Below are 72,089 nucleotides of genomic sequence, written 5' to 3'. Positions count from 1 at the left end.
GTTAAATGTTAACGATTCTGGATAAAAAAAATGGTGGCTGTTAGGTTCAGTTCCAAGAGTTGGTTCTACCTAATGGTTGAGAATGTCTCATCCCAGTGAAGAGGCAACTGATCACCCCACCGGTGGCATTTGTCTTGACTCACTGGGGCATCATTGCAAAATAAAAGTCTATAACTTAGGGTACTTGAAACTGTTTTGCAAAACTAATTGGTTTTAAAAGTGGTTTAGCAAAAACTAATCAAGATTTGTTCGTATTTTCAGCAATTTTTCAAATGGCTACAGCCATATTATCTTTGTTAAGTGCCGAAAAATTAACTGACGACAATTTTTCAACATGGAAACATATGATCACGACGACCCTAATCATCGAGGATCTCATGTTCACTCTCATGGAGGCTTGTCCTCTTATTCCTGCTCCAACTTTCGCTCAAAATGTTCGGGAGGCATACAAGCGATGGACAAGGGCGAATGAGAAGGCCCGGGCTTATATCTTGGCAAGTCATTCTGATGTCTTGGCCTAGAAGCATGAGCCTATGGTCTCAGCTCGTGAGATCATGGAGTCCCTGTGGGGAATGTTTGGACAACCGTCTAAATAGCTTATGCATGAGGCTCTAAAATATATATTCAACTCCAAAATGTAAGAAGGCACCTCTGTTCATGAGCATATGCTAAACATGATAGTCCACTTCAATGTAGTAGAGTTGAATGAGTCTACCATCGATGAGGGCAGCCAAGTTAGCATAATTCTGCATTCTTTGCCGGAGAGCTTCTTGCACTTTGTTAGTAATGTGATTCTTAACAAAGTGAAATATAACCTTACAACTCTCTTCAACGAGTTGCAGACATACCAATCTTTACTGAAAAGTAAAGAGAGGCAGAAGGGTGAGGTAAATGTTGCTTTATTCTCAAGGATGTTCCACAAAGGTTCAACCTCAGGAACGAAGTCTGCACCTTCTACTTCTAACTCTGCCAAGAGGAAGAAGAAGAAGTGTGGTAAGGGAAAAGGGAAGGTACCTACTAACCCACCGCCTGTCACCTTGAGGAGGCATCCACCGGTTGCTAAAAGAAAGTGTTTCCACTGCAATCAAGATGGACATTGGAAGAGGAACTGTCCTTGGTATCTGAAGGAGAAAAAAGCAGCCAAGCCTAAGCCCAAGGCAGATAAAGGTAAATATGATTTACTAGTACTCGAAACCGTTTTAGTGGAGAATGATGATTCTGCCTGGATAATTGATTCAGGCCCTACTAACCATGTTTGTTCTTATTTTCAGGGGATTAGATCCTGGCGACAGTTGGAGGCTGGTGAAATGACGATGCGAGTAGGCACCAGGCACGTCGTCTCAGTTGTGGCAGTGGGAGGGATCCAGTTGACTTTACATAATAGATTTCTAAATTTAAATGATGTATATATTGTTCCTGAATTAAAAAGGAACCTAATTTCTGTAAAGTGCTTATTGTAATGTAAATACACTATATCTTTCGAATTGAGTAAATCATTTATTCATAAAGATGATGTCTCTATTTGATCAGCTAATCTAGAATCAAATTTATATGTGCTAAGACCATTAGTCATTAATTCCCTTCATAATACTGAAATGTTCAGAACTGTCGTAACTCAATCAAAATGTCAACGAATTTCTCCAAAAGAAAATCCCAACCTTGGCATCTACATTTAGGGCACATCAATCTCAGTAGGATTGAGAGATTGGTGAATAATGGACTTCTAAGTGATTTAGAAGAAAATTCTTTATCTCTGTGCGAATCTTGCCTTGAGGGTAAGATGACTAAACGACCTTTTACTGGAAAATGTTTTATAGCGAAAGAGCCTCTTGAGTTAGTACATTCTGACCTTTGTGGTCCTATGAATGTGCAGCCCAGGGTGGCTATGAGTATTTTATCAGTTTTACTAATGATTACTCTAGGTACGGGTATGTTTATCTTTTGCAACAAAAGTCTGCATCCTTTGAAAAGTTCAAAGAGTTCAAGGCTGAAGTTGAAAATGCATTGGATAGGCGGATTAAAACACTTCAATCAGATCGAGATGGAGAGTTTTTGGACTCCACATTCTAGGACTATGTGATAGAACATGGAATCATTTCCCAATTCTCAGCATTGGTTACACCACAATAGAATGGTGTAGCGGAGAGGAGAAATAGGACCTTGTTAGACATGGTTTGTTCGATGATGAGTTACGCTTCCTTACCGGACTTGTTTTTGGGTTCGCAGTGGAGACTATGGTGTACATACTCAACTGTGTTCCCTCCAAGAGTGTTGCAAGAACACTTTGGAGTTGTGGAATGGGCGTAAAGCTAGTTTACGTCATTTCCGCATTTGGGGTTGCCCTGCACATGTGCTTGAGGCTAATCCCAAGAAGATGGAACCATGGTCGAGGCTATGCCTCTTTGTATGCTACCCCAAAGGTACATGAGGTGGTTATTTTTATGATCCGACGGAAAATAGTGTGTTTGTTTCAATAAATGCTACTTTACTAGAGGAGGATCATATAAGGGAGTACAGTCCACAGAGCAAAGTCGTGTTACATGAGCTTTCTAATGAAACTACTGAAACATCAACAAGAGTTGTTGATGAGAGTTCATCCAGTAGGTCAGTTCCACTTCAAGAGTTGAGGGAACCTCGACGTAGTTGGAGGGTTGCGAATCCACCCATTCGCTATCTGGGTTTCACAGAAATCCTTGCTATAGTAGCAGATAGCGACTTTGAGGATCCGTTGTCTTATAAGAAGGCAATGAAGGATGTTGACTGGGATGAATGGGTCAAGGCCATGGATCTAGAGATGGAGTAGATGTACTTCAACTCAGTATTGGATCTTGTAGAACATCCCGATGGGGTTCGCCAATAGGTTGTAAATGGATCTATAAGTGCAAATGCGGTGCTGATGGGAAGGTATAGACCTTCAAGACTCGACTTGTGGCAAAGGGTTATACCCAAGTAGAGGGAGTCGACTATCAGGTGACTTTCTCACCTGTTGCCATGTTAAATTTGATCCGCATCCTCCTGTCCATTACAGCTTATTATAATTATGAGATATGGCAAATGGACGTCAAGATGGCCTTTTTGAATGGCAATCTTGAGAGACCATTTATATGGTGCAGCCCGAGAGATTCATAGCCCAACGTCAAGAACAAAAGGTTTGCAAACTGAATCGGTCCATTTATGGACTGAAATAGGCATCTTGATCTTAGAACATACAATTTGATGCTACGATCAAGTAGTATGACTTTGACCAAAACGTTGATGAACCATGTGTCTATAAGAAAATCATCAACGCTTAAGTAGTCTTCCTAGTATTGTATGTAGATGATATCCTACTCATTAGGAATGATGTAGGTCTACTGACTACAGTTAAGAACTGGCTAGCAACCCAATTCCAAATGAAATATTTGGGAGAGGCTCAGTTTGTTCTAGGGATCCAGTTTTTTTGGGATCGTAAGAACAAAGTGCTAGCTTTGTCTCAGGCATCGTACATTGATAAGATGATGCTCAAGTACTTGATGCAGGACTCCAAGAGAGGCCTACTGTCGTTCAGGCATGGAGTCACTTTGTCTAAGGAAATATGTCCTAATACGCCCAAAGAGGTTGAGGAGATGAGATGGGTCCCATATGCATCTGTCATTGGCAGTTTGATGTACGCGATGCTCTCTACTCGTCCAGACATCTGCTACGCTGTGGATATAGTCAGTAGGTATCAGTCTAACCTAGGCCAGGGTCATTGGACCGCAGTTAAGAACATCCTCAAGTATCTTCGGAGAACGAGGGACTACATGCTCGTGTATGGTTCTAAGGATTTGATCCTTACAGGATTCACGGATTCTGACTTTCAGACAAATAAGGAATCTTCACTCTTAACGAAGGAGCTGTAGTGTGGTGAAGCACTAAGCAGGGGTGCATCGCCGACTCCACTATGGAGGTGGAGTACGTAGCAACTTGCGAAGCTGCTAAGGAGGCCATCTGGCTCAGGAAGTTCTTGACAGACCTGGAAGTTGTTCCAGATATGTCTATGCCCATTGCCCTCTATTGTGATAATAGTGGGTCAGTAGCGAATTCCAAGGAGCCAAGGAGTCACCGGCGCAGTAAACATATAGAGCGGAAGTATCATCTGATCCGCGAGAAAGTGCATCGAGGGGACGTGATAGTCACGTAGATCTCTTTGGAGCACAAAGTTGCTGACCCGTTTACAAAGGCTCTCACAGCTACAGTGTTTGAGGGTCACCTACGGAGCATGGGTCTACAAGATCACCTGCGACTGAACTAGGGCAAGTGGGAGATTTTATTGTATTGGGCTTTTGTGCCCTACTTTATTGTTTTGTACTAAATTTGTTTTGTACACCCCACTTCGCTTTAGGACAAGTGGGAGATTGTTGGGGTTGATGCCGTAAAGTCTCGTGTTCTGTAGTTTGTAAACAGTATATACGAACACATATGATTGTTAATATATGATATTTACTTCACATCTTGTTGTTTTGTTCATTTACTTGTTTTAGTTGCTTTACCACAAACCAATAAACATAAAATCCCTGGTTATCTATATATGATTCAAGCATGTATGTGGTGACATACAAATGGATCATGTCTTGAGTGATAACCAAAATGGTCTGTAGTATATAGATATAGGAGGGAAACCATATCCTAGTAATGCTACGGACGTGGCCCACTTTGTGGAATGGTCACAAGTGTTGTGACTTGCCACAAATGATCTGATCCTGATCATTCGTGTTGAGGACATGCAAGTAGGGGCATCCTATACAAAGAGTTTGTATAAGACCTGACCACGAAGTGTTAATATCTCATTATATAACACCGTTCATGACAGACACTTCACTTCACTAGGATGACCATAGGTAACATGACCTCAATCCTAAGTGTGTTGGGAACTTATGCCATTGAGGGCGGTCCTTTGATTTGTATGGGTGCGAGTGGCCAAGTCGTCGATTCAAACCTACCATTTTGGGGATATGCCTGATTTGGGAGCTGGAAACTCAACTATACAAGATGGAATTCACTCCTTCCCAGAGGCCGGGGTAAGTAGATAGATGGCTCCCTTAAAGACTAATTCCGGGGCTTGAACGATATGGTGCCACACACCTTTTCTTGGCCCGAGCGGTGTTCACACATAGTTGGACTATGTTGTATTGTTCATTAGAGGAATCAGTGGTACTTAAGGAGTGAGATGTAACTACAGGGGCAAAACGGTAAATTGACCCAGCTATACTTACGAGCATCTGTGAAGGGTCATTGTACTCATGATTGGTTATATCTGATGGACACAGAAATATATTTGTGGTAAGAAGAGTTCAGTTGTTGTTCTTTAGTGGAATCACTGACAGTTAACGGATGGTGAATCTTGTGGCTAAAGAATTTAGTCAGCTATGCACGTACCGTTGGAGCTTCGAGCCACAGGTCCATTAAGCCACCTAGGTATCATGGATAAAGTCGAGAACAGTATTTGGGTTAATTTGAAATGTTCAAATTGACAAAAGAAAGTACAATTATATATGATATAATCGGATTGGTTAATTATATATGATATAATTGGCTAAATGTATGAGATACATTATTTTGGAGGAAACTAGATATAAATATGATTTATATCAAATATAGGAAAAATACTATAGTAGATATATGATATCAAACTATAGGATAAAAATATAATAAGATTATATTTATTAAATAAATTAATTGATTAATTATTTAATAATTAATCAAGTTTTACGTTTGTAAGTGAGAACGTGGGCCGCGAGGGTTAAGGTAATCGGCAGGATACAAGTTGAAAACCGTTTTCAATTTTTAGCAGAGAATTCATTCGTGCAAAAAAATAAAATAAAATCCCGCGCCCAAAAGAAATCGTGAAAGACTGGTCGCCAAGAGCCTATACGATAGATTCTCAGTCATCTAAACGATTGTCTAGTTCACGCGTTCCCAAAACGATCATGTACCAGTTTCCTAAATGATCGTCCAGTTTTTCCTAAACGATAGTGTAGTTTTACTATATGATAAGCGTCCCCGCTATACGATAGCAAAGTTCCTTCCATGCACGCATGTTGTTTACACGATTTTCTTCTCCTTCGTCTTCTACCAAACTCACCAGAGCCCACTCTCTGGGTTTTTGACACCGAGGATACCCTAGGTCTCCCTGGTGGTGGTGTTGTCCCTGATTCCTTGTTCGTGTATGTTCGTGCAGTATCATACGAGAGACTCGTCGGGGTGCTGGTAGTTTGGTGGAGTTCTTCCGTTACTGTGGGTTCATATAATCGAAGATCGTCTTCCTCTGGTAATGAACCCCTTCTCTTTGCTTTATTGTATACTGAGCATGTTGTTGTTGATTTTATTATGTATAACTGTTAGTATAAAATGTATATCGTTTATATTCCGGTCATTGTGAAATCGGAGCGATCTAAACCCGCTCATGGAACTCTAATTTTGAGATCCTTCATAGAGAATCAGTGGGACTTAAGGAACAAGAGGTAATTTTGGGGGTAAATAGCTATTGACCCAGCCGTTATTATGAACAACATGTGATGGTTAACTTATTAATCATAGTTATATCGAGTGGACACAATATATCTACAGTGAGGAGAGTGCAACAACTAAGCTTTAATGGATTGACCTGGTAGTTAACGATAAGGGTTAATTCGGTGTAAAGAATTTAGCCAATTAATCTCGGATCATTGGAGCTCATGATTTGTAGGTCTAGGTCCCCCTATTAGCTCAAAAACAGAACAAGCCTTATAAAAGCGTGATAAGTTAATTTGAATTGTTCAAATTTGAATTAAGAAAATTAGTAATTATATGTGATATAATTACACGTTTAATTATGGAATTGAACGAAATTGGAGAATCAGTTAATATTTAAATATAATTTAAATATTAATTTTATGAATGAGGATTCATGGTGATGGAATTAGTGACAAATTATTTTAATATTTGATATTAAATTAATAGAATTAATTAAATTATTTATGTGAAACCCAGATTTCCATTTTTCCTACTTAAGCAGCTGGTTAAGGAAATTAACTAAGTGAAAGTTAAATCCTATATTGAAGTGAAGGAAATTTCTAAGTGTTAAATAGATTTTCCTTGAGTAGCTTTGAGTTAAGCTTAAATTGATGAAAATTGATTAAGTGTTGGACTAGGCATTGCTATGCGTTGGCCATAAGATCATGGAAATATTACTTAGGCAAAGGGAGAAGTTGAAGTAGGAGTGACGCATGCGCTGTTCTTAGAGGTTAGACCAACGCATAGGCTTGATGGATACGTTGGATGCATTGGATGCGTTGGATGTGTTGCATACATTGGACACGATGGAATGGGTCCATACGGCTGAAGGAAGACAACCGAGGGTGATGCGTTGGTATGACGTGAGGGCATACAAGGGCACGAGGATGTGTGCGGACGCGAGGGTCACGTTGGCCCCGATGGACGCATTAGACCAACCGAGTGTCTTATGCATCGAAGCGGCCAAATGTCCTATGCGTCGATGCCAAACACCCATGCGTCGATGCCAAACGACCATTCGGTGATGCCGAGCGAGCTATACGTCGAGGACGAACGACCATCCGATGCGTCGATACCCTGCGACCATGCTATACGTTGGAAGTTGACGATGGCATGCACGATGGATGCATTGGATACGGCAACTCTATTAAGGCATAGGCCATGCGATGGGCTAGGTTGGACACATGGTGGTTGGCTCTTGCGATGGTTAAGGCTTGCAATGACTGAGTAAGTTGGGTTGCGATAGTGATGTGTTGAGAACCAAGGGGAACCAAGGGTTTCTATGCGTTAATTGCATACTATACGTTGATGACCCACTATGCGTTGATTATAGACTATGCATTGATGGCCAACTATATGCTGATGGCATACTATGCATTGAATATCCAAGGGTTTGTGGATGCATATGAAGGATGAGCTCATATGGAGGACGTCATCCGGACATGTGGCTTGTTAGAAGGAATTCTTAAACCTTAAGCAAATTAGGTGGATGCATAAGAAGACATGTAAAAGATGAGGGCTATGCGTTGGTGAAAGGAGAAGAAGACACTTTGGCTTGCGCTGATTAAGACTTCATTGATGGTGTGAGGAAAAGACACTTGGACATGCGGCCAAGTAGAAGATGTCGGTCGTGGAGCAATCTTGGACACCTATAAATAGGGCCAAGGACTTCAAATGAGAACTCAAATTCTCTTCAAATGACATAAAGAAGAGTGTGTGGGGACTACTGGGAGAAGATTATGCGTTGATGAAAGAACGCATGCGTTGGTAGCAAGATCATGAGTTGGTCAAGAAGTTCCAAGAGGGGAGTTCCTGTTGGGCAGAAAAGACAGGAAGTAGCATCAATTTGGAACGAGGAGTTCTCCCAGAATACTCGTGCATTTGGAGTGATTTCAAAGCCATCTAAAAGTAGGAGAGTCTAGTTTTCAGGGTAGGGCTGCCGGAGAAGAAGCTCCAAAGAATCCAGCTAGAAAGTGAGGACAAGACAGAAGGGTCGAGCTGTTGGAAAAGTTGGGCCAGTCTTGATTTTTTAATGATTCCGGCCAAAGCACGAGGATTTCTGAGCTAATATTTTGAGGTAAGCTTCCTAAGACATTTAGGAAGCATATTTGTAGAAGGAAGTATCTCGAGATAAAGCCTAGAACTATAAGTAATATGATCTTTAAGTTGAATCTGGATCGTAAGGTTCAAAAAGGAGCCCGAGGTGACCAAGGAACTTCTAAAGAGGAAGGTTCCTAAACAATCAAGGTCAGTGGTTATTGTGTGTTGTATTGTTGATGTAATTTTGATATATAGGTAAATACATATAGGGGATAAAATTGGCATGATCAGGGATATATGTTTATTTGATTACTATGCTTGTTAAGATATTGCTTGTATGTTTGTTTTGGAGACTGAAATTGTACCCAAGATATATAGTTAGCATGCTTGAAAAAGGTACTTGGCGAGAAAATATAGTCGGCTTCAGTCGGCGGGATATGATAGTCGGTGACGACCGACGGAAAATATAGTCAAGTTACCTAAGCATAGCTAGCAGAAAAATAGTCGATGTGCACATTGGCGGGATAATAGGGCACCAGGGAAAGTTTCCACAAGAATTGTTGTTGTCTTAGTATACGTGTGAAAGTATTGAGAAAAATGTAGGACCATGCCAGGGATAACCAATGGTAAAGCTGGAGATGTTTTTATTATGTGATAAACAGCGGTCAAGCTGGGGTTGATTGTTTTAACCAGCGGTCGAGTTGGGGATTGTCCAGCGGTTTGGCTAGAAAACAATATTGAACTTGTGGTAATGTTCTTGTTGACTGTGCATTGCTTTCCAAAAGTATATTTCTTTTGACAAAGTTATTTGTTTATCTAAAAGCATCACTCACTGGGCTTTATAGCTCATGTTTTCCATGTTTTATGTCCCCCCCCCCCCAAGGTAGCGAAAGGTGAGGAGTTTCAAGGTGCTGCTAGGGTCAAGGTCTGCCACGTGCCACAGTTACACTTCCGAGGGTTTTACAGTTGTTGTTGTAAATTTGTAATTAAGTCTTGGAGTTGTATAAATGTTACATTGTTGTAATAAAATGGGCCCACTTAATCAGTTGATTGTTCAATTTGTACATTACTATCAGAGTTATTTCCACAAGAGTTTTTAGGCAGTAAGTGTCAACAAAAGGGTTGACAACTACTGCAGTCATGCCCTTTCCTAGGCTCAGAGGGTAGTCTAGGGCGGGTTGTGACAGTTTAACTAATTATTAATTATTAATTTTATTAGAAAAATTAATTATTGAATTAGTATTTGTAAAATTGATAAAATTCAAGCACACATCTTAGTCACCCTTCCACTCGCAATTGACAGCTCAAATTCAAGAAGGAGCTGGTTCTTCTTTAGGCTTTCAGATTGCATGAAACTCCTGCATAAAAACACTAAGTTTAGAATGGATTGTAGCATGCAAAATATTGGATTTTATTAAAGTTTGAGTGTTAAAGAAGGGTTCTTCATTTTTCAGAAAAACAGTTTTCTTCCTCCTCTCAATTCCTAAATTCTTGCTTGTTTTGAGTCCCACAACTCAATCTAAGGTTTCTAGAGTAGGGTTGGCAACAGGGTCGGGGTGGGGCGGGGGAGGGTCCCCGCGGGGTCCTATTCTCTGTTTTCCCGTGGGGATTCCCCTACTAATTCCTTGTGGGGAATCCCCGATTAGATCCCCACGGGGATTCCCCTACTAATCGAATTGAGATTGGGATCGGGGTCGGGTTGGGGATACCATCCCCGTCCCCGGACGGGGCCCCAAAAAAATTCCCTGGTTTAACCCCATCCCCGGTCAAACTAGGGATTCCCCACCCCGCGGGGAATTTTACCAACCCTAACCTAGAGGATAGTAGGGAAGCTTTAGTAGTGGTTCATGACCAGAAGAAGGGAGAATTGTAGTTGAATTTCATTGAAGAAGAAGATCTTCAAAGATATATATGAAACCTTTTTTTCATTTGATGAGCATATTGATTTTAGAACTAAAATTGATGAATTAGAGTGCTTAATGATTATGTTTTCTTTTGCTGCACGTTTATAAAAACCAATAATTGCTATAAAGCGTGATTTAAACACTCAATTCGCATTAATTTTAGCTTGTGGGTGTTTTTCATAAGTTGTATGAAAATGGTGAAGTGATATGCTTTTTTTGAGTTTTGCAATTAATTTCTCTTCAATTATGTTGTAATTCTTGTAATTCGCTCTTGGTTGATGGGTCTTAATGTGTGCTTAAGCATCTGTAATTCGATTGGAATCATTAGAGTTGAAATTAGGATGTAATTGAAGAAAAAGGTGAAGAAGGTCAGCAGTAGAAACCAACGGCGGCAGCCACTAGCAGGCAGCATTGCAACGCTGCCCTTAAAACGTTGTAAGGCTGCTCATCTGAACCTGTGGCATTGTAACATTGGGGTAAGAGTATTGCAATGTTGTTCATCCCAGCCCAGAACGTGTGTGCGAATCCGAACCGACGGTCCAAGTGAAGTAGTCCAACCGGTTCAGGTATGGAAGATCTGATTCGACTAGTTGGGGTCCATTTTAGCCACTTTTGAAGCTTTAGAGGTCCGGTTCGAGCGGTTCAGGTCCAGTTCGAGTCGGCTCATGCTGTTCAGAAAGGTTTTGGAGTTCATTTTGTTGAATTATGTAATAATTTAGGCTTTAGTTTGCTTGAAAAGGCCAAAACTAAACCATATCAGTTTATGTTTAATTACTTATGCATGTGATGTATGTTATAATTAAATAAATCTTGAATGTGCATATAGTATGCCATGTAAATTTAAAATCCTACCACAGGAAGCATGTTACATGTATTGAAAGTATGTTCTAAGATGTTATAATATATAGTATGCATGTTTAGGGTTTCAATTATTTTAATATATGTGATAAATTAAATCATGAAATATCTAATATATGTTACAGATGCAAAGTATGTCTAAAGTTTTATAAGTTATAAAATTGGATTAGACATTTAAAATCTATAACAAAGATAAGTTGCATGCTCACGTAGGTTAACCACTTGTTTTAATAGTTAAAATAGGTCATTATCTTATAAAACTTAGGTTACAAACTCAACCAGTATATAATCATGTCTAAGGATGAAGATATTTAAGTTGACGGTCTACGGAACACCCCTACCTGGGGATTATGGTCGAATAATTTAGCATTGCTAATCGGTTTTATGAGCACATGTGACCGGTGTAAGGTTTTAAAACTGGTTTATCACCTAGACATCGTAGGTTAAATCCAAATATAATCGTTATATTTGGATAAACACCAAGACTTAGGTTGTTTAATTAGCCAGAACAAACCTGAGAAAAAATATACCCAAACAAATGTTAGAACACTTCAGCAGGAGTTTAATAACATATATGATATATTGTTAGAACACTCCATTGGAATTTAATAATATGATATGTTGTTAGAACGCTTCAGTGGGAGATTAATAACATATACGATATGTTGTTTTTAGCTCCCGTATCCCTAAGAGTTTACATCGAGTTTCATGTTTCACTTCGTGTCAATTATACCTTGACTGCTCCATTCGAAAAGTGTTTGTATGAATCAAGATCTAGGTAAATAGGGGAAGTGGATCATTCCAAATTCCATTCCAAATGAATACAACCAATTACAGTCTAACCGAAAACAAATAGATTATGCATCAATAGAAATTACAGCATGTTACAAGAGATTCAAAGAATAGAGTATGCGTACCTTTGAAGAACCATTCTTCAAGAATCCCTTGATCAGTCTCCAATGTGTCTAACAACAGCACACAAACGCAACGAACAGACCATCAATAGCACGAACAACTTGATGCTCCTCAAAACCAATCGAGTCCAACTCGATTCACGAACAGAGTAAGGACACCCCCTCAAGTATTACCTTAGTATTCTCGGTGTGAGAATCCAGGAGTTGTGGGCTCTGTATGATCTTGGATTGAGGAAGAAAGGAGGTATGCGAGCGAGTAGACGATCGAGTAAGTGAGAGATGAAACACTATCTATCGCATGGACGATGTACTCGATCGTTTAGTAAATGACAGCTTGTCGCATACTTTGCAACTAAGATCGTGTAGCAATGATCAAAAGAGTAACTATCGTATAGTCAACCCTTAAACAATCATTTAGACTCTTAATGACTATCGCTTAGTAAAACAATTTTACTTGATAACTATTTTCTGTGAGAATTTTCCGAATGAAATTCAACCTTTAAATTTGGAAAACAATTTTTCTTTTATCTCATGGTTACTACAAAACTTCCAATAACCTCTCACTCAATCAGTTATTAGAGAAAAAGAATTAATTATCATATAATTAATATAGTATGAATAAACATGATAACCAACTTATCATATTATATTTATAACATATAGTTTTAATATTTAATCATATGAAACATATGAACCATAGTCCTTTTTCTATTTTATGGTACTTAATAATCCTCCATAATGTATCTCATACATCACACCAATTATATCACATACAATTGAATTTCCTTTTGTTTCCACCTTGATTCATCACATTCAGGATATTCAATTACATTAGCATATTCTTTTCTATACAAACAATAATCATTAAGACATGCATGAATCTTTTCATAATTCATTCCTAGTGCACCTAATGTTTTCTTTGCATCATACATTGATGCTGGGAACTCATTGGTAGTAGGCAAAATTTTCTTTAAAGTTTTGAGTAGTTCTGAAAACTAATATCACTCCATTCATATATAACTTTTAAGTTATACAACTTGATAAATGTAGACAATTTGGTGACTTTTTTGCATCCTTCGTATAATGGTTTTTCAGCATCATTAATCAATTTCTCAAATTTATTTGGGTCTTTTGAGTATTCCTCATGAGCAATTTCAACCATTTCTTTTATACTTCCAACATCGTTCTCTTCATACATGTAGGTGTCAAACTGCTAAGATTCCCCACGTAAGGATGAGGTAGGTAGTTATTCACCATGCCAAAACCAAATTTTATAACTTTCATCAATTTCATTGACGTATAAATGATCTCTAATACCATTGCGACTTTGGTTTTCACAATTCCCACATTTCAAACAAGGACAATGAATCAAGACATTATTTGTACTAGAAAATCTAAAATTGATGAAGTTTTCTACATTCAATTCATAATCTTTGGATAATCTACTCTTGTGCATCTACGATTTATCCATAATTATAAATCTAGTAAGAAAAGATGACAACTAATGGTTAACTTTCGATAAAATTATATCCTTTATATTAAAAAAAATGGCACTTACAAGTATCGCTTACTAATTAATTTACCACAAATAAAGTGTGGATAACAAATTAAGTGACAACTTTGACCAAAGTTATGTCCTAGGTGATGACTATCAAAGATAGTGAGATTTCCTGACCAAATCACATAGAAGTTAGAGATGTTTAAAGAGATTTGTCACTTAGTAATTAATTTTCAATGCAAGCATTTACATAAGTATCTCTGGGTTAAACATTCTATCAAATTTTTAGTTGTTAATGAGTCCTCAACATAGTATATGCATAACTCTAGTTAAAGGTGAATCTACAAACAACAATGCAAAGTTTGTAAAACCAATCAATTCTATCTTTAAGAACTAAACACATTTTAGGACCAAACAAACATTCTAGTAAAAATTAGAGAAGAATGCTAAAAATCTCCAAACAAAACATCACATAGGACCAAACAAAAATTTTAGGGCCAAAATTTTATTCACATTTGAGTAAGAACAATGCCAAAAATCTCCGAATAAAACCAGACCAACCAAGAAAACAGACACCAACACTAGAAGAGAAAGAGAGAAAACCATCAAGAAAATAGAGACAAACATCAGCCAAAGAGAGCACCATTAATTACAAAGAGCTAAAAAACCTAAACAACAGAGCGAGCACTATCCATTTTAGAAAGAAGAAAGCAAGTAGAATCGAAAAGTGTGAATTGAACTTATAGGGGTTTGCATCGGTATTGTCATCGATGCAGCGTGGAACCATTGATTGCAAATATGAAGGGATCGATTGCAAGCGTCAAACCCTAAATTTTGGGAAGAACTTCGAAGATGATGGACGACGATGAAGCGAAAAGCACGGGTGTTGATCGATTTTCTTTCCATATACAATGGAAGCCAAAATCGTGCATGGGGACTTTTTAGTTTTTAAGAAAATTAGTTATACTTGACTTTTTAAAAATGGCAAGAAAACAAAATTAAACTTGATGGTTTTTAACTACAAGTACTTAATCATCGTGAAAAAAATCCAAAAAAAATCGCAAATCCTTCGCCTTTTTCATTATTTTTGAATTTTTTACATATTACTTGACATTTTTTCATAAAAATGTCAAGTATTTCTAAATTGCAAGCGTCAAGTAATGTTGTTTTTGTAGTAGTGCTTGTTTTCATGATCAAGGATAGCTCAACTTGAAAATGTATTGTACACATAATTATGGATGCAACCTTACATTTGTTGGCATCTAGTTTGTTACATACTATATGTTTCTATCAGAGAATAAAATTGGTGTTTAACATCATTTTCTCTTAGTACTTAGCAAGAATTGGTTAATGAGGAAGGTTTTTTTTTTTTTTTTTTAAGAAGAGCTGGTATTTGATGGATTTCAATTTCGTACGTTTGTGTTCATCTTTCTAGAATTAATAATAGTTTCTATTTTAAAGTTATCAAGTTAAGATCTCTCTAGAATTATTATGTTGATCTTGAGTGCTTGTTAATTCTAAAATAAGATCAAAGTCTGATGAAGTTATATTGAAAACATTCAGGATAAGAAGACACTTGAGTTCAAGTGGGTGTGGTGAAATTAACGATGAGACTTCATGAAGCTCAGAAAGTCAATTATTTAGGGTCAACAAGTAATTTTAAGGTTTTAAGTCTTGTACTTATTATAGTTGCCAATTTCGTTTATCTTTGTAAGTTGAATATAGCTTGTGGAGGGACGAACAATTATATTACTTTTGTTGAAGTGAATTAGTTAGTTGTTATGTTTGTTGAGAGTTAAGTTGTGTATACAAATATCATATTATTTTTATTATATCCATATAAATATTTTTAATTACCCTTCTTCGATGTCAGTCAATACCCCTATAATAGCGTCTTTCGACTGACATTCTAGCCTAATTTTGTGCTAGTGATAACAGATTTATATATTAAATTAAATATTATTTTTAATTAATGAAATAATTTTACTGACGTTTACATATGTTGCAAAAGATACTTGCAATGATCATTGATCCACTTTTAACAATAGTCTTATATGTTACTAAAACTTAACTTTCAGTTACAAATTTGTAACGTCATTATATAGGATAAATAGCGACAAATAATGTGTTGCTAAAAGTGAGTTCTTAGTAATGCATACACGTCAGTAAAAGTTGTCTTTTAGCGACGTGCAGGGAATGTCAATGAATCTTTTAGCTACGCGGCTACAGTGATATTCATAGTGAAATGTGTCTCGATGTTGCTAATACTTTTATTGGCATTTTTTCACCTTTAGCAATGCCACTGAAAGTGGATTTTTTCTTGTAGTGACATTATATGGATCCTTAGATGTACTTAGTTATATGTGTGTTTAACATTCCATGGGGGTGGAGGTAAGGGTATTTACTTACACTTATATTATATTGTATCTTTAGTGATGTACCTAGTCATAGGAGCTTTCCACTTTTTCCACCTAATTCATTGAAAAATTTGTGTATATTTGTTTACTTTGTGTTCTTCGATTGTTTATATGCCACAAAGATATATTTATAACAAGTTCTCCTGAGATTTACATTGCACAAGAGAAGTTTGTATATATAATAGGTTTAAATATTTTACGATAACTAATAAGTAAGGGTTTTGCATTTTATGAGGTTATACAAGGTAGTTGTATCAAGATTTAAAGTTTTCATTCAACTTATCTTTATTTTGAGTTATTCAATACCTATCCATAGAAATGGTACATTCTATATTAGTTAGGGTTCTTATATATACACTAAAACACGAACATTTATGACATTATTAGGTTTGTTCACATGTATTTTTATATTTGGTTATAGTTTATTTTGTAGGTGGCCTTAATTATAGGGATTGAGTTAGTTGGTTAGATGTTTTCTAAAAACCAAAATCTTGAGGGAGGGGTAGTTTTATCTTGTGAAAACTAGCAAATTTCCCAAAAATGTAGGTTTAAAGATTTTTACAATGAATCTTTATTTTAGGTATTTTTGATATTCAACCATCTAAAACTAGCTATTTTTGTGCCCGAGCCTTTTTTCCATTATTTTTATTTTTATTTTCTCAATCTTGACTTTTGTTAACGGTTGTCTAAGGAAAGGCCCAAAGATTCGAGCGAGTCTAAGCCATAGTACCGAAAGAAGGCATAGAAGAGTGCATCCTAAAGGGAAAATGTCAATATAGCTCAAGGTTTGGGTCGTCTAGATTAGTTGATGGATATATACCAATAAAAAAATAATCGATTTGGGTGTGGACTGGTATCCTGCAATCTCGAGTGTCAGAAACGTCCCTAACACCGTCGTCGTTACACATAATTGGAGGCATGTATCAGATTACAACTCATAAATAGCCTCAACCTTTCCAAAGAGGAGAGTGAGTCATCTCCAAATGAGAGACTTGACCTTACTTCTTTTGTGCTTAGTTGAATTAGTCACTTATTGTACTAACTTAAGCATAAGAATGCAGTAGGCTCGGCACCGCACTGGTGTGAGGATGAACTCTTACACAAGACAGATTGGAGTATCTCTATTACAAAAAAAATTTTGTGCTTAGTTGAGTTAGTCATTCATTGTACTAACTTAAGCATAAGAGTGTAGTAGGCTCGGCACTACATTAGTGTGAGGATGATCTATTGGAGTATCTTTGTTAGAAAGAAATTTTGGAGGTTGTAGGAAATTTGAAAGGGAGTTTTAAGAAATAGGCTACTAGTATATTGATCACTTCTATTTTTTTTTTTTTTTTTTTAACTTAATACAAATGGTAAGACATCTCTCCTATTTGTACTAGTTGGCACCCCAAAATCTATAATTAGGATTTTGCCAACACACTCATGATCTAATAGTTACAAATGTCTCTCTAGAATATTCTCTACAATTATACTTCTTTCTCATATTTTCTAGATGCTTCTACACTATACTTTAAATATCTCCTACGAGTAACTATCTTGAATATTCTAATCACTAATTTTTCAAGAAATTGCACTTTTTTTTGGACTAGGCCCAAATAATTCTAATACAAAATCAAGCTTATATTTCAATAGACTTGAAACTAAATTATGGAGAAGCAGATTAGAGGTCAACTCCATAAGAGGTTTGCAAAAAAGCTCAACACATATGAGATTCAAGCGCCAACAAGTTCGAATAAAAATGTGTGGTAGGACCTTTCTAGTTGAGAAAAGTAATTAGTAATAGGTGTTTCCTAGCTACATATTTGGAATGGCATCATAAATTGAATGGAAAAGAGAGAGATTAATTTCTAGAAAGATTTGTAATTATTAGTTAAATAACTTTAGTGATAAGAATCAATGAAGGTCAAAGTTTTAAATTTTTGTTATTGAGATGAGTTTGAAGAAATGAGAGTATTAAACTTAGATCGGTTATTAAACACAAGGAAACAAAACCACAGATAGGTTGTTAGAAACTTACATTAAGATTTGGACAAAGCTAAGCTTGGAGAAAATGTAGCTTTGGAGAAGGGGGATTTTAATGGCTTGGTAGCAACATCAGGCAACTCTAAATTAGAACATTTTGGGTCCCTCTTTTGTCATTTTTATTAACTTACGTCCAAAATCAAACTCTCTTTCTGTTACCTCTAATTCAATTCAATTGTTCTTGAGCTTTGTGAGTTGGGGAAAGCTTTTTAAGTTGAGTTTCTCAAAGGAAAGATCTTCTCATTTGGAGTTGTTATGTGCTTTGCTTATAATAGACATTATTTCTCTTCTAAACAAATTACAACTTCCCACATCAATACTTAACATTCTTTTGCCTTTCGCCCCCTGTTTTCACTTTTAATTCAAATCAAAAATAGAAATTAATTGTGAAACCATTTTTTAGAAGTATACTTGAAACAAGTTAGAGCTTTGACTATTTGCTTTATTGGCCCCATCCAAAGTTTCACATCCACTTTATCTTTATTGATAATATATGAAACTATTAAATTATTGATTAATGACTCGAAAGTTGATAAATGAAAGTAAATTTAATATATATATAAACACTTTAACATTTTATTTGTGGATGAGACCCAACAAATAGAAATTAATATTAAAGGAGTTCGAAAACATTGATCAACTTCTATGAAATATCTTACTTGAAAAGAACAATTATACCTTCTACAACTCTGATTGATCTACTATCCACCTTTGGGAGGACATCTTATACATGGTAGCCTCTTGGAGCACTTTTATTTTGTAATCATGGTATCTCTCTAAATTAGAAGACTATCCTCTTACCTCTCCTCTTTTTGTTTTATACTCTCTCAAATGGAATATGATGAGGGTGTTAAGAATGTGTCAACCTAATTGAAATATCTTAGTGCACCTATTGATCCTTTACGCGTACCTTGTTAAAAAAAAATACGGATCTTCTAAATCATCGATTGACCCAAAAGTTTAAGTTGATGGCTAAACATAAAATTTAATATTATATCAATATTTTAAACAATTCTTCTTTTCTTTTTACCGAGACCAAAAGTAAAACTATAGAAGGCATATATATGTAATGTATATAATAGAGAATACCATAAGATATCATATATTTTTGTAACTTATGTTAAACATTTTAAGTTTATTTATGCATCTCACCCTAATCACACATAAAAAGAAATTAAAATTATTTTAAAAAAAGAAATAAGGATAATTTGTAATATGACAAAGTATATGTGAAACCATATAAAAGGTTTTTTTAAAAAAAAAAAAAAATTATTGTTTCATTGAGTTTTCAATCCTTTAAATTTATATCCAACAACCATGCATTTAGTAAACATATCTAGAAATCTATCCAACTTCATGATCCTTACTTGATTTTGTCTTGCATTTTAGTAGGAAAAGTAGCATTAATGCTCTGATCTTTAATAATAATATTGAAGAATCAACAACTCATAAAGATTAAATTGAACGTGTATATATATATATATACTGTCAGTCGTATTATATATCACTTTAATTAGCTTTATGTAAATGAAGAAATTGAAGTAATTACCAACCATGTGAATTTATCAGAGAGCAAATTAGAACAACTTTCCATCAATTTTTTTTTTAAAATTTGAGGGAGTACGTTTTTATATTCCCTTTCATTTACCTCTCTCTCTTTCAAGTCTTAATGTAATGGACAAACATTCTATAATGAGAAAATTAAATCTCATTACTGCATATATATATATATTATATGAAAAGCAAAGATTCAAGTTCTGAAATTTTCAGACTTGAACATCAAGACAGATAGTTATTTATATGAAAGTGTGAAATAGGACAAAAGAATTTGAAAAGAAAAAAAAAAAAAATGAATTCAGCTGTGTTCATTTTTTTTTTTACTTGCCATCATTTAAATTTAATTCATTTTAAATACATATGAAAAATGGTTATTTTGTCCTAATTATATAATAATGCATGCATGCAATGAAAATTAGCATGAATCTTTGCAATTATAATTACTTCCTCTCTCTTGCCTTAAATTGGAGATCAACTTTGCTCTAGCTCCTCCCTATCTTTTCTCAAAAGAAAGTAATTAGCATGAATCAAAACCTTAAACTATGTTAATGTCTTTAATTAACCTCCATAATGCAACTTACAATTAACTTATAGTTAGTTTTATTCAACTGTTTCAATTGGTCCATTCCTAGATGTATTCCTGAAATTTATAGCCTTATACAAACAAGATAGAGGGTATAATTAATTCCTTAAAAAATAACTAAAATATTAGTATAAATATTTATAATTATCATTTTCAAAAGAAGGAATATAAAATTCTCTCTTTGCCATCTCCATTATTTGTCACAAATTTAGGACTTGTTTGGATTGATTAGAGAAAACAATATTTTTCAAAAAAATCGTTTTTATTTAAACTCTTTTGATAAAAATGTTTAAAATAAGTTTGGAAATTTATTTTGAATAGTTGTCAAACAATTTAAAAGTGTTTTCAAAATTATTTTCAATAGTTGCTAAATACTTCATTTTTTTTAAAATGACTTATTTTCAAAATTAAACACTTGAAAAGTTAAACTAAACACATCCTTAATTGTTAGTCGTTGAGGTTTTACATTGGGAAAGAGAAAAAACCTTGCAATCCTTAAAAAGATTAATAAGTTACTACTCTCATTGTCAATTGTTTATGAGCTGAAACTCCATGTTTATCAAGTATGGTATCAAAGTCGAGGAAACCCAAACAGATATTCAATTTGAAACTAGAATTCGACTCAAGAATTGTAACCAAAATAGGCACATCATCTAGAGGGAACATGTAGATTTTTTTTTTTTTTTTTTTTTTTTTTTTTTTTGAAAATGATACTCCATATACGCTTCATGATATTGTATATATTAGAGGAAAACATTTCAATTTAGAGAAATAATAGAGCATCATAACTACAAAATAACTATTCGTTCACCAAGAAGCAGCAATAGTAATAATTAATGTCCTCCAAAGAAGAGCTTGATCATTGGGAACATACTTGAAGAGATTTTAAGTGTTGTGATTAAGCCACATGAACTAGAGAGTCATTGCTCCAATGATGTTGTCCCACAAAATATTATTGATACTTTTTGTTGATAGAGATAAGACACGTTGAGATTTTCATCTTTGAAAACTCAAAAGACTCCACAATCTTTAAAAAGATAAATGAGCTGAATTCATGTTTATCTAGTAATCAGAGAAGATTTTTTGTTGACCGGTCAATACATAATTATTCCTTTTATATATATATATATATATATATATAAAGCATATATAAAGGTAGATATAATACAAATAGATCAGAAGTAACTAAAAGGAAGGAGAATATATAAAGATACATGAAACCCACAAATGATCATATAATACGTTAGGGAAACCCAATGGCACTAACATAGAATAATACTCTCTTCAATATTCCATCACTCTCTCCTTTAATTTAGGGGGACTTCAATGATATGAATTATAAAAATTTAAACGTAAAATAAAAAATTGAAGTAGAGAGAGATTAAATTCAAAGCCTTAAAGACAAATCAAGATGGCCAATATGATCATGATCATCTTGATGATGATGATGATGATCAGCCGGAATGCCACGTGGGCCAATGAGTAGATGATGATCAGGTGGTGGTGTTGTTGTTGTTGTAGTAGTTGTAAATGTCTCAACACTCCACAAATTATGGCTTGAAGAATTATTCATGATAATATTATTGGTGTGATCATAATCTCCTTTGTAAGCTCTAATCTCTCTGCTTTTCTTGGCCAAAGTTCTCTCCAATTTATGAGCATTTTGGTGACCACCCAACGCTTGTGAGCTATAAAATTTTCTCTTGCAATAGTTGCATGAGAAAACCCTTGCAGTAGCAGCCTCACAATTTGGACTAACAGGAGCTGATGAAGAAGATGACGATGGTTCAAGAAGAAGCTCGAGGTTGAGTTGTTGATGGCGGCGTTTAAACTCCATGAAGAAATAAGGATTAAAATTGAAGAGATGGGTTTGAAGGAAAAAGGGAAAAAGAGAAGTGGGTTTTATGTAGAAAAATGAAGAATTTGAGATGGGGTTATATGATGATGAGAATAAAAGGGGTTACTATTTGTGCAACTAAAAATGGATCGGCTTTGGAATTACACAGACAGACAAAAGGGTTCGATAGAATCAGTGGGGATCCAATGGTTGTCGGCTCCGCTAATGGCAGCACTCAAATTGGTTGTCGGTTTATATGAACAAATATTTTTAAAAAAAACAAAAAAAAATGGTTACTTCCATTCCTTTTCCACTTACTCCCACATGTATCGCCAAAATGTTATAAACAAACACATCCCAACTCTGTATTTTACTATTATCATAATCATCGTGTTCAGACGTTTTTCTCCTCAATTATTATACATTTTCTTCATGTAAAAATTTAAAATAGGACTAAATGCACCTAACTTTCACGTAGAATACAGGTGTAATGTCTACCATACAAAAATTTCAATGTCCACATCTCTAGCAAGAGTCAGAACAAGGTTTTTAAGAGAAAACCTCCTATCTTTCGTGGTGTTATAGTCCTTTATTTATAGGAGATTGAACCACAAACCCTAAAATTCATCTTATCTTGGACTCAAAGAGGTTGGTTTAGGCTCCATCATGTAGGTTAAAGTTGCGACCCACAAAAGAGAGGAGATTGCCTTAGCTTCGGCCTTTGAGACTGAGGCGCACATATTATTAGGTCCTTCAGCTTAATTTCCTCTCCTTCACTTATATCTTCCTTAGATCCTCATATAATTGACATATTCCAAATATAACCTCAAGCGTCATCGTATTTCTTTTCGGGTTTGTAATTCTTGATCAAAAATAAGATCACTAGAGTCGAAATCAATCCTTATATTTAAAATTCACTCTTATAAATTCATGTCTTATATTTAAGGTATGTTTGGATAAATTTTCAAAGTATTTTAAAGTGAAAAAATATATATTTTTTTAAACATTTAGAAAGTTAATCCAAACAAATATTAGTGTCTTTTAGACTAAAATTATAATTAAAAAAAAATTATGATCTCTAGCTAGCTACATATAGGTTGATGTTAAAAGTATAGAGAATTTGGGTAAGGTGAAATAAATCATCATATTTAAAATTAGTCCACAAAATTGTTTAAAACCTACCGTTTGTTTCACACCCTAATCATGAAGGACTTGAGAGATTAGGAAATTGTGTGGATCCAACTTCTAATTAAAGAAATAAATGATTAACAAGATAAACCATCTTGACTAGACCAGACATCCAACATCTTTACACATTTCTCAGTTTCTCCCCATTTTCACTTTCTTTTATCAAATAATTCAATAATATATATCTTTATTCAAACCTAAATATTTGTCCTTTGGTTCACTGAACCGGCCGGCCTCCCCACACTCCTCATTAATTAAACCACTGATTACGGCCACTTCTAACATTTTGCCACGTGGATATATATATTTATAGACACCACTTTAAAATATTCAGCAGTCTAATTAAAGTACGTTTTCCAATCACCCATATATTTAATTTGTACTTTAGAATTGATTAGCAACCACTAAACATTTAAGGACAAATACTTTTTTTTTCATTTTTTTCATTTTTTTTCTCTTTTGATAAGTATTGTTTGTATTATCAATTTCAAAGTGAGATATTCAACTCCTGCATCCACGTATTGTCAAAAAAAAAAAAAAGAGAGAAAAACTATCATCCATCAATTAAATTTTATTCCAAAGATTCCTTACTTTTCTTTAAATTAATTAAAAAAAAATAGATCTGGCTAAAGAAAATTAGGATAAGTATTAAACACAAGCAGCTAAATCTTTGACTACTCCTTCAAATGTATTTAAGCTTGAAATTTTCTTTAACCAGATACCCTTTAATTTCATCTTTTCCACTACTTTAATGAGAAAGTTTTTTACGTAGAAACTATATAGTGAGGGAGATTACATTATTTGGGACACTGAATATTAAATTTAAAAGAATTTGTCAAATTGAACTCTTGTCAATCTCAAATAAGAAAATAATGAATTCAATGTCCATGATTCCTTTATTATATGCTAACACACCCATATTATCATTCAATTTTATTAATTTCAACTAATTAGTTGAAAGCAAATTGGCCATGCAAATGCGAAACCAACAAAAGGAGATATCCCACACCCTACCTAAATTAGTCGCAATTTTCTCCGACCTTTATGACACCCTATCCTAATCAACCATTACGCCTATTTTTCTTTGGTTACAGCTTTGAAATTAGAGTATTTGCACCAAATACCATATATTATTTATTTTATGGGTTAATTGTACCAATTCAACTCTCTTACTCTGTCAACATGAACATAATTCAGTTAACATAAAATATGTAATACTGATGAAGAGATTAGACCAATTTCGAAAGTCGTATTTCTATGTTGGCGAAGGAAATAGTTGGCATAGTGTTTGTATTGAATACTTCTCGGTTATCTACCAGACTAGTGTGATGCATACTTACTTGAACTTTAAAGTTTAAGTTAATATAACGTTGAAACTGGATAACAAGGTGAATTATATTAAGATTATATACCTTTGTGAAAGGATGTGGTGTCTGCCTAATTTTATAAGGTAGTATATCTAGATGTTAGCTCAAACCCAGTAAGAGGCAAAAATCTCCCGAGCAAGGACAAATCGACTCGATCATGCTTTATGTTAGGCTGGAAGCGACCTTGACGTTACCTTCCCTTCATTTCGATGTCATTCGGGCTTAGGCATAAACAAGTGTACTCTTGAAGTAGCTAGGCCACGTGGCAAGCCATGATTGGACCATAAAAATAACAAAAACATATTTGATTGATTGATTAATTCAAAAAAAAAAAAAAAAAAAAAAAAAAAAAAAAAAGTGAAGAGACCCGACCCAACAAAACACCACATCAATAGCATATCCTCAGAAAGTGTTCATGGGATCTTTCCATCTCGTCAATGATGCAATAAGGCGTAGGACCCAAAAGTGTATGCATCGACTACCAGACAAGACAACTTAGCCACCAATGGCTGCTAATCTTTTTCATCTTTCTCTCTCTAAATTTTCAAACCATTTCATCCATATGAGTGGATTTTTTAATTAAAAAAACTGAACCAAGCACATGGGTTTTACTCAAATTCTATAAACTAATGAATGTCTGACGCAATTAAATCAGCTCTGTTTTTATTTCAGACAGATAACATAGTAATTTGATCCATTGGCGACAACCATAAATAATTAAATGTGTTTTTAAACAATGATTGGGGGATCATAATCTCATACCTCTGGCGGTGTTTCCGGTAATGTCTTTGAATCAGAGACCGTTGTGTTTAATTTCTCATCAGTTTGGTCTCCAACCTGCAATGGAACACTAATTCTCTTCCTCAGTATACTAATTGACTCACTGAAATCTGCTTGATCTTGTACTTATTGAGCACCCAACCGTTATACACAGATCAAATTTCAAGATACGGTGTATAAATGTTCTATGTACTTTTTCCTCGTACTTTCTCTCTTAATTGAGTTCAGATAATAAATACATGGAATGCGTCCATTGCTTCTAAATTAAAAATGGGTGAGTCAAAGTACAATGATCCGGGTCACTCAATTTCAATTCAGTCTAAAAGATTTAGTCTTTAGACACCCTCTGATCAGTATATTATATTTTGATAATTAAAAACTTTGGGGGTTTCTCTACAACTCTCTTCTTTCGGAGAAAGTGAAATGAAGCTTCTCACTAGTTCATTTAACTTACCCGTCTTCAGTATCTGGATTTGCAACCTGTGCAAGGATTATATATATGTATTATATAATATATAAAACAATAATATTGTTTTTAGATTGAAAGTTTCAATAAAACCTGAGTTCCCTTTATCTTTCAAAAAGTAATGGCTACAAAACCTAGATTATTTACTGCTGTGTCATATTGGTTTGCTAACTAGCTAGTAGAATGCAAATTTGAACTGAGGAATTGAAGGGATCATCACATGGGAAGATTGCAAAAGTTGAGATCATATGTAGGCAGTCATGAAGTGGGCGGACCCTCTCCCTAATTCTGTTTCTCATTCTAGGGAAGAAATTAACACAGGAAACTGAGAGACAAGAGTAGTGGACATCTTCCTGTTTCTCATACTCGACGTTTGAGACATGTATATACCCTCGATCAAGAAGTCTGTAAACGATCCAACTCTTGTACGTTAAATTGGAGGATATCTGCAAATTATTATTATTATTCTTTTTTGGGGTGGTGACCATGGAATTACTCGGTGTCGAAAATTCAAAAGCCTTGGAACAAAGTTGATTATGAAGTATCAATCTTAAAGTTTAATTCGAACTTTTTCTTTTCCATGGTTATCGCAATGTTGTTAGGATTCTCTAAAGAGAGGAGTGGAATATTGGGTCCCCATCCAAAGGCCCTAACACATGCCAGCACTTTCTCCGACCTTTTGAGGTTGTATGGATACAATTGGTATCCAATAACGAAAGTGAGTGGATTGAATGTTTTAGCAACATTAAAAGCAAAAGAGCAAGGATGTGTCCATCTTTATGTATCCTACTCTCAACATACATATAAAAAAATGAACTAAAATATTTTCAAAAGAGATGTGTGAAAAATTTGTCATGTGACAAATTATCATTAGACAATTTAGTGAAATACACAAAAATAGATATTACACGAAAGACTCTTTCTGTCCGAAACATGGAAAGCACAATAATTATAATATTCCGCTTGCAATTGCAACTCTCAACCCATTTCTGAGCCTGCATGGCCCATGCAAAAGAGTGATTTTCCCCCGTGTGCTCATCATAATCAAAGCTTCACACATTCACTCCCCCAAAAGTATTTACCCTATCTATCTCTCCATTTCCATGTGCTTTGCTTTGTGCCTTTCAAACAGCACACCGCTTTTCCAGCCACCCTGTTTCAACCTGTGGAACTCATCCTTCCACATACTACATCTCAGTACCTAAACAACGTGTATCACAATTGCAATACCCATCATTCCAACCAAGAAATTGAGAAAGAAAACTTTGAATTCTTGAAGGGGAAATCAAAAGTTAATTGCTTTGATTGTTAGTCTGTAAGCAGTCTTATTAAGACTAACTATCATTCGAAATCAAATCCATCCTGACAAGATTTATGAAAATCAAGATTCGAATGTAGAATAGACGTCTGTTGGGTGGGAAAAGGCAGAAGGAAAAAAACATAAAAACGGCTATGAAAGTATAGAAAGAAAAGATGGATGATATTAATATAGGCCGTCCATGTTCAGTTTCAGTCTCATCATCTTTGCTGCGGATGCGAACTGAGGCGAAAAGTAGAGAAAGTAAAGCAGGAAATGACAAAAGGCATAGTGGGGTAAAGGAAAAAAGGGTCTCTCAGGAGTTCCAACTGTGGCAGACAAGAAAGCTAACCACCGAATTGACATCAGAAATCGACACGTCGACTTTTGGATGCTGAGTTTTCACCACTCAATTCTCAGTTCATGTAAGTGGACAATCAAGCTCTCCTCTTACATAAATTCCCTTAACGCCCAAAAGCCATCATAAATAACGAGGTACCAAACCCATTTATGCATACAGTAACAGTACAAGGGGAACAGAGACCATCATTTCTTTCTACCTCTCCTGGATGGCACCTAAAAGGGGAAACTATTACACTTTCTCCTCCACACATTTAGAAGGATAAGGTTGCATCCTTAGTAGATTTATAGGTATCATAACTTCCTACTGCAGTTGTGTATTCCATTTATCTCTAAGTTAATAATAATGCATATGAATCCAAAAAAATAAAAAAAGATGGCCACTCACGAATACTGTGATAGAGTTTCATATATAGTTCTTTTTCTCGATCATATCCATGATCCTAGAACATGCTCCTTCTTTAACTACAAAAGTATCTTTTTAAATTTAGATACACTAAAGTTGTGGTGACCCTCCCTTGAGATTTTGATGGCTCCTTCAATACTTAAGACGCATTTGGCCCCTCAAATAGTGTCTTGGATGGAGAACAGGCTATTATAATCCATTCAATGTTTGACCCTCAAATTATTAGAGTTGAAGTTCCCAATTATTATAACCCACACTTGGTTAAAGTAAAACTATTTCGAAAATCCCAATTGTCCATAGTGTTTACTATTTCTAACCATCATCTCTACTCAATTATAATCCATCCAGACTAAAATAGTCTAAACCCCAAATACTGACTACTATAATTCATATTAAATCGTATGCACTCCAAACACACAATTATGATACAAACATTATTAAAACCATAACAAACTCAAGGTCTCAAACAACCTGGGTTTCAATCAAACAAATGAAAGGAAGAGGTGTGGGTGGGTGTGACGTGGAAAGAAAAAGAAAAATGAACAAGAGCATTAACTTATTTGAGATGTAAATACGATTACTCACAAAATACTATCGTGTTCTGATATGAATGGGGGCGCAATAATATTGTAAACAGATGCACCATATCCATCTTTTTATTAAATTTTGTATTTCAGTAATATATGGGAAGAATTCAATTTGTTAACATATGATATCAATTGATTTCTTACATTTGGTCCACTACGATAAGATATGAAAAGGAAAAGCACTCTCAGCCGTCACTAAACAATGTTCTGGAAAAGGAAAAGCACTCTCAGCCGTCACTATGCAGGCTCTTATCCATCAATGAGGCTCCATCTTTTGTTTATCCATTAGAACTAACATATGGGTGTATTGCCAAATAGTTCAATAATACAAAATTTCTAATCTCTTAATCAACAACATATGTCTTACTCAGTTAACAAAAATCAAAACTTGGATCAAAGTTCTTCATAAACTAGCTGTCGGGTACATATATATAGTTTGAAAACTAGTTGTTCCTTTTTTTTTTTTTTTTTTTTTTTTTTAACTAGAGAACGGCTTCCATTCATAAACATAATCCACAAAGAAGATCCTTCTATCTAAATTTACATACACACATCTGAGAGAGAGAGAGAGAGAGTTGGATTATTATTGGGAGATGTAGGGTTTGGTGTCTAATTAGGAATACTGGCTGCGAGCAAAGCTCTAAGTTGTCTCCGCAAGATTTTGCCAGAAGGACTTTTAGGAATGGAATCCACGAAGAAGACACGATTAATCCTCTTATAAAACACAACCTGCATCCCACATCCTCAATAGTTACAATCCATGCATGCATTAGATCTCCCAGATTTCAATCAAGATTATTAAACTATTAAGTTTGGTTTTATTAGGCTTTTGAACTTTGAAAGATAAAAAAGACAAATTTCTGATGTTTGCCATCCATCTCTAAGCCTTCGATGTTATGCATAAAAACTTAAAATCAATCACAGAATTAAAAGTTCAACCAGTTGTTAGAATTATGTAAAGCGTATTGATCAAATAGACACAACTTGTCAAGGTAGGCACAGACATGGTGAAAGGTTAAGAAATTATAGACGGGCCTACGATGAGTTATATCATAAAAGGAAAGTTACCTCATTTTACCGTGAAAGCGATTCTAAAATCTCCATCAATAAACAAAAGCTAATAAGATTTCAGACACGAAAGCTTGAAATAAATGCCAAAATTGGAGGTTTTACCTGTTTGGAGATGTATTGCTTAATTTCATCCTCAGTAATGTTGGTACCATCGGATCGGGCAATGAACGCAACCGGAACCTCTCCAGCAACTTCATCTTTCATACTGAAATGTCACCAAATTAGTGTAAAAGAAAACGCACAATTAATTTAAAAATAGAGTGGGTGAAGGAATCTAACAGAGAAGGCTGACGTACGGTATAACCGCGGCGTCGGCGATGTGGCCGTGGGATATAAGCAGGGCTTCCAACTCCGCCGGCGCGACCTGGAAGCCTTTATATTTGATCAGTTCCTTGAGACGATCGACGATAAAGACCTCGTCGTCGTCGTCGACAAAACCAACGTCGCCAGTGTGCAGCCATCCGTCTTTATCGATTATGCCCTTCGTCGCCTCTTCATCGTTGAGGTATCCTGTTCAGTTGAACCAACCAAAACTTACGCAACACACAACACAGTAATGTAATGGACTCTCTCGATTTTATCGGGCTTGGTTTAGTCTTGGGAATAACCCAATTAGGCCCAATAACTCTGGGCTGGGCCCAAATTGGTACTTCCATATCAAAACAAATTAAATGACGTCTCCTGGCTCTTTTATTTCGGAACGGACAGGCGACCATTCATTAGGACAATAATTAGTGACATCAGCTGTCAACACTCCACCGTTAAATGTTAATTATTTAAATCTTTTATTCGTAAAAATTTGATTTCCCCTTTGTAGGGGTTTCGGAATGAACACTCACTTCAATTAAGGTAATAGATATTTTGTTTATATTCACTATTTCAATGCATCCGTGAATGGTAATGGATTAATGTTAATACAAATTAAAGTGAGTTTTACTCAATGATAATTAATATGTATTTATCGTTCCTAATTATTGTAGTAAAAAAATATTAATATAATCCAAACGAGAATATCACTTACATGTTGTTGCTTTCTTAGAGTTAGAGGTTAACATTTTCCTACTCTACTTGTTATACTAAAAAAAACAAGAGTTAACGTAGTTTTAAAAAAAATTAAGAATTATGAAATTGGACTAATGAACATATTCTACTAATTTCTCAACTAATTTTTTTTAATTATAAAAACCTATTTTGTTCACCAAAATATTTCTAGTACTTTAACCCAAATGCTAGTTTTAATTTCTATTTCTACCGATTTTTAATTTAATTGATGTACTTTTGATATGCGTATCATAGATATTTAATTTATATATGAATTGACCAATTATTAATTAAGAGGTTGAAGTATACAACCATAGTATTTGTCCAAATCTTCGTCACAAGTTTTTTTAAATTATTTTCAGGTTAATTTCTATATTTAAAAGATAAAATGTGTGATGTAACTTATTAACTAAATAGCATATACGTCAAGTTTACTCATAGTATATATTTACATCAATAAAAAACATGAACTATAATAAAAAGTAGACCAAAATGTTTTAAAGATGTGAATGTGAAAAGAAAATTCACAAACAAAATTCATGTTTAAATAAAGTCAAATAATAATAATAATTTGAAAATGGCAAACCACCCTTGATCTAAATGGAACTCGCTTATACCTATTAACTTCTAATTTGATCCATCACTAACTTAAAAGTGGTAGGTTTCCTACTATTACACCAATAAATTTAGTTTATTTATTAAGAATGTGTTTGCGGCAAGAACTATCATAAGATTAACCACCTCTTATTATAGTAGATACTATTTTGTATTTTTCAATTAGCAACGATCAACACTATTTTTAAATCCATATTTACTATAGTTTTTACTATGTTACATTTATCATTTTTTAATTCTTTGATACAATGTTTACTATTTCCTTCTTAAACTGAAATAGTGTATATCTCAAACACATACTATTCTAACTCAACCTAAAATAATCTACACTGCTAACATAAACTATTATAATCCAACTATAATAACCTAAATTTATAATAACCAACATTTTTCCCAAGATGCCCCCTAAGTGTTTCGATAAATCCTTTTTTTATTAGTTAATGTATTCGAAAAAATGTGGGTGTACAATAAAATTTGGCATTCTCAAGGGTAAGTTTGCATAAATTTTCCTATTTATCTATTTGCCTATATATATACACACACTAAAGTAGCATCCAATGATATATATACATATTGTAATACAACGATTAAGAATATGGAGATTTCAAACATTTGACACCTTAAGAAAAAATATACATGTCAATTACCACTAAGTTATACTTACTTTAGTATATCCAATGAAATTTTAAATTCAGAAAGAAAATTGATCAAATGAATTGAACTAAAATATAAAAGTAAAATAAAAAATAATTAAGAAAAAAAACATTTAGAATTTAAGATAAAGTTGATGTCAAGTTTCAACCTATATTAAAATATTAAAATATGACAAGGTTGACATCAATATTAATGACCACTCGAAATCAATGATTAAAATATTGATATCGATATCAATATTATTGGAATATCAATTGTATTGATATCACAATATACTAACATAATGGGTTGATTGCTACAAGAAGTTTAAAATCCTCTCCCCACCTATCCTTATTGTACTAAAAATTCTACTAATATCAACCTCAAAGTTAAAATATTTGATTTTTCCAACACACATAAGATAAAAAATAAAAAAATAAAAATAAAAATAATGAAGTATCTTTCTTAGACATAAATTCCAATCATATCACATTAAATTAGAAATTAAATAAATAAAAGAATGCATTGTGTACCTTTCATTATCTGAAGACTTTTAATACATATCTCCCCAGCTTGATTCCTAGGAAGAGATGCTCCTGTTTGAGGGTTTATAATCTTCATCTCTGTATTTCTCATTATCGTCCCACAACCTCCTGATTTTATCTCGAACCCCTCTTTTGCAAACGCTAACGACATTGTCATCGCTGACCCCGATTCCGTCATTCCATATCCCTTTTAATCATTTCGTATTCTTCGTTACAATGTGACTGATAGTTCTATACCAAATAGTAAAAATCTAAAATTACCTGACCGAGAATGACATGGGGAAGCTTGGTTCTAAAGGCATCTTCAAGATTCTTCCCCAACGGTGCGGCTCCCGACATGACGATACGTAATGACGACATGTCGGAATGGTCCACGGCCGGACTCTTGACAATTGCGAGTACAATAGGAGGCACAATTGGCGCAATGGTGACTTTATATTTAGGAATTAATCCCAGAAGTAAATTAACGTCGAATTTTTGTACGATTAAAATTGCAGCACCCACTCGTAAGGAACACATCATGATTGAGTTTAGGGAATATATGTGAAATAAAGGAAGTACGCATAAAACGACGTCGTCGCTTTGGATATTGAAGTGTGGATTTTCACCGTCCACCTGTTGTGCCACGATGGCAACTAAACCTTTATGAGTCAGCATAACTCCTTTTGGAAGACCGGTGGTCCCTGATGAATAAGGCAACGCAACGACGTCGTCTGGGCTGACTTTCGCATCTCCCATTTCCATTTCCTCCTCTTTTGCCACGTCATCAGTCAACGACGAAAAATGATAACCTCCGTCTGGCGGAGGGTCGTCGTCGTCGTCGTCGTCGATGAATATTACTTTAATAATCGCCTTGTTTTCCTGAGAGAGTTTTTTCACTTTTTCTGCAAACGCAGCTTGGGTTATGATCAGCTTGATGCTGGATGACGCCGCTTGTTTTGTGATTTCCGCCGGCGTGAAGAATGGGTTCGCCGTAGTGGCGGCGGCGCCCAGGTAGGATGCGCCGAGGAAGGCGAAAACGAACTGTGGGGTGTTCTGGAGGAGGAGCATGATGACGTCGCCTTTTCTGATGCCTAACTTGTGGAGGCCGGCGGCCACTCGGCGAGATGTTTCATGAACTTCGCCGTAGGTGAAAGTTTCGCCAGTGGTGGCGTTGATTAGACATGGACGGTTTGTGAATTCGGAGACTTTTTCGAAAAGATATGTATGCAGGGGGAGGTGGGTGGGGATGGAGATTTCCGGGAGTTTTGACCGGAATATGAATTCCGGTGAGGAATCTTCGGTGGCCGCCATTGTTGGAGTTGCAAAGGTTGAGTAGAAGGAATTAGAAGGTGAGATGTTGGATTTTAATTTTGGTGAGTGCAGTGGGATGAGAGCAGAAAGCAGATAGCAAATAGTTGTAGAGTTGGTGAAGTATAGAGTTATTATAAATAGATAAATAAATTAAACAAATATGCATTGGAATTAACACAGATTACAACAATTCTCGTTTCCCCCTTGTTTTCATCTACTAATTTATGTTTTAACATTTTTTAATTTAATCTCGAAAAAAAATAGGTGCATCTTGGCCATATCTATCTACCTCCTATCAAGTTGTTCAATCATTATTTAGTACGTGAAAAATTCTTCCTATTTTCTTTTTTAAATATTTCAATTCAATGTTCGTGCATCTCAAAAAAGTGTGATACCTAAAGATAATACATCGTCTAAGATGCATCCAAGGATTACCCTTTAATCTGTACCAAAATGTTAATACTAAACAAACAATACTTTAGTACAACCAAAACTATACTTATTTTCGTAAATCTCCTTTAATTATAAAGAGAAAAAAGATATTCACCACATGATAATTTGTGATTAAGTATTTAAGTGGACGAATAAAGATGGGTGCAACTCAAGAAACACTAACGGATTTTCACCAAGATTCATCGAACTTCAGAGGAGAAAAAAAAGTATATTAAGAGAGAATATTAGAGCTTTTTGTAACTCTAAATATTAAGATATTGCTCTAATTAAATACTAGAGCTTCTTTTTTTTTTTTTTTTTTTTTTTTTTTTTTTTTTTTTTTTTTTTTTTTTAACTCTATTCCTTTATGTATGTTTATTACCTACAACACTAATAAAGTGTCTTCCTTCTAAGAAAAGAAATTAGTAAAAAATTTGAGTTTAAACTTTTAAAAAAAACTAATGTCTTTTTCTCCGAATTTATGTTAATTCACACTTTGAATTAAGATAGATAAATTTATAATTTAACATCCATTAAAGATAATGAATAAATTGAAAGTGTTAAAATATAATAAGAAACTATAGGGAAACTTTTTAAATAAAAGTTGTGCTATATAAATTGGGGAAAAAAACTAATTACCAAAATATTTGTGATTAAAATATATATTTAACCTTATATTTTTAATTCAACGAATATGAAAATGGAGATAATGTGAATTGGCATACACTTTTTTTCTCTACTAAAATTTTTGGAGATTCAATTGCTCATTCCCGTATTTATTATATTAAATAAATAAAAAAAGAAATATAAGAGTAAGAATGGTTGAACTGAGATTGAATTATATTCTAATCAAGTAATTGTTGTTGTTATTTATAACGAAGGAATTGTATACATCCTGATTAAGGAAAAAAAGATGCTTCTAATAAATAAAGATGGAATATTGTTGATTGTTTCATTTCTGTGTTGTAAGAAAAAACAATAGTTGAGAGTCTTGTTTGTTTCCATATATATTTGTGTATATGAAAATTTATACAGAAAAGTTTATCCTACATTAAATTTAATTAATGCAAAAATGGATATGCGTAACAAATGGCATAGTGTACATGAAAACAAGGGAAGGTCTAATTAGCTCAGATTTGTCTTTGGTAGAAAGGTTGAATGAATACAGTTTCACTGTGACAATATGTATAAATGACTATATCAATTCTTTTGTCTTTAGTTGAGGCTTTTCATGTACCTTTTGTATTTTTATGGCCCATTTTCAATCCCTCCATAATATTTGCAAATGCCAACGTTTTCGTTTCAACAATTTTAGGGTTTACTAATTTCTATCACTACCCAAAATTTAGCTTCTGCTTTCTCGACGTTTAAAATTTCGTCAGAAGAAGCTACAAATCCCAAAGCCATTTCCACCGTCGCAAAAAAAAAATCTGCCGACGTCATAAAAAGTGGTATCGAGAGAGGTCACTATCCTGATGCATATATGCCGTTGAGAGAGGTTTAGGGGGAAAATATTTTTTTGATGGGGAAAATTTTTGAAGGAATAGCGTCGGGACATCCCGCCTTTTCCCAACGCTATTTGCGTTTTGCCCAATCTTTTTGTTGTCAAGATCTCCCGACGCTCTCTTCTGTGGTGTTGGCAGAAAACACTTTGCCATATGCCATATATAGGGTCGGGAAAGGTAAGTTTAAAACCCTATTTTGTTCTTTCTTTTCCACTTCTTCAATCTTCTAACTTTTCAGCAATCTTTCTCCTAAAACTTCTTTGCCTTTTACGGTCAAGCCTTTGTCCAGCCTCCGACGACACTGTACAGCCCCTGACGACGGTTGTCCAGCCTTCCTTTGTGCATCCTAGCCCCAAACGACGTGCGCCCTGCCCTCTCATCGTCGCCCAGTCCTCATCCACGCATCCCAACCCGAACGCCGCACCCTACTGTTGCGAATGTCCTAAACTCACCGTTTGTAAATATTGTTAAACATATTTTATTTATCAATAAAAGTATTATTGAGTATTTTATTCAATAAATTGTTATTGATATTGTATTCTATTATAAAAATTCAATAAACGAATCCATGGCTATAATATGAATATTTTGACTTTATGTGACAATATAAAAGATGATCAAGTTTTAGTATATAGCTAAAATGGTCTATAAATATATGGATGAGATTGGGCACCTCATCCTGATGACATTATAGAATGCGGCCCATTTTGTATATTGATGCAAATGATATGACCACAAAATCATTCATGTGGAGACATCCTGATGACATTATAGAATGCGGCCCATTTTGTATATTGATGCAAATGATATGACCACAAAATCATTCATGTGGAGACAAGTGAGTAGGGGCGTCCTATGCAATGAGTTTACATAAGATCGGACCTCGAAATTGTCACTTTTCTTTATAACGACCGTTTAATATTAAAACTGACTATTTAAAAATTCAATGACCTAGGGTAACTCGATCTTAATCCTGAACTAACTATGAATTCATGTTTATTCGGGATTATCCTTTGATCTGCATAGGTGAGAGTAGTCCAATAGCACTGCTCAATAAGCCTCCCATTATGGGGATAAGATCGGATAGATAGCAGGGGACATAGCTCTGTAAGATGGAATTCACTCCAACCCGACTTAGGGTTAGCAGATAGGTTGTTCTGTTAAGCACTGATTTCTGGTCTTGAATAATGGGCCCCACCCTCTCATGATCGAAAGGGTTATGGTTTATAAGTTGGACTATAAACCAAATTGATCAATAGAGGATCAGTGGCAGCTTAAGGAGAGAGATGTATTTATAGGGGTAAAACGATATTTTTGACTTAGCTGTAAATACGGATGACCTGTGAAGGATTGACTTACTGATTATGGTTAAAATGGAAAGAAATATATCTACAGTGAGAAAAGTGCAACTATCGAGCTATAGTGGTGCGTCTCGGTAGTTAACGAACATTGATTAAATTCAGTCTAAAGAGTTTACCCAATTAATCTCAAATCGTTGAAGCTCATGATCTATAGATTCATAAGGTCCCTCTACTAGCTCGTAAAATATATCATGGAATAATGAACTGAATAAATTTGAATTGTTCAAATTTGAAATTACGGTTTTGAATTTGAAGTGTTCAAATTCAATTTAGGGTTTGGTTAATTATATTCGATATAATTAATACGTTTAATTTTTTGTTGAAAATAAAAAATGGAGAATTTAAAATATTTAATATTTATTTACATGAATAGCTCTTTTCCGCAAAACTTCTTTAGCATGCTTTACAAACTCAAATTAAATGTAATTGTAGTGCTTATTGATTATAATTTCTTCCATTGCGTGTTAGTTTTATCAATCACCTACCCTCTTGAAGGAAATCTAAACAGAGATCTCCATGAGCGGAAGCAAGATCTTTCTAATTCCATTGTGCAAGAATAAATGCATTCACAAGCATACAAGAATAGTTATGCATTATAAAGAAAAATTACAGCATGCTATCTTAACTAAATACAACAGGAATTGAAAGACATACTTTGAAGAACTTATTCTTCTGGAAATCTCTCGCTCTCGTGAGCAATCGTCTAGCAAATCTCGCTCGTTCATTTAGTCTCTTGCTCAATCGTTTACACGATCGTCTAGAAAATCTCGCTCAATCGTTTACACGGTCGTTTAGTCTCTCGCTAGATCGTTTACACGATCATTTAGCAAATCTCGCTCAATCGCTTAGTCTCTCGTGAGGGCTATCATGTACTCTCTCGTGAGTAAACGATTAGTGAAGCAATTAATGAAACGATTGTTCATAAAATGATTTTTTTTTCATTTTATCCTTCAGTTATTCAAAACTGAAATAAACCTCGCACTTGCACAGTTAATAAATAACCAACCAAAAAATTATCTCATAATTTTTTTATTATAAATAAATACAATAACTAACTTATCATATTATATTTATAACCTATAGTTTTAATATCACATCATATGTAATATTTAAACCATAGTTCTTTTCTCCTTTGTTTAATATAAATCATATTTATATCAATTCCTTCAATTAATATATCTAATACATCAAATCAATTATATCACATATAATTGAACCAATTTAATTATATCATATATAATAAAATTATCTCTTGTTAATTTGAACACTTCAAACTAACCCAAAAACTTATTCTCAACTTGAATCCATTGAGCTACCAAGGAGACCTAATGGACCTGTAGCATGAAGCTCCAACGGTACGTGAATAAATGACTAAACTCTTTAGTCACGAGATCTACCATCCGTTAATTGTTGGTCACTCTACTAAAGACTGATAGCTGCACTCTTTGCAATATCGATATATTTTTGTGTCCATATAACCAATCAATAGTGAGATGACCCTTCACAAATTGCTCGTAAGTACAGCTAGGCCAATTTACCGTTTTGTCCCTATAGTTACATCTAACTCCTTAAGTACCACTGATTATTCTAATGAACAATAAGTCGTAGTCTTACTATGACTGAGTTCTCTCCTCCAAAGAGAGGGTGTGGCCACTATGTTCAAGACCCAGAATTAGCCCTTAAGGGAGCAATTTATCTACTTATCTACTATTATGAGACTTTCTCGCCTGTTGCCATGTTAAAGTCGATGTGCATCCTTTTGTCCATTGCAACTTATTAGAATTATGAGATCTGGCAAATGGGCGTCAAGATGGCCTTTCTGAATGGAAATCTTGAGGAGACCATTTACATGGTGCAATCTGAGGGATTCATAGCCCAAGGTCAAGAGTAAAAGATTTGTAAGCTGAATCGATCCATTTATGGGATGAAACAAGCGTCTCGATCTTGGAACATACGGTTTGATACTGCGATCAAATCGTATGGCTTTGACCAAAACGTTGATAAACCTAGTGTCTACAAGAAGATCATCAACACTTCAGTAGTCTTGTTAGTGTTGTACGTAGAGGCGGAGTTTGATATACGCATCCATATGCGTGGCCGATTCCACTATGGAGGTAGAGTACGTAGCGGTTTGCGAAGCTGCTAAGGAAGCCATCTGGCTTAGGAAGTTGTTGACAAAACTTGAATTTGTTCCAGATATGTCTAGGCCCATTACCCTATATTGTGATAATAATGGGGCAGTGGCGAACTCCAAGGAGCCGAGAAATCACAGGTGCGGCAAACATATAGAGCGAAAGTATCATCTGATCCGCGAGATAGTGCATCGAGGGGACGTGATCGTCACAAAGCTCGCTTTGAAGCACAATGTTGGTGACCCGTTTACGAAGGCTCTCACAACTATAGTGTTTGAGAGTAAACTACGGAGCATGGGTCTACAGGATCGCCCATGGCTGGACAAGGGCAAGTGGGAGATTTTTTGTATTGGGCTTTTATGCCCTAGTTTATTGTTTTGTAGTGGTTTTATGTATACCTCACTTTGCTTTAGGACAAGTGGGAGATTGTTGGGGTTGATACCCTAAAGTCTCATGTCCTGTAATTTGTAACCCGTTTGTACGAACGCTTGTGTTGTATAATATATGATATTTACTTCACATCTTGTTTTTTGCTCAGTTGTATGTTTTATTTATTTTACCACAAACCAATAAACATAAAATCTCTGGTTATTTGTATGTAACTTAAGCTTGTATGTGGTGACATACAAGTGGATCATGTCTTGAGTGATAACCAAAATGGTCTATAGTATATGGATATAGGAGGGAAACCTTATCATGGTAACGCTACAGATGCGGCTCGCTTTGTGGAATGGTCACAAGTGTTGTGACTTGTCACAGATGGTTTGATCCTGATCATTCGTGTAGGGGACATGCGAGCGGGGGCGTCCTATACAAAGAGTTTTTATAAGACCTAACCACGAAGTGCTAACGTCTCGTTACCGTTCATGACAGAGACTTCACTTCATTAGGATGACCATAGGTAACATGACCTCAATCCTGAGTGAGTTGGGAACCCCTGCCATTGAGGGTGGTCCTTTAATTTGTATGGGTGCTAGTGGCTAGGTCGCCAATTCAAACTTACCATTTTGGGGATTCGTCTGATTTGAGAGCTGGGAACTCAGCTACACAAGATGGAATTCACTCCTTTTCCGAGGTAGGAGTAAGTAGATAAATAGCTCCCTTAAGGGCTGATTCCATGGCTTAAACGATGTGACACCACACACCTTCTCTTCGCCTGAGAGGTGTTCACACATAGTTGGACTATGTTGTATTGTTAATTAGAGGAATCAGTGGTACTTAAGAAGTGAGATGTAACTACAGGGGCAAAACGATAAATTGGCCCAGCTGTACTTACGAGCATTTGTGAAGGGTTATCGTACTCATGATTGGTTATATCCGATGGACACAGAAATATATCTGTGGTAAGAAGAGTTCAGCTATTGGTCTTTAGTCGAATACCTGCAGTTAACAGATGGTGGATCTCATGGCTAAAGAGTTTAGTAAGCTAATCACGTACCATTGGAGCTTCGAGCCACAAGTCCATTAGGTCCCTGTGTAGCTTGGATAAAGTCGAGAATCAGTGTTTGGGTTAATTTGAAATGTTCAAATTGACAAGAGGAAATTCGATTATATATGATATAATTGGACTGGTTAATTATATATGATATAATTAGCTAAATATATGAGATACATTATTTTCGAGGAAATTAGATATAAATATGATTTATATCAAGTAGAGGAGAAATTACTATAGTAGATATGTGATATCAAACTATAGGGTAAGAATATAATATGATTATATTCATTAATTATTAAATTGGTTAATTCTATGATAATTGGCCTAAAAATTCTCTTGAACGTGTGTTAATAGGAGCAGCTGCATTCGGGTATGGTAATCGATGAATAAAATGAAAATTTGTTTCATTTTGCAAAGGTTCGAAAAAATTGGCATCAGTGTGGAAACATAACGATTGCATAGTTTGAGAGCTTATACGATAGCCGCTCAGCGCCTAAACAATCGCACACATTGCACCTAAACGATCGAATAGCGTGCCGTGTTTTCTAAACGATCGTCTACCATTTACTAAACAATTGCTAAGTAAAACCTACACGATTGTGTAGCTTCTTCTAAACGATAAGCACTTAGCTATACGATAACTCCTTTTCTCTCCCACTTGCTTATCGTCTACACGATTTGCTCTTTCTCCAACCTCTACCAAATTCACAAAAGACCACACTTTGGATTTTCACTCCGAGAATACCAAGGGCTCCATTTTAGTGGTGTCATCTCTGCTGCATTCACTTGTTCGTGACTGTTCGTGTTGCTACCGTTCGTATAGACGATCGTGCTGCTGCAGCCAACACATTTGCTGGGCAATAGAGTACAGATGGAGGTTCTTCCGCTACATTTGAGTTATAAAGCTTGAAGAGGGTCTTCAACTGGTATGAGAACTCATTCCTTTATTTTTTATTGTTCGAAGCATGTCTTTAATTAGTGTGAAGTTGCATAACTATATGTTAGAAGACATGTGTTGTATTTCGGTCACATTGAAATTAAAAAGATCCGAATGCGCTCATGGATGCTCTTTATTAAGAGATCCTTCAATTGGTATCAGAGCCAGGTTCTGATATTCCAATTTCATTATTGCAACGAATTACATATACATTCTTGGTGGGTGCATGTCTGCTTTGTTTAATTGTTAAATTGTTGTGGATGTGCGGATTAATGGATGTTTTCGTGGATGTTAGCCTCAGTTTGATTTAATTATTTTACATTTGTTGTTGTTTGTAAAGGCCTATGTGTTTTTGGGCATTAATAATCATTATCAAGTCTGTAATTTAAAGTCTGTTTGAGTCTTGAGTCGTTCGTGAAGAAGGTCGGAGCAAGCGTTGCAGTTCTTCAAGGAAGAAGGTGATCAAGGGTTGATCGCATCGTATAGACGATGGGGTAAGCAATTGTTGAGTATCGGGTCGTGTAGACGATGGGATGCTAGCGTATCGTTTAATGTGTGCGCACTAGACGATCGTTTAGGTTAGTAAGCTTCATCGCTTATTAACTGACTAAACGATCACTTAGTAACACAAGGTAAATTGTTTACTTTTCCTCGCGTTAAGCGATCACATAGACGATCAGGCTTCGTAGCTTCGTAGTCGTCTACGTGATCGTTTAGGTTTTGCATCTATCGTCTAGTGCGCATTGGGCGATTGTCTACCTTCAACGTTTACTACACGATGGAGTCCTCTTGGTGGTTCAAGACCCAGTTCGCTCAATGAAAAATGTAATAGATAGGGTTATTTCATTCCAATTTTTGTAAAGGCTCATCCCGGTCTATTAATCCTTTATTTATTACATGTGATATATGTTTATAATATGTTATATGGTATGCACACATAGTAATCCCACCTTAGGTTATGCATTAGTCATGCATCATCTCTTTATTGTAATTGTTATAATTTAGAGAAGCATGATTTAATTATGTAAGTGCATGCTCATGCATCATATAATATAAGAGTTATATTTATGCATGCATAAAAAGCATCAACATACATCATCTTTATATTATAATTATTATAGTATAAGGGTGAATGACAGCATGTTTGCTTGGTTATTATGTGTTATATAAAAGTTATGTATAGTAATGACCAGACATTGCATGAAGCATGACACATAGGTTACTTTATAATTGTTATAAACACCTTGTTGTACGCAATGGATTTTTAGTTGTTTCTTTTTAAAAGTTAAAAAGAAATTAGAACTAAAAGAAATAAGAAAGTCATGCATGCTCACTTAGGTTTAATTCATGGTTTTAAAGTGTTTAAAACTTGGATCACATAGACCTAAGATCACGATTCTAATATGATTAGCAACCCTAAGTCTTTAATATTTTAATCAGTTTAATAGGATTAAATTGGCTAATAAAAGGTTAAAGTGTAGCAAATCTATCTATAAGGGACCTTTTGTCTAAGGTGGGTTCTGTCTAGGCTAGGTTATTTAAGTTGATGGAAATGTAACACCCCTACCTAGGAATTTACCTGGAAAGGTGAATTAGATAGATTTGATGCATGCATGCAAGTTAAGAACAATCCATTAAAGTGTTTAAATGTGACTACTTGAACATGCTCATATTTTATAGACAAACGTTGTTTATGAGCAAAGTATTAAAAAGATGACTTAGACTAAAATTAGTAGCAGGATTGTCTAGGTTAATGAACCCCTAGGTAGAATATTCAGTGGGAAGTACTTGAGGCATAAGATTCTTCACTTAAACCTTTCACGTTTCTCCTAAATAGTTCACACCGTGAGATCTACCCTCGGCCTCGAGGCACCTTTGGCGTGTCCCCCTAACGGATGGTATTTGGGTAGGTCAATATCAAAGTGGATGGAGAGAGTGTTCATATTAAGTGAGAGCGGGAAGTGCGACAGCATATCCCTCGGTCTCCCTCGTTGGGTTGAATAAAGTTACTGCACATCGCCTCGAGGCACCCTGGGAGTGTCCCCCTAAAGGATGGTAGTTTTGTAGGTTTCTTTATTCGATCTCTTGTAAGAGGATAAGGTAACTTAGTCTCTTGTCCTAATCAGCTTCTTCTCTACGGTGGGCTCATTAGGGAGGAACTGTGGCACCAAAAGCGAGGGATCACACTTACGCGAAATTGTTAAAGATTAACAGTTGTATACCAAAAAATGGTGGCTATTAGGTTCAATTCCAAGAGTTGGTTCTGCCTAATGGTTGAGAATGTCTCATCTCAGAGAAGGGACATCTGATCACCCCACCGGTGACATTTGTCCTACCTCACTAGGGCATCAATGCAAAATAGAAGTCTTTAACTTAAGGTACTTGAAACTGTTTTGCAAAAATGATTGGTTAAAACTGGTTTAGCAAATTCTTATAAAGTTTTGTTCATATTTTCAGCAACAACTTTTTCAAAATGGAACCAGCCACATTGGCTTTGTTAAGTGCTAAAAAATTAACTGACGATAATTTCGCAACATGGAAACACATGATCACGACGATCCTAATCATCGAGGATCTCATGTTCGCTCTCACGGAGGCCTGTCCTTCTATTCCAACTTCCAATGTCGCTTGAAACGTTCGGAAGGCATACGAGCGATGGACAAGGGCGAATGAGACAGCCTGAGCCTACATCTTGGCAAGTCTTTCTTAAGTTTTGGCCAAGAAACACGAGCCTATGGTCTCAGTGCGTGAGATCATGGAGTCCCTACAGAGGATGTCTGGACAACCGTCTGAACAGCTTATGCATGAGTCTCTTAAATATATATTCAACTCCAAAATGGAAGAAGGCACATCTATTCGTGAACATGTGCTTAACATGATGGTCCACTTTAATTTGGCGGAGTTGAATGGGTCTACCATCGATGAAGGCAACTAGGTTAGCATAATCCTGCATTCTTTGCCGGAGAGTTTCCTGCACTTGTTAGCAATGTGATTCTTAACAAAGTGAAATATAATCTTACTTACAACTCTCCTCAACGAGTTGCAGACCTACCAATCTTTACTGAAAAGTAAGGAGAGCAAGAAGGGTGAGGCAAATGTTGCTTCATCCTCCAGGACATTCCATAGAGGTTCGACCTCAGGAACGAAGTCTACATCTTCTACTTCTAACTCTACAAAGGGGAAGAAGAAGAAGGGTGGTAAGGGAAAAGGAAAGGCACCTGCTAACCCACCACCTGTCGCACCAGGGAGGGCTCCACTGGTTGAAAAGGAAAAATGTTTCCACTACAACCAGGATGGACACTGGAAGAGGAACTGTCCTCACTATCTGAAAGAGAATAAGCAACCAAGGCTAAGGCTAAGGCCGATAAAGGTAAATATGATTTACTAGTTCTTGAAACTTGTTTAGTGGAACATGATGATTCAGCCTAGATAATTAATTCGGACGCCACTAACCACATTTGTTCTTCTTTTTAGGGGATTAGATCTTGGCGAAGGTGGAGGCTGGTGAGATGATGATGCGAGTAGGCACCGAGCACGTCATTTTAGCTGTGGTAATGGGAGGGCTCCAGTTAGCTTTACAGAACAGGTTTCTTATTTTGAATGATGTATATATTGTTCCCGAACTTAAGAGGAACCTAATTTCTGTAAAGTGTTTATTGCAATCTAAATATACTATCTCTTTTAATGTGGATAAATAATTTATTCATAAAGATGGAATTTTTATTTGTACTGCAAATCTGCAATCTAATTTATATATGCTAAGGCCATTAGCCATTAATTCCCTCCATAACACAGAATTGTTTAAAACTGTTGTAACTCAAACAAAATGTCGATGTATTTCTAAAAAAAAAATGCCCAACTTTAGCATCTTCGTTTAGGGCACATCAATCTCAATAGAATTGAGAGATTGGTGAAGAATGGACTTCTAAGTGAGTTAGAAAAAAAAAATTCTTTACCAGTGTGCGAGTCTTGCCTTGAGGGTAAGAAGACTAAACGGCCTTTTACTGGAAAAGGTTATAGAGGCAAAGAGCTTCTTGAGTTAGTACATTCTGACCTTTGTGGTTCTATGAATGTGCGAGCCCGAGGTGGCTATGATCGATTTTACTGATGATTACTCCAGGTACGGGTATATTTATCTTATGCAACGAAAGTCTGAATCCTTTGAAAAGTTCAAAGAGTTCAAGACTGAAGTTGAAAACGCATTGGATAGACAGATTAAGACACTTCGATCGGATCATGGTGGAGAGTTTTTGGACTCGGCATTCCAGGACTATTTGATGGAACATGGAATCGTTTTCCAACTCTCAGCATCGGGTACACCTCAGCAGAATAGTGTAGCAGAGAGGAGAAATAGGACCTTGTTGGACATGGTTCGCTCGATGATGAGTTACGCTTCCTTATCGGACTCGTTTTAGGGTTTCGCAGTGGAGAGTGCGGTATGCATACTTAATTGTGTTCCCTCCAAGAGTATTGCGAGAACACCTCAAAGTTGTGGAATGGGCTTAAAGCTAGTTTACGTCATTTCCACATTTGGGGTTGCGTTGCACATGTGCTTGAGGCTAATCCCAAGAATCTAGAACCACGATTGAGGTTATGCCTCTTTGTAGGCTACCTCAAAGGTACACGATAGAGTTATTTTTATGATCCAACGGAAAATAGGGTGTTTGTTTCAACGAACGCTACTTTCCTAGAGGAGATCATGGAAGGGAGCACAGTCTGCGAAGTAAAGTCGTGTTGCGTGAGCTTTCCAATGAAACTACTGAAACTTCAACAAGGGTTGTTGAAGAGCTTGCTACATCAGCAAGAGTTGTTGATGGGAGTTCATCTAGTAGTCGGTTCCACCTCAAAAGTTGAGGGAACCTCAACGTAGTGGGAGGGTTGTGAACCCACCTGTTCGCTATCTGGATTTCACGGAAATCCTTGCTATCGTAGCAGATGGCGATGTTGAGGATCCGTTATCTTATTAGAAGAAAATGGAGGATGTTGACCAGAATGAATGGGTTAAGGCCATGAATCTCGAGATGGAGTCGATGTACTTCAATTCAGTATGGGATCTTGTAGATTAGCCTGATGGGCTAAGACCTATAGGTTGTAAATGGATACAAGTGTCAATGGGGTGCTGATGGGAAGGTACAGACCTTCAAGGCTCGACTGGTGACAAAGGGTTATACCCAGGTAGAGGGAGTCGACTATGAGGAGACTTTCTCGCCTGTTGCCATGTTAAAGTCGATCCGCATCCTCCTGTCCATTGCAACTTATTATAATTATGATATTTGGAAAATGGACATCAAGACGACCTTTCTGAATGGAAATTTTGAGGAGACCATTTACATGGTGTAACCTGAGGGATTCATAGCCCAAGGTCAAGAGCAAAAATTTTATAAGTTGAATCGGTCCATTTATGAGCTGAAAAAGGCATATCGATCTTGGAACATATGGTTTAATACTACGATCAAATCGTATGGCTTTGACCAAAACGTTAATGAACTTTGTGTCTATAAGAAGATCTCAATGCTTCAATAGTCTTCTTAGTGTTATATGTAGATGATATACTACTCATTAGGAATGATGTAGGTCTACTGACTGCAATTAAGAACTGGCTAAATGAAAGATTTGAGAGAGGCTCAGTTTGTTCTTGGTATACAGATCTTTCGGGATCGTAAGAACAAAGTGTTAGCACTGTCTCAGGCATCATACATTGACTCGATGTTGCTCAAGTACTCGATGCATGACTCCAAGAGGGGTCTCATGCCGTTAAGCCATAGAGTCACTTTGTCTAAGGACATGTGTCCTAAGACGCCTCAAGAGGTTGAAGAGATGAGATGGGTCCCATATGCATCTGTTGTTGGCAGTTTGATGTACACCTCCATATGCGTCGCCGACTCTACTATGGAGGCGGAGTACGTAGCGGCCTGCAAAGCTGCTAAGGAGATCATCTGGCTCAGGAAGTTCTTGACAAAATTGGAAGTTGTTCTAGATATGTCTAGGCCCATTACCCTATATTGTGATAATAGTGGGGTAGTGGCGAACTCCAAGGAGCCGAAGAGTCACATGCGCGACAAACATATAGCGCGGAAGTATCATCTGATCTGCGAGATAGTGCATCGAGGGGATATGATCGTCACGAAGATCTCTTCGAAGCACAATGTTACTGACCCGTTTATGGAGGTTCTCATGGCTACAGTGTTTGAGAGTCACCTACGAAGCATGGGTCTACAGGATCGCCCGCGGCTGGACTAGGACAAATGGGAGATTTTCTTTACTAGGCTTTTATGCCCTAGTTTATTATTTTGTACTAGTTTTATGTACACCCCACTTCGCTTTAGGACAAGTGGGAGATTGTTGGGGTTGATGCCCTAAAGTCTCGTGTCTTGTAGTTTGTAAACACTTTGATTGAACGCTTGTGTTGTATAATATATTATATTTACTTAACATCTTGTTTTTTACTTAGTTGTATGTTTTATTTGCTTTACCACAAACCAATAAACATAAAATCCCTGGTTATCTGTATGTAACTTAAGCATGTATGCTCTGACATACAAGTGGATCATGTCTTGAGTGATAACCAAAATGGTCTGTAGTATATAGATATAGAAGGGAAACCTTATCCGGGTAACGTTACGGATGCAACCTGCTTTGAAGAATGGTTAGAAGTGTTATGACTTGTCACAGATGGTCTGATCCTGATCATTCGTGTAAGGGACATGCGAGCAGGGGCGTCCTATACAAAGAGTTTTTTATAAGGCCTGACCATGTGTGTACAAAATGTTTACAAACTATGAGACCACAGGGAGAATTAGGATACCAATCCCAACACCTCTCTACTGCGAATGCAAGTGGTGGTAGTGAAAATAGGGGATAATGTGGTGGCGGTACATATTTCAGAGCTAAATGAGAATTTCGATCCAAATACTTTTCATATTCATGAGGATCTCTGCAAATCCAAGTAGTTTAAAACCCTATTTTGGATTTTGTTTAATAGAAACTGATGTGGGTTTGTTTGTTTGTTTGTTTTTTCTTTGTTTTTTTTTATTGAATGATGATATTTTAATTTTTGAAGGTGGATTTTTAAGTGAGGATTTGTGAAGGAGAATCCTGCGCTTTTCAATTGACTCATAAGGTTTGACTCAATTTTGTAATGGTTCTTGTTCTTGGAACAACCACTTCGGGGTATCAAATTTTTTAACTTCCTCTTTAGTTCAAAAAGGCAGTTCTTGAATTTTTTGACACATGGTGTCATAAATTATAAAATTCATAGTAGTGATTTGGGATTTTAGTACTTGGATTGAGTATTTGAATTTTAGTTCTTGCCAAATTGTTTGAGCACACGATTAAACTGTTTTGAAAGTAATGCAATCAATTCGGCAAGAGGATCTTTTGAATCTTTATCGTCACCAATCAAATCTTCTTTAACAGTTGATTGAATAAAAATTCCCTTATTTGTCTTTTCAACTTTCCCGTCAAAGGACATTTCAAAAGTGAGTAAGGAGCCAAATAATTCATATACTCTCAACTTTGTTATGTCTTGAGCTTCCTCAATGACTGTGACTTTTATGTAAAATCTCTTGGGTAGAGATCTTAAAACTTTCCTGACAAGTTTTCCTTTTGAAATCTTCTCTTTTAGAGCAAATGATTCATTTGCAATATCTCACAACCGAACATTGAATTCAGCAATGGATTCCTCATCGTGCATTCTAAGGTGCTCAAACTTTGATGTCACCAATTATAGCCTGAACATCCTTACTTTAGGTGTTCCCTCATGAGTAATAAACATGATATCTCATGCCTCCTTAGCTGATACACAAGTATTAATAACTCTGAATATGTTGCGATCTACACCATTGAATATTACATCAAGGCACATGAATTTTTCAATAAGGTTTCATCTTCTTCTTCAAATTACTAAGCCTCTAGCTTCAAAATTTTCTTTCCATCCTCAGACTTGATAATAGGATGTGTTCATCTGGATACAACAACCTTCCAAGTTTTTCTTTTAATCGATTTCAAGAAGGTAGTCATTCGAGCTTTCCAGTACGAATAGTTTGTTTCATCAAGAACATGTGGACTAGTGGTAAAGCCTCATTCCTTGATTCCATCGATGATTGAAGCACCTAAGATAAAGGTGACCTGCTCTTATACCAATTGAAAAAGTGTTAGGATGACTCATCACTCAATATGTGGTTGTTAAGTTGAAAGCACTGACAATAATTGTAACAATAAAAATTTCAATAGAAATAAAACAAGTAAAGACACACAACAGTTGGTAACCCAGTTCAATGACAAACACCTACGTTTGGGGGGCTGAACGCCCAGGAAAGATAGTCCACTAACATTAAAGAGTTAAGCAGTTTACAACATATTACTTATCTATAATACCCCAGTTACTACAGTGGCTCACGTAAAGCTTAATTCACACGTCAGCTAGGCCCCCTAGATGTGAGACTCCCTCTAAACTAAACTTAGGCTCCCCCTAAGTATGTTAATATTAGCAACGAACACTTCAACACCCGGCAATGTGTGAGACTCACTCTTACGACAATATCTTTTCCAATGTTAGTGAACTCCCTTCATTGATGATATTTTGATTTTTGAAGGTGGATTTTCAAGTGGGGATTTGTGAAGGAGAATCCTACATTTTTTAATTGATTCATCAGATTCGACTCAATTTTACAATGCTTCTTGTTCTTGGAACCACCACTTTGAGGTATGAAATTTTTTAACTTCCTCTTTAGTTTAAAAAAGTAGTTCTTGGATTTTTTGACACATTGTGTCATAAATTATAAAATTAATAGTCGTGGTTTGGGATTTTAGTACTTGGATTGAGTACGTTGAGAGTATTCCAGATCATGCGTTGATTTTGTGTGTTTTATTTTTATGGGTTTCTCCAAATTAGACAAATATATAGTTGTAGGGTAAATTTTTCATTAGTTGAATGAAAGTCACTCATTAGGCAGCTGGTTTTCAAGCTTTAATTTTATCTTTTATGCTTTAATATTATTCTCTAGTATTATGAGGTTTGGTTTGAGTTAGTTTGGTTAAAATGAGTAGTTTATATTGTTATGTTTTAGATTAGTTGTTTATTTATATTCTTGAGATTAGTATATGAGATGAGTTTTGAGATATTTGAGTATTGTCGAGATAATTTGGAGTTAATTTATGGTTGAATTATATGCATATTTGTGTAGGTATAATGGTTTACTTCAGATAACACAGCCTTTAAACTTTCTGAAAAACCGTTAAGATGACTCGTCACTCAATAGGTGGTTGTTAAGCCGAAAGCACTGACAATAGTTGTAACAAAAACATTCCAACAGCAATAAAACAAGTAAATGTTGGGTTTTATGTCCTAAAACTCGCAGTTTGTAAAATGATAAATATTTTCTATTATCAATATACTTGTTATTGATCTCATAAATTGTATGAAAGTCTAAATCCAATAAACTAAGACCCATGACTATTGTATGAGTACTTGAACTTTATCTGGAGACATAAGAGTGGATTGGGTTCGAGTAAATAGTTATAATGATCTATGGTACATGAATGAGGTTGGGTACCTTATTCTGGTAACACCATTGGAATCGGCCTACTCTGTGGTTGTTACAAAGAGTTGTAAAGTGTTACATACGATGTGGTTCTAATTAGTACATGTTATGACATGAGGAGTAGGGGCGTACTATGCAATGAGTTTGCATAAGATCAAGACCATGAAATAAATCACTTTTACTTTATAAAGTTGTTTAATATTTAAGACTGACTATTTCACCTACTAGGTAACTCGATCTTAATTCTGAGCTAACTATGAACTCCTGTTTATTCGAAATTTCCCTTAGATTTGCATTGTTGAGGGTTGGATCAACAACGCCGGCTCAATAAGACTCTCATTTCAGGGGTAAGACTGGATAGATAGCTGGGGACATAGGATACAAGACGGAGTGTACGCCTACCCGATTTAGGGATAGGAGAAAGGTTGTTCTCTCAAGTACTGAATCTAGGTCTTAACAAGGGGCCCCACCCTCTCACTGGGTTGAGAAAGTTTGGTTTGGTGATTGGATCACAAACTAGTTGTTCATTAGAGGATCACTAGGGACTCGAGGAATAAGACGTAATCTCGGGGGTAAAACAGATATTTGACCCAGCCGTTATTACGAACAACCTATGAAGGGTCGAATTGCTGATTATGGTTAAATCATGTGGACATAATATATCTACAATGAGGGGAGTGCAACTATGGGCATTAGTGGAATGACCCATTAGTTAACGAATGGAGATTAATTTGGTCTAATGAGTTTAGCCAATTAATCTGCGATCGTTGGAGCCCATGATCTGTAGGTCTGCGAGGTCCCCCTACTAGCTCGTAATGGACTAGCTCTAGAATAGCGTGATAAGTTAATTTGAAACGTTCAAATTAGAATTAAGGGATTTAGTAATTATATGAGATATAATTATGTTTAATTTTAGAATTAAATGGAATAGAAGAATTTATATATTTAAATATGATTTAAATATATAATGATGGACATGTGTTAAAATTAATTTAATATTTGATATTAAATTAATTAGGTTTTATTTATTAATTAATTGATTTGTGAAATTAATTAAATTTTCATTTTTAAAATCAAATAGATTTTAATCAAAATTTGATTTTTAGATAAAATTGAAAAAGGAAAACAAAACTAAAACACAAATGGAAAAATGGGTTTTTCCATTATCCATCTTTGAAGTAGCTCATACATGAAGCAACCATTTGCCTTGTCTTCTCCAAGCATGAGCTGCAACTCATGCACCTCTTCTCTTTGCACGTTGATCTGCAATATAATGAGAAGATTGGAGTGAAAATTGGGCATGCAATCTACATAAATTTGAGAGAAAATTCGGTTTGAAGAAGGGTTCTTCAATAAAGGTTGCTGCAACGAGCTTTTCTCCTTTATCCCTTGATTCAAGCTTGTTTTGAGTCCTACAACTCAATCTAGAGCACCAAGAGAATAGTAGGGAAGATCTTGAGGTGGTCTACAACAAGATATGGAGAAGATAGCAGCTAAAGATTGGAGCTTTGAAGAAGTTCTACAAGAGGTATGTCTTGAAACCCATTTTTTCCTGCAGAAACATGCTTTATATTATGCTAAAATTAATGAATTTGAATGCTTAGATGATCCTTGTTCTTCCGCGGATGTTGATACATTCCTACAATAAAGACATACAATAGTTGGTAACCCAGTTTTGGTGACAAACACCTATGTTTGAAGGGTTGAACGCCCAAGAAAGATAGTCCACTAATATTAAAGAGTGAAACAGTTTATAACATAGTACTTATCTGTAATATCCCAACTACAATAGTGGCTCATGTAGAGCTTAACTCACACGTCACCTAGGCTCCCCCTAAATGTGAGACTCTCTCTCAGCTAAACTTAGGATCTCCTAAGTATGTTAATATTAGTAACGAACATTTCGACACCCGATAGTGTGTGAGACTCCCTCTTACGACAATATCTTTCCTAATGTCAGTCAACTCTCTTCAATGATGATTCTTAGGGGAACTCTCTAATATGAAGAACTCTTTTCTTCGAAAACTCCCCCTAAGACTGAGAATCCCTTCTTTGGAAGCTAGGGCTTAAGCTTCCCTTAAGCCATAATAATCTTAAAAGTCTTATATTCAATGGTAGAATAACTTGCACAACGGAATAAAGTGAGCAAAAAGCAAGATCACAATGCAGGATAATTTGACCGAAGGCTGCAAACCTCTTGCTCTAAAAAACACAAATCGACATAATAAAAAATTGCTCATCGAAAGCATACCAGAACACTCCTTTTATAGAGGAATCTAGAAAAGAAAACATCTCCCAAATAGGAGAAAATAAGTCGCGCCGCAATAAAGAAAAATATCATACTACATCAATCTGCCAAATATTACCAGATTAGGAAAGTATTTCGCAGGAAAATATTCTAATACAAAACCTAAAGTTAGTACTTTATTTGAGACATTTGTAAAGCCTAGTACTTTATTTGAGACATTTGTAAAGCCACTGTCTTAGAGAAAATTATAATGTCAATAAATCAAATCTCAAACATTTTTTTCATATCATTCACAGGACTATATCTTCGGAGGTATAAATTTTATTTTTGTCTTGATCAGTTGATTGATTATTGGAAATTCTTATTTTTCTTGTTTTTCTTCTATGTTTTAGATTAATTGTTATATTTATATGCTTGATATTAGTATCGGGATGAGTTTAAGGATATTTGAGTGTTGTTGAGATAATTTAGGTTTAATTTGGGGCTAAAAAAATGTTAAACATGTCATAAATCTATTAGCCACAAAATTGAAAGTTTAGGGGTCTAATTCACATTCTTAAAATTAAGGACTTGTAATTTTACCAAAATTCAAATGTACATATGTAAATATGTTGACGTCTCAATTCCATGAAAATGTATGTCGTTAGAAATATTCATGTTGATGGACATGCTTTTAGAAAATATTTTCAAGAAGTTCATAAAATATGTTTAAACTAACAAAAGAGCCTTGTGAATCAATTTAGACTTTCACTACAAGAATTTTGGTTATTCCCGACAACACTTATCCTGACGCACAAAAAAAGTCGGTGAATCCAACTTATCCCGATGGTAAAAATAACGGGTCGAGATAAAATGACATCCCGACGTTCTACTAACCAACCATCGGGCATTCTGGTTTTTGCCCAACGATTATTTATGACCGTCGGGAGTTTTTTTTTTATCCGACGATGGTTGAACAACTGTCGGGTGACATATGTAATATCAAAAAAATATGTATTGGAATTTGTAAAGTTAGCCCGACGGTTTGTGTTTAACCATCGAGGTTTGTTGAATTCACCCAATGGTTATTGAGGACCGTCAATCGTTCCAATCTTGACCCGACAGTCTACAAAAATCTACGGGATTTCTTATTTTCGCCCGATGGTGGTCGAACAACCATCAAGTGAGATATGTAATAGTAAAAAAAATATATGTATTGGAATTTGTAAAGTTAGCCCGACGGTGCGCGTTTAACCGTCGAGCTTGGAGACTTATGCTGACGGTTGTCAGTTAATTGTCGAGCGTTCTAAGTTCTATTATAAATATAGCAATATTCTTATGGGAATTTGGTGAACTTTGGCCGACGGTTGTGTCAAAACACTGTCGGGAGTTCTAAGTTCTGCTATCAGTAAGTGGGTGATCGTTGGCAAAGATTAACTTTATCTTGACGGTCTGGCAGTCAACCGTCAGGAAATGCCCGATATAAATCTTCCCCCTTGGGCTCACCATTTAATCTTCTCTCCTTCATCTGCCCGATTTCTTCTTCTCGTTCATTCATCCATGCACTCCGATTTCTTCTTCTCCTTCATCCGAACAAATTTCTTCTTTTCCTTTATCCGCTCGCCATGGTCGCTGTTCATTCATCGTGGTCGTTGTCAGCTCACCGTGGTCGCACAGGTACTTATGGTTGGATCACTTGCTTTTGGTTCAATTTTATTCTGATAATGCAATTTCCATTAATGGGTTTTAGTTTTTACGTCTTGGGTTATTGTTTTATCATGGTTGTTTTGGCTAAGAACGGAGTTGATTAGAGTATAGTGAAATTTGGACCCAATGATGGAAAATGTAAAATTCTCTGCCATTTTGTTCTGGGAAGTGAGAAATTTTACTTGTTTGAAGAAGTTTTAATTTGCATGATGGGGTGATGGGGGAGCAAAGAGGAGGGAAAATTATTCAGATGTTTTTCAGTTGTGAAAACTGAGTTTAGGGCAAATGACAGCAAATATATCTTGAATTCAACATGTGGGGTGGAGATTTGAAGCTTTGACGTTTTGGTCGAGAATATAATACCTACAGTCCAACTATGTTCAAGTTGACATGACTACTTAAAATATGCTTTAGATCAACATTATTTCCTTTAAGTTAGAAAAAAGTATTATGAAAAAATATTTTTGTTCTTATGATTTCATTCATATATTATATATTGAATATTGAATTCAAAAGTTGATCGAAGTTTTACTAACTTAAAAGAAAGAAAAGTTGAATATAAACTAACGTAATCATATCATGTGCATTTCATAATAATGTCAATACTCCGCTTGACCCATTGATTGTGTATGAATGATAATCATAAACTAACAAGTTCTTTTTAATTGTATTTCTTATTCTTTCAATAGTCTAAGCCAAGTTTAATATAAACTAATGTATTTATCATTTTAAAGTTTAGTAGGTGGTCCTAAATTAATTAAGAATGGATAAAGAGTGGATTAAGATTAGGAATAAGTTATCAACTAAGTATGTAGAAGGAGTATATCAGTTCCTTGAAGTTACAAAACTTCATGTTAATAATTAGGGAAAAACAAGATGTCCATGTAGAAGAACGAATATTTTTATGGGACTTACTCTCACAACAATATCTTTCCCAATGTCAGTGAACTTCTTTCATTGATGATATTATGATTTTTGAAGGTCGATTTTCAAGTGGGGATTTGTGAAGGAGAATCCTACATTTTTTAATTGACTCATCAGGTTCGACTCAATTTTGCAATGGTTCTTGTTTTTTGAACCACCACTATGGGGTATGAAAATTTTTAACTTCCTATTTAGTTCAAAAAAGCAGTTCTTGGATTTTTTTGACACATGGTGTCACAAATTATAAAATTCATAGTCGTGGTTTGGGATTTTAGTACTTGGATTGAGTACGTTGAGAGTATCCCAGATCATGAATCGATTCTGTGTGTTTTATTTTTATGGGTTTCTCCAAATTAGACAAATATATAGTTGTAGGATAAATTTTTCATTAGTTGAATGAAAGTCACTCATTAGGCAGCAGGTTTTCGAGCTTTAATTTTATCTTTTATGCTTTAATATGTTTTGTTACTAAACTCTGTCCATTTTTAGTGTACATGTTTTGTTACCAAACTCTATCCATTTGTTGTGTATATGTATGTTTGATAAACTACGATTATTGAGACTTGGTTTGAGTTAGTTTTATTCTTTAATATTATGAGGTTTGGTTTGAGTTAGTTTGGTTAAAATGAGTAGTTTATATTGTTATGTTTTAGATTAATTGTTTATTTATATGCTTGAGATTAGTATATGAGATGAGTTTGGAGATACTCTAGTATTATCGAAATAATTTGGAGTTAATTTATGGTTGAATTATATGCATATTTGTGTAGGGATAATGGTTTACTTCAGATGGCAAAGCCTTTAAACTTTCTGAAAAACTATTAGAATGACTCGTGGCTCAATATTGTTGGGATCGGTGTCCTAATTCTCCCGAAGTCTCGTTGTTTGTAATTATACACATTGTTTATGAATAAAATAATTGTTATTTCATTCTGGCATTTACTCATATCTAATAAACAAAATTCCATGGTTATCTTATGTGAACTTAAGCATGTATATGAGATATACAAGAGGATCATGCTTTAAGTGATAACCGAAATAGGTCTGTAGTATAAGAATTAAAGAGGGATTTCTGATCCTGTTGATACTAAGGATTTGGTCCGCTTTTTAGGGGTTTGCAAGTGTTGTAAACTACTACAGATAGTAGATCTTGACCATTCATGTGGAGACATGCAAGTGGAGGTGTCCTATACAAAGTGTTTGTAAAAGACCGGACCACGAGATTATTCGTCTCTATATATAACACCGTTGATACTGGAGACTTACATCTCACCTAAACGATCATAGGTTACATGACCTCAATCCTGAGTGTTTTGAGAACTTCTGTCTTTAAGGGCAGTCCTTTGATTAGTATGGGTGAGAGTGGCCAGATTGCCAACTCAACATGCCTACTTTTTTAGGACTTGTCTGACTTGGGAGCTAGGAACTCAGTTACACAAGATGGAATTCACTCCTTCCCAGAAGTAGAGGTAAGTAGATAGATTGCTCCCTTAAGGGCTGATTTCGGGGCTTGAACATAGTGGCCACGACTTCTCTTTGGAAGAGAGGACTCAGTCATAGTAGGACTATGACTTATGTTCATTAGAGGGATCAATGGTACTTAAGGAGTTAAATGTAACTACAGGGGCATAACGATTACTGGTCAAGCTGTACCTACGAGCGATCTGTGAAGGGTTGTCACACTTTTGATTGGTTAAGATGGACACATAATATATTTTAGTAAGGAGACTTCAGTTATCGGTCTTTAGTGGAGTGTCTGAAAATTAACGGATGGTGGATCTTGTGACTAAAGAGTTTAGTCAGTTATTCACGTATCGTTGAAGCTTCAAGCTATAGGTTCGTAAGGTCCCCTTGGTAGCTTAATGGATTCAAGTTGAGAATCAGCTCTTGGTGTTGATTTGAATTGTTCAAATTGACAAGATGTAATTTGATTATATATGATATGACCGGTATGATGCATGAGATACATCAAGTGGAGAGTTAATGTAACTGAGATTTACATTAAGTGCCATGGAATAGAAAAAGAGTTATGGTTTGTATGTTTCATGAGATGAAATATTAAAACTATAGGTTATAAATATAGTATGATAAGTTGGTTATCATTTATATTTATAATAATATTAATTATTGGATAATTATTTTTTTTCTCTAATAACCAATTGAGTGGGAGGTTATTGGTGGTTTCATGGTAACCGTGAGATAAAAGGAAAAATGTTTTCCTAAATTTAGTGAATGTTGATTTAAATTTTCCACACTCGAAAATTACTCACGAAACCGTTGTCAAATAAATCATATTTACTAAACGACAACTTAGAGATACTAAACGATCATGGAGTGTTCCTACACGTTAGACACTCAGCTAGACGATTAGCTAAACGATCGCATAGCTTTAGCTAGACGATCGCATAGCTTTTGATAAATGATTAGGCATCGACCTATATGATAGACTTTATCATCTCCTACTTGCTCAATCATTTACACGATTGTTCTCCTCTAGTCTCATCCTCTAACCAAGTCCACACAGAGTCCACACTCTAGATTCTCACACCGAGAATACCAAGGTAACCTTTTTGGTGGTGTCATACCCAACTTGACACAATTGAGGTTTTGTGGAGGCCATTTGTGGTGTTCAGAGTGTTCGTGACCTTGGTCGTCGCTTTGTTCGAGTTCGCTGTGATTGTGCAATGTAGCGATCGTGTTGTACGAGCATTTGAGTGTTGCAGTGTTGCCGATTGTTCGAGCGTTTGTGATCAAGGGATCTTGAAGATGAGTCTTCAAAGGTATGTGAATTCTTCCCTTGATCATGTATTAAAGCATGCTGTAATTTTTGTTTTGCATATAGCCTATTGTTTTCGTTTGTGATTGCAATTTTGTTGTTCATATACGATTGAAATTTAGAAAGATCCTTCTACTGCTCATGGAAATCCAGATGTCCAATTTCCTTCAATTGGTATCAGAGCTAGATTGTTCTGATATTCCAAATTTTAATTCTATTTTGAACTTCTTTTACAGTCATGGTGGGTTTTCTGCATTTGTGTTTAATTATTAAATGTTCCTGTGGATGGTGTTGATGAATGTTTACGGGTTTAATTGTCTTTGTTTAAAGCTTTCTTTCAATTACAAAGTGTTAATTTGGTAAATCGTTTACCCTATCGCGTAGCATTGGTTGCCTGATTGCGTAGACGCTAGAGGTAGACAATCATAGTTGGAGCATATGATGCTTATCATTTAGAAAAAGGCGTGCGCTAAACGATCGTGTAGTTAGCATGCTCATCGTATAGTCACTGACTACAAAATCATATGGTATACGATACGAAGGCGCTTGTTCAGCGATCGTTTAGACGATGATGCTTCGCTGCATTGTTGTCGTTTAGACGATCGTATAAGACTTATGTTATGCGGAGCGCGCTAGACGATCGCGTATCTCGTGCTTTATCGCATTGTAAAAGGTACACGATCATTGCTAAACGATCGTTTAGCTTGGGAAGCATAGGTAAACGATAGAGCAAAGCGCTTGTTCTTTCATGTAGACGATCGCAGGGTGTTTGGTGCACGATGAGTGGAGACGTGTTGCTTCGCCCGAACGGTTCAAGACCCAGTTCGCCTTTTTGAACCGATGACTCCTTGTTTTGTAATAGTTAGCTTGTTTCTTCTGAGGATTTGAGGCAATTTTACCCGATTCATCAACTTTTGTTTATTATACATATGATGTATGGTATTTATATGGAAAAGTGCTTGACATATAGTTTAAAACCCACCTTAGGTTGTGCAATTATTCATGCATCATATATTAGAAGAGTTATAATCTAACATGAAGAAATTACATGAAAGCATGTGTATGCATCATGAAATATAAGAGTTATATTTTGCATCGAGTTAGTATTATCGTGCATCATCTTTGTATTATAAACGTTATAGTATAAGGATGAATGGGCTTATGTTATGCTTGATTCGTAGCTTGTTTGTATAAGTGTTATATAAAATGGTAGCAATGAATGAACAATGCATTGAGCATGACACTTAGGCTATTTATAATCGTTATGAATGCCTTGTATGTGTTTAGCTTTGCGTTGTGGTTTTGGTTGTTTCTGTTTATAAGCGTTAAAAAGGAAATTAGAACTAAAATCGATAAGAAAGAATTGCATGCGGACTTAGGATGAACTCATTATTTTTAAAAGGGTTTTAAAATTGGATTGAGATAGACCTAAATTCAATTGGTTCTAATGAGATTAGTAACCTAGATTAATTTTTTTAAATCGGTTTAATAGGATTAAATTGATTGGCATAAAAGATTAAATTTGTTTTAAATCTATCTATAAGGAACCTTTTGTCTAAGGCAGGTTCTGTCGAGGCTGGGGTTCTTAAGCCTACGGAAACGGAACACCCCTACCTGGAAATCTACCTGGAAATGTGAATTAGATAGATTTTCTACAAGCATGCGACAACTGGTCAAAGACTTCGTTAAAGAGTTTAATGGATGGTGATCAAAAGTTGTTTCAACTGTCCAAGGTAAAAGTTACTCTTGGGCAAACCTAAAAAGTCACTTAGTTAAAATTCTTAGCCATGTTTTTTTTAAGTAAACTAAACCCTAGGTTATAAAATACTCAGCGGGAGGAAAAGATGTATCTGATATGTCAACAATTCTACTCATGTTTCTCCCTATATGTTCACATCATGAGATTCATGCTTGGCCTTGTGGTGTCCTGGGAGCATCCCATTCGGATGGTATTTGCATGAGTAAATATCAAGGTAGATAGAGAGAGTGTTTATAGTAAATGGGTGAAATGTGTGTGTCAACACGTCCTACAGTCTCTATCGTTGGTTCACACCGTGAGATCATTCTGTACTCCCTCGTGGCTCCTTAGGTGCGTCCCCCTTCAGATGGGTTTTGTGCAGTTGGTCAAGATCAAGGTGAATTCCAAAAATGGATAGGGTCGCTTTAGGTTTTTTCCCAATCGGATTTTTCCCTTCGGATTGGCTGTTTGGGGCGGATCTCTAAGGCCTAAAATGGCGGGTCACACTTATAGGAGGTTGTTAAGTAAGTTAATGATCTATTGACCAAATCAATGATGGCTAGTCATTATAGGAACAAGAGTTATTCTGGTATTAATGACTAGTTGAGAACTTCTCAATTTAAAGGAGGGATAATTGACCTCCATTCGGCGGTTTTTGTCCTAAACATTTGAAGCGTCATTGCGAAACTAGATGTCACACGAGGTTCATGTTAGTTTTTCTAAACCTTATTGAATGTTGTGTTTTTTCAACGAGTATTTGCTTAAAACCCAACATAGGTCAATGTGTTTTACTTTTCAACAACTCGTTAGTATTTTCATTTAGTGCTTTTAATATGATGGATTACATACAGTTGATAACGGGCAGAAATGCACGTTATTACAGCGTAAAGATATAAAATAATGCAGGATTACGATGGTAAAAATACATAATATTGCGTCCAAAAGCATTAAGTTTACAACATTGTGATCGCACATCCATCGCATTAGAACAACTAACTTATGTATTTTATGCAGGAAAATGCGTTGATGCAAGGTAAAATTGCGATCCAAGGAAATTAGCGTCCAAGCACATAAGAGATTGCAACCGCAAGGCTATGCGATCATTTGCGTTCGTGAAAATCTACTCAAGAAGGTGGCCGCATATAGCCGGCGCATCAAGGTGAAAGCTTAATAAATCACGATGTGACAGAAAGCTGATAACGGTCGATTCCAAAATAAGTTGATAAGTCGTTAACGACATATTGTAGCAAGTACACTCAACTTTTCAATGACAAATATTCGGCGCATCAAACAGAGAATTAATGACATCCTATCAATGCAATCATTCAAGAGAAAAAGCTTTTCTCCCTGAAGCTCTATAAATACCGAAGGCCACCTTCGTTTAAGGAGTTCGGATAGTTCGGTTTTGTTCCTCAGACTTTAGAGTTCTTCTTCACCGTATACTTAGATTTTACATACTTAGAAGGCGGAAGCGAGTGAAGAGAGATTACACCGAGAGATCGTCCTGGTGAACTTGGAAGAGTACCGAGAAGTGTAGAAAATAGAGAGAGGGTCAACTCTTACGGAAGCAAGAACATCTTTTGGGCAAAATAGAGATAACTCAGTGTAAAGGCCTTGGGAAGCAAGATATTGCTACCAGGCTCTCTACCCTTATTTTTCCATTGCCATTTTGTATTCTGAACTTATTTATAAAAATGGAAATTGCATCTTTATATCTGTCCACTCTCTTTAAATTACGCATGAGTAGTTTAAATCTGTCGAATGGGTTGAGAAGCACTTAGCTAGCATAACCTGGGATCTTCACTTTATGCGATCATCTTGTATTATGTATCCATCATTCGTCCTTTAGAGATACTCGGGAGGGTAGTCTAAGGATAGAATCTAGACTTGGAAAAGTCAGATTAGAATCTAGGCTTAGAAGAGTCAAATCAGAACTGCATAATCAAGAGATAGAAGCTTAGGAATAAGTTCTATTTGCTCATCGCATGCACCCTAGAGATAGGATATGATTATATGCGGTCACCTTGTTACTGTGTGCATCTTTCATCATCGCACAGGCAAGAAGTAGAGACTTAGGAATAAGCTCTATAGACATCATCGCATGCGTCCTAAAACTAGGAGCTATCGCATTTGCATTGGAAAATGAATTGTTGTCGCATGAGTGTAGCATGATCGCATAGCTTGAACGCATTCTCAGGAAACGCTAGCTAAAAACCTTCTCAACCCGTTTCTCTGCATACTCATTGTATCTTTCGCATAATTAACTCTTTTCTCAAATTCGCCGCATAAACTTTATACCTTAAACAACAAATCAACCAACACTTTAATTTATTTGTGACCGCAAAGTAATCGAAATTTACCATCACAGTGTTCTTAGTCCCTGTGTTTGACCCTGGGCTTACCAAGCAACTCGATAGGATTTATACTTGGGTCTTACTGAGAAAACTTGCATGCACAATGCATATTCTACCATCGCATTCTACATCATTATTTCATCGCATTAAACATGCATCAACAGTGGAAAGAGTCATGTAAAACATATTTCATGGGAAACGACCTCGAATTTGTCATGGTCGAGGAATGTCCTTAAGTCCCGACCCTTAATGCACCGAAGTGTTCACAATGCATATGAGTTGTGGATGAAAGCTAATTCATTGGTTCGACTTCACATTTTGGCTAGCATACCTGATGTTTTGGCCAAAAAGGTTGAGAACATGGTCCTTGCACGCGAGATCATGGACTCGTTGCAAGATTTTTTTAAACATCAGTTCTTACTTTTCAAGCACAAAGGGATGGATGACAAAACCAGTAGTATCAATTATTTTGATACCGATCCCACTACTCTCTAAAAGAGGAGGAAATACAGTAAATCTGATTTATTGGTCTTGGAGACGTGTTTGGTAAAGAATGATGATTATGCCTGGATCCTAGATTCGGTTGCTACCAACCATGTCAGTTCTATTAGGCTTTGTGCCCTAAAGTCTCTGTACTGTAGTTTGTAAATAACTTTGTAAGAATGCTTGTGATGTATAATATATATGATATATACTTCAGTGCTTGACTTTGCACATTTAGATGTTTTTATTTTAACAGAAACCAAAAAACTTAATATCCCTGGTTGTCTTTAATAACTTAAGCATGTATGTAGTGACATACAAGTAGATCATGTCTTAAGTGGCAACCAAAATAGTCTGTAGTATATAGATATATGAGGGAAACCTTATCCCGGTAATACTACGGACGCGGCCTGCTTTGTGAAATTGTTACAAGTGTTGTGACTTGTCACAGATGGTTTGATCCTAATCATTCGTGTAGTGGACATGCAAGTGGAGGCATCCTATACAAAGAGTTTATATAAGACCTAGCCTCAAAGTGTTAACGTATTTTCATATAACTTCGTTCATGACTGAGACTTCACTTCACTAGAATGACCATAGGTAACATGACTTCAATCCTAAGTGAGTTGGGAACTCCTGCCATTGAGGGCGGTCCTTTGATTTTCATGGGTGCAAGTGGCTAAAGCATCGACTCAAACATACCATTTTAGGGATTCGTCTCATTTGAGAGCTAGAAACTTAGCTTCACAAGATGGAGTTCACTCCTTCCCCGAAGTAGGGCTAATTAGATAGATTTTTCTCTTAAGGGCTGATCCCGGGGCTTGAACGATGTGACGCCACATACCTTCTCTTGGTTTGAGAGGTGTTCATAAATAGTAGGACTATGTTGTATTGTTCATAAGAGGGATCAGTGGTATTTAAGAAGGAAGATGTAACTAGAGGGGAAAAATGGTAAATTAGCCTACTGTAATTACGAGCATCTGTGAAGGGTTATCGTACTGATGATTGGTTATATCCAATGGACATAGAAATATATCTATGGCAAGAAGAGTTTAACTGTCAGTTTTTAGTGGAATGTATGGCGGTTAACGGATGGTGGATATTGTGACTAAAGAGTTTAGTCAGCTATTCATGTACTGTTGGAGCTTCGAGCCATAGGTTCATAAGGTCCCCTTGGTAGCTTGGATACAAGTTGAGAGTTAGTTTTGGGTCAGTTTGAAATGTTCAAATTGATAAGAGAGAGTTCGATTATATATGATATAATTGAACTAGTTAATTATATATGATATAATTAACTTGTTATAATTAAATTTATGATATAATACCTAGTGGAGGAAAAATACTATGATTAATATATGATATAAATTCATAAATTATGAATATGATGTGATCATCTTCATTGTCTATTAGTTGGATGGTTAAAAGGGTAATGGGGCAGCGTCTCTTCTGTTCTAATAACAGATGAGTAAGTTGAAAGATCACTTTGAGACGCAAAAATAGCTCACGGTATGTTAAGCATAAAAGGTGCGGACATTGTGTTGAAGTGTGTCATCGCTTAGAAAACCTGCCTATACAATAGTGCCTGCACGATCGCTTACCTATACGATAGTGCTAAGCGATCGCTAACGATTTCACCCACGCGCGTTATTTACTAAACGATCGTTTACCTTTTGTTAAGAGATCGTTTAGCACCCAATATTTACTAAATGATCGCATAGACAATCGCTTAGTTTTTTCTACACGATCGTTTAGACGATCCCGTATCTTTTTTTTCCTACACAATCGTATACTTCACCTAAACGATCAAGTATTTTGTCTATACGATAGACGAGCCCATCTCTCACTTTCTTGATTGTTGCATACAATCTTTCTTCCTTCTTCCCTTTACCAAATCCGAACAAAGCCCACCCTTTGGATTCTCACTCCAAGAATACTGAGGGTTGTGAATGGTGATGTCATCTCCATTTCCTTCTGTTAATGTGGAGACTGTTCGAGGTAGACGATTGGGTTTTGCTGAGTAATAGCTCACTGTCTCCGCAAAAGTGAGATTTGCTATGAAGAAGAAGTCTTCAACTGGTATGATCTCTCGATCTCTTATTTACTGTTGTCTTGAGCATGTCAATATTTTAGCATTATGAATGCATTTTAGTCTGTTTAAATGTATATGTGAAAATTCTGTCACAATGAATTGGAAAGATCCGCTTTCGCTCGTAGGTACTCTTGAATAAGAGTTCCTTCAAGTTCCTCTTACCAAGGACTCAGTTCCTGGCAAATGTTGCTACAGGGAGAGATGACTCTTAGAGTCAGTACTAGTGAGGTTGTTTCAGTTATTGCTATAGGCAAGCTAAAGTTATTTGTTGGCAAGAAACGTTATCTGTTACTAGATAATATTTTCGTAGTTCCTCATATTAAGAGGAACTTAATCTCGGTTTCTTGTCTCATTGAACAATGTTATATCGTCTCCTTTTCTAAGAATAAAATGTTTATTTTCAAGAATGAAATAGAGATTGATTTTGGTTCGATGGAAAGTAACTTATATGTACTAAGGCCGTTAGTCATAAAATTCTTGTTTAATACTAAAATGTTTAGTATGGTAACAATAGCTAAAAAACCAAAGGTTTCTCCTAAAGAAAACACTCATCTTTGGCATGGATTGAGTAGTTGGTGAAAAGTGGACTTCTAAAGAGTTTAGAAGAAAATTCCTTGCCGTGTGTGAATCATGTCTCAAAGGCAAGATGACCAAATGACCTTTTACTGGAAAAAGGTTACAGAGCTAAGAAAGCCTTGGAGCTTATACATTCTGACCTTTGTGGTCCAATGAATGTTAGAGCTCGAGGTGAGTATGAATATTTCATTTCTTTCATAGATGATTATTCAAGGTACGGGTATCTCTACCTAATGCAACGTAAGTCTGAAGCCTTGACAAGTTCAAGGAGTATAAGGCTAGAGTTGGAAACTTGTTAGGTAAGAAGATAAAAACATTACGATCTAATCGTGTTGGAAAGTTTATGGACTCCAATTCCAGAACTATACGATAGAACATGGGATTGCGTCCCAACTCTCTGCCCCAGGTACACTTCAGCATAATGGTGTATTGGAAAGGAGAAACAGAACCTTGTTGGACATGGTTTGGTCTATGATGAGTTATGCCCATCTTTCAAACTCGTTTTGGGGTTTTGCAATGGAGACTGTATGCTACATCCTAAACAATGTTCCCCCGAAAAGTGTTTCTAAAACACCTTTTGAATTATGGAGAGGCCGTAAAAGTAGTTTACGCCACTTCAGGATTTGGAGATGTCCAACACATGTGCTTGTGACTATCCCAAAGAAGTTGGAACTGCGTTCGAAGGTTTGCCTCTTTGTAAGCTACCCCAAGGAAATAAGAGGTGGATACTTCTATAATCCGAGTGAGAACAAAGTGTTTGTTTCTACAAATGTTATCTTCTTAGAAGAAAACCACACGAGGGATCATAAACCACGAAGTAAGCTCATTTTATGTGAGATTTCTAGTGAGACTAAGACTGTTGAGGGTTCAACAAGAGTTGTTGAACAAACCGACAGATCAATAAGAGTTGTTGAGGTCGGTACATCTAGTCAACCAACTCAAGAGTTGAGACTTCCTCGATGTAGTGGGATGGTTATGAACCCACCGGATCGCTACATGGATTTAACTAAAGCCCAGAACGTCATTTCTAATGATGGAGTCAAGGATCCATTGTCTTTTAAAAAAGCAATGGATGATGTTGACAAGTATGAATAGGTTAAAACCATGAACCAGGAAATGGAGTCTATGTACTTCAATAACGTCTAGGAGCTTGTTAATCCACCTGATGAGGTAAGACCTATTGGGTGTAAGTGGATCTATAAGCGAAAGAGAGGTGTATATGGAAAGGTGCAAACCTTTATGGCTCAACTCGTGGCAAAGGGTTATACCCAGGTTGAGGGAGTTGACTATGAGGAATCTTTCTCGCTTACTGTCATGCTCAAGTCTATCAGGATACTCCTATCCATAGCCACATTTTATGATTATAAGATATAGAAAATGGACATCAAGACTTCCTTTCTTAATGGTAATCTTGAGAAGACCATCTATATGACTCAACCAGAGGGGTTCGTCGTTTTAGATCAAGAGAAAAAAGTTTGCAAGCTTAATAGGTCCATTTATGGGCTGAAACAAGCATCTAGATCATGAAATATTATATTTGACACTACAGTCAAGTCATTTGGCTTTGATCAGAATGTTGATGAGCCTTGTGTCTACAAGAAAATCATCAACAGATCAGTAGCTTTCCTGGTACTATATGTGGATAATATCCTACTCATTAGGAATGATGTAGGGTATCTGACTGATATTAAGAAATAGCTAGCTGCCCAGTTCCAAATGAAAGATTTGGGTGAGGTGTAGTACGTTCTAAGGATCCAAATTATTCGGGATCGTAAGAACAAGAGGTTAGCCTTGTCTCAGGCATCGTACATCGATCAAAAGTTGAACAGGTATAGGATGCATGATTCCAAGAGTGGTTTGTTACCCTTCAGGCATGAAATCCTTTTGTCTAAGGATCAATGTCCTAAGACACCTCAAAAGGTTAAGGAGATGAGACAGATTCCCTATGCTTCAGTTGTAGGAAGCTTAATGTATGCAATGTTGCGTACCAGACCTAACATTTGCTATGCAATAGAGATTGTCAGTCAGTATCAGTCCAATCTAGGATTTGATCACTGGACGGTGGTCAAGACGAACCTTAAGTATCTTCAGAGAACGAGGGACTATATGCTCGTGCATGGAGATAAGGATCTGATCCTTACAGGATACACAAACTCTGACTTTCAGACCGATAGAGATTCTCGTAAATCGACATCGAGGTCAGTGTTCACTCTGAATGGAGGGGCTGTAGTGTGGTGAAGCATCAAGCAAAGATGCATTGCGAACTCCACTATGGAAGCCGAATACGTAGTCGCTTGTGAAGCAGGTAAGGAGGTTGTTTTGCTGAGGAAATTCCTTACAGATTTTAAAGTTGCTCCAAATATGGATTTTCCTATCACCCTCTATTGTGATAACAATGGGGCTATGGAAAATTCAAAGGAGCCTCGGAGTCATCGTCGGGGCAAGCATATAGAGCGAAAATAACATTGTGTCGGAGTATAACATTGTCGATCTCTTTACAAAGGCTCTCACGGGTAAAGTATTCGAGGGTTACCTGGAGAGTCTGGGTTAGTGGGACATGCGGCATCTTGTCTAGGGCAAGTGGGAGATGATACTGAGGTATGCCCTAGTTTATTGTATATTGTACATGTATTTTATATTGTATTGTGCATTAGTCTCCCGAGGCATTAGGACAAGTGGGAGATTGTTTGGATTGGTGTCTTAATTCTCCTGGAGTCTCGTTGTTTGTAATTATACACATTGTTTATTAATAAAATAATTCTTATTTCATTCTGGCATTTACTCATATCCAATAAACAAAATTCCATGGTTATATTATGTAAACTTAAGCATCTATATGAGATATACAAGTAGATCATGCCTTAAGTGATAACCTAAATGGGTCTGAAGTATAAGGATTAAAGAGGGATTTCTGATAAGGATTTGGCCCGCTTTTTAGGAGTTTGCAAGTGTTGTAAACTACTATAGATGGGAGATCCTGACCATTCATGTGGAGACATACAAGCGGGGGTGTCCTATACAAAGAGTTTATATAAGATCGGACCACGAGAAGATTCGTCTCTATATATAACACCGTTGATACTGGAGACATATGTTACACCTAAATGACCATAGGTGATATGGCCTCAATCCTGAGTGTTTTGAGAACTTCTGCCCTTAAGGGCGATCCTTTAATTAGTATGGGTGAAAGTGGCCAGATTGCTAACTCAACATGTCTACCTTTTTGGGGAATTTTCTGACTTGGGAGCTAGGAACTAAGTTATACAAGATGGAATTCACTCCTACCCCCGAAGCAGAGGTAAGTAGATAGATTGCTCCCTTAAGGGCTGATTTCGGGGCTTGAACATAGTGGCTACGACTTCCCTTTAGAAGAGAGGACTCAGTCATAGTAGGACTATGACTTATGTTCATTAGAGGGATTAGTGGTACTTAAGGTGTTAGATGTAACTACAGGGGCATAACGGTTATTGGTCGAGCTGTACTTACGAGCGATCTGTGAAGGATTGTCGCATTGTTGATTGGTTAGGATGGACACATAATATATCTGTAGTAAGGAGAGTTCAGTTGTCGATCTTAAGTAAAGTACATAGCAGTTAACGGATAGTGGATCTCGTGATTAAAGTATTTAGACAGTTATTCATGTACCGTTGAAGCTTCGAGCTACAGGTCCATAAGGTCCCTTTGATAGCTCAATGGATTCAAGTGCAGAATCAGCTCTTGGTGTTGATTTGAATTGTTCAAATTGACAAAAGGTAATTCGATTATATACGATATGATCGGTATGGTGTATGAGATACATCAAGTGGAGGGTTAATGTAACTGTGATTTACATTAAGTGCCATGGAATAGAAAAAGAGCTATGATTTGTATGTTTCATGAGATTAAATATTAAAACTATAGGTTATAAATATAGTATGATAAGTTGGTTATCATTTATATTTATAGTAATATTAATTATTGGATAATTATCTTTTTTTTCTCTCTCTAATAACCAATTGAGTGGGAGATTATTGGTAGTTTCATGGTAACCTGAGATAAAAGGAAAAATGTTTTCCTAAATTTAGTGAATGTTGATTTGAGTTTTCCACACTCAAAAATTACTAACGAAATAGTTGTCAAATAAATCAGATTTACTAAACGATAGCTTAGAGAGACTAAACGATCGTGGAGTGTTCCTACACGATAGACACTCAGCTGGACGATTAGCTAAACGATCACATAGCTTTAGCTAGACGATCATATAACTTTTGATAAATGATTAGACATCGACCTATACGATAGGCTTTATCATTTCCCACTTGCTCAATCATTTACACGATTGTTCTCCTCCGATCTCATCCTCTAACCAAGTCTACACAGAGCCCACACTTTAGATTCTCACACCGAGAGTACCAAGGTAACCTTTTTGGTGGTGTCATACTCAACTTGACATAGTCGAGGTTCTATAGAGGTCGTTCGTGGTGTTCGGAGTGCTCGTGATTTGGTGGACGCTTTGTTCGAGTTCGCTGTGATCGTTCAATGTAGTGATCGTGTTGTACGAGCATTTGAGTCTTTCAGTGTTGCTGATTGTTCGAGCGTTTGTGATCGAGGGATCTTGAAGATGAGTTTTCAAAGGTATGTGAATTCTGTAAGAGTGTATTAACATGCAGTAGAAGTAACAAGGATCAATAATCATTCAAATTCACTTATTTTGGCAGAAACTAAAGCATGCTCATATAAAATAAGAGGGTTTGTGATCATACCTTTGTAGAACTCTTCAAGATCTCGATTAATCAGTAGTAGTCTTCTCCAAAAAACACCGTGAACCACCTCAAGATCTTCCCCACTATCCTCTTAGAGCTTTAGAACGATTGTGGGACTCAAGAACAACTTGAAGCAACAGAAAAGCAGAGGGAAGCTCACTGCACCAGCACAATTGAAGAACTCTTCTTCAGCCCAAAATTTTCACTAAAATTTCTAATGGAATGCATGCCTCAAATTCACTCCAATCTTCTTTATTTATTACAGGTGAACATGCAAAGAAGAATGCTGCATGACTTGCAGCTCATGCTTGGAGTAAATGAAGATGAGGTAATGAGGTTTGTGTGAGCATGGAGAAGATGGATAATGGAAAATCTCATTTTTCCATTTGTGCATGATTTTCAACATTTTCAATTTTTCTCAAAATCAAAACTTGATTTCAATATCTATTATGATTTTAAAACTGAAAAATTTAATTTTATAAAATTAATTTCATAAATTAATTTTTAAATAATACTAATTAATTTAATATCAAATATTAAATTAATTTTTGCACAAATCCATCTTCATATATTTAATTCATATTTAAATATATATTCTCCTATTCCGTTTAATCTTAATTCTAACGTTTCAAATTAATTTCTCAAGCTTTATCCATTTACGAGCTAGTAAGGGGACCTCACGGACCTACAGATCATGGGCTCCAACGATCCGAGATTAATCAGCTAAACTCATTAGACCGATCTAACACCCACTAATGAGTCACTCCACTATAGCCCATAGTTGAACTCCCCTCACTAGTCACTCCACTATAGCCCATAGTTGAACTCCCCTCACTGTAGATATATTATGTCCACTTTATAGAACCACGATCAGTAAGTCGATCCTTCACAGGTTATTCATAATCACAGTTAGGTCAAGATAACCGTTTTACCCCTGTGAATACATCTTATTCCTTAAGTTCCCACTGACCCTCTAATGAACAATTCTGATTCATAACAACTATGAATCAAGTCTTTTCTCTATCATGAGAAGGGGGGCCCCGTTTGTTCAAGACTTGAAATCAATACTTAAGAGAACAACCTATCTTCTAACCCTAAATCGGGTAGGAATGAATTCCATCTTGCAGGGCTATGTCTCCAGCTATTCATCCGGTCTTATCCCCAAAATGGGAGGCTTATTGAGCACTGTTGTTAGACTACTCTCACCGTTTGCAGATCAAAGGATAATCCCGAACAAACAAGAGTTCATAGCTAGCTCAGGATTAAGATCGAGTTAACCTAGGTTATTTAATAAACGAAATAGTCAGTTTTAACAGTAAACGGTCGTTATA

The 72,089-nt window shown here is 35.9% G+C and overlaps 1 protein-coding gene across 1 annotated transcript; it reads right to left on the bottom strand.

The window, feature by feature from the left end:
- Positions 1 to 28,869: 28,869 nt before the first annotated feature.
- On the bottom strand, positions 28,870 to 33,866 carry LOC120070821 (4-coumarate--CoA ligase 1-like). Its single transcript, XM_039022706.2, has 5 exons — positions 32,764 to 33,866; positions 32,491 to 32,689; positions 29,965 to 30,178; positions 29,771 to 29,873; positions 28,870 to 29,326 (listed from the first exon to the last, which is right to left on the bottom strand). The coding sequence occupies exons 1-5, from the start codon at positions 33,793 to 33,795 to the stop codon at positions 29,207 to 29,209; spliced, it is 1,668 nt and encodes a 555-aa protein (XP_038878634.1). The 5' UTR covers positions 33,796 to 33,866; the 3' UTR covers positions 28,870 to 29,206.
- Positions 33,867 to 72,089: the final 38,223 nt, after the last annotated feature.

The sequence above is a fragment of the Benincasa hispida genome, chromosome 2 (assembly GCF_027475165.1).
Source record: "Benincasa hispida cultivar pf3 chromosome 2, pf3_genome.v1.1, whole genome shotgun sequence".
NCBI lineage: Eukaryota > Viridiplantae > Streptophyta > Magnoliopsida > Cucurbitales > Cucurbitaceae > Benincasa > Benincasa hispida.
The sequence above is the reverse complement of the archived record's forward strand: the minus strand, read 5'-3'. Positions and strand labels throughout refer to the sequence as shown.

What these genes read in the sequence shown, in the direction of transcription:
- LOC120070821 (XM_039022706.2), bottom strand. Translation starts at nt 33,795, where the DNA reads ATGGCGGCCACCGAAGATTCCTCACCGGAATTCATATTCCGGTCAAAA. An exon ending in CCCATGTCATTCTCGGTCAG is followed by an intron (nt 32,690 to 32,763) that starts GTAATTTTAGAT and finishes AATGATTAAAAG; the next exon opens with GGATATGGAATGACGGAATC. An exon ending in GCCGACGCCGCGGTTATACC is followed by an intron (nt 29,874 to 29,964) that starts GTACGTCAGCCT and finishes GTGACATTTCAG; the next exon opens with TATGAAAGATGAAGTTGCTG.